General features: G+C 43.7%; 3 protein-coding genes across 4 annotated transcripts; 1 reads left to right on the top strand and 2 right to left on the bottom strand.

Annotated features, from left to right (window-relative positions):
* Positions 1–81: 81 nt before the first annotated feature.
* On the bottom strand, positions 82–7,891 carry kbtbd13a (kelch repeat and BTB domain containing 13a). Its single transcript, XM_085968594.1, has one exon. The coding sequence runs from the start codon at positions 7,528–7,530 to the stop codon at positions 6,166–6,168; it is 1,365 nt and encodes a 454-aa protein (XP_085824720.1). The 5' UTR covers positions 7,531–7,891; the 3' UTR covers positions 82–6,165.
* Positions 7,892–15,980: 8,089 nt separating this feature from the next.
* Positions 15,981–24,789, top strand: rasl12 (RAS-like, family 12). The gene is made up of 5 exons (XM_085968591.1): positions 15,981–16,459; positions 16,840–16,896; positions 18,267–18,340; positions 20,597–20,787; positions 22,981–24,789. Exons 1-5 carry the CDS (start codon positions 16,336–16,338, stop codon positions 23,369–23,371), a joined length of 837 nt encoding a protein of 278 aa, XP_085824717.1. The 5' UTR covers positions 15,981–16,335; the 3' UTR covers positions 23,372–24,789.
* Positions 24,790–33,558: 8,769 nt separating this feature from the next.
* Positions 33,559–60,811, bottom strand: LOC147100020 (organic solute transporter subunit beta). Of its 2 annotated transcripts, XM_085968593.1 has the most exons (6): positions 60,319–60,811; positions 54,682–54,784; positions 51,021–51,392; positions 49,092–49,232; positions 40,082–40,172; positions 33,559–36,787 (listed from the first exon to the last, which is right to left on the bottom strand). In XM_085968593.1, exons 2-6 carry the CDS (start codon positions 54,737–54,739, stop codon positions 36,517–36,519), a joined length of 933 nt encoding a protein of 310 aa, XP_085824719.1. In that variant the 5' UTR covers positions 54,740–54,784; positions 60,319–60,811; the 3' UTR covers positions 33,559–36,516. The 2 variants fall into 2 exon arrangements, with proteins under 2 accessions (XP_085824719.1, XP_085824718.1); XM_085968592.1 differs by lacking the exon at positions 51,021–51,392 and having other exon boundaries at positions 60,319–60,706.
* Between the last annotated feature and the right edge of the window lie 10,971 nt (positions 60,812–71,782).

Below are 71,782 nucleotides of genomic sequence, written 5' to 3'. Positions count from 1 at the left end.
TTCGGGTTTCAAGAGTTGATCCATTGCGTTGAAAATTTAGTTAATAAAATTGATGTGCCTCAATGAATCCGAGACTCGACGTTAACGGAGCAAAGCAAGGCTTTTATTAACTAAGAAAGTAATACACAGTGGAGAAGTGTCTCCCATCCAAAGATCTGCTGCACTGCCTGTGAGACAGTGCAGCCTGCTTAAGTAGTGGCCAGGTATGGGCGGAGCCCTACACACAATACAGTACAGGTGGGGAAATGAAACTGAAACTAAACTAAATACAGAGAATACAGTGCCTGAGAACACAGAGAATACAGTGCCTGATGAACGGCATATTTCATCACAGAGCTCTCTTCCTTCAGTTAATTCTTGCACTAGTTTTCCTTTGCTCCCTCAGTTAATTCTGGCACTCTCCCTTTCATTCCCCCTCAGTTAATGCTGCCATTCTCCATCCTCTGCTGCCACAAAGGACTGCACCCAGTTTCCCCCCATTCCTCCCAAAGAACTGCTTCCAGTGTCTGTCCCTTCCCTCTTGCTTTCCTTTGTCTTATTGTCGTTTATGTCCCACTTCCCTCTCCTATTCACTGCCATTGATTTTCGTGTGCAAACTCCAGCCTACTCTACGTATCAGCCAGACGGGGATAGGAGCAGTACTGAGGGGAGCGGGGCCCAGTCAGTTACCGATTTTTAACAATTAAACACTGTCGGTTAGCATGTATGGTGATTATGTATTCTCAGCATTGCCTTTACAGGAGAGCACATTGATGGCATAGTTGTGCATGGGTCTATGGTAGTTTACCTCACTTCAGAATCAAGGCTGGCATGGGGTAGGCAGGCACCACATTTGGATGTGGGGGTACAGGGACTATCCTACTATTTCAGGAGGCGTTCTTGGGGGGCTGCGTCTCTTTTCTGGACAGCTAGGGATCAAAAGTGATGCACTGTCAATGTCTGTCTGGCATCAACCTACCATTCTTCCACAGGAGTATGTGGTAGTGTTTGTAAAAGGGGACTTGTTGTATGGGTGTCTAGGATAGGAGGTCCAGGCTGCTTGGACTTTCCCAGTTCTAGGCAGATGTGCTCTGACTGGTGTATGTCCCATGACTGCTTAATCCACATATATATAATGGGAGAGGTAGGATTTTGCCATAGCAGGGGTGAGATGCATCAACACCAGCAGTGAGAGTTGTGGGAGTCTTTGCATCTAAGATAGACTTTGCAGTTCTGGGAACAGGCTTACAGACAAGCTTACAGACTTGGAAATGTGGGCTAGTGAGTGCAGATGCAGAAAATTCTGGCCAAGGGTCTAATCGAAGTTTCCCAATATTGCCAAACTTAATGGGCCCTTCTGATCAACTTCAAAATGAGAGCCATGTCCTATAGAACAATAGACCATGTTATGAAATATATTAGCAATTCTTGCTGAATTCAGAGGATATAAATTCCCTAACAAGGGAAACATTTTAAGCCACGCAAACCTTTCGGCAAACAAATACCAACTAAAATCAGGAGAGGCATGAAGCTGTGAGGAGTACAGACATTTCATTCTCCAGGAGTTCGAAACTTACTGCCCACTCAACAAAGACTGAATCATCATGGAAAAACTCAATGGTCTCATCACACAAAAAGTTAACAGGTTTTACAACTGGAACAGATTGTCTTATAATTGGAGTTTTAAAATTGGAGAGATGTCAGGGGGAGAGATATCATCACCAGCACCTTCACCCTGAATCTCCTTAGCACTGGTGCTCAGATTCTTAAATTATCACAGCAAACAGTCATACAAACAATCCAGGGCTTAGATCCAGCTCATTTGGCAAGGCTGACACAGATCTATATATGGAGATATTTCCCCAGAGCTACTGGACAAGTGGAAGGATTTCAACAGGATCAAATAAGAGCTATAATAAAACCAACTGCAGCAGCCTCCACCCAGTTTAACTCTGTGTCCAAATGGATGCCACAACGTTTAACACAATTCAGGAAACTGTGTATTTTCTTTCTGTCTTATTTTCTTCATTCAAAGGGAGTGTTGCTCCCAGTCTTTCCTATTCTGACCACAACAGTAACAACAAAACAATTTGTATTTATATAGTGCCTTTAACATAGTAAAACATCCCAAGGCGCTTCACAGGAGTATTATAAGACAAAAATTTGACACCGAGCCACATAATGAGATATTGGGGCAGATGACCAAAAGCTTGGTCAAAGAGGTAGGTTTTAAGGAGTGTCTTAAAGGAGGAACAAGAGGTAGTGAGGCAGAGAGGTTTATGGGGGGAATTCCAGAGCTTAGGGCCAAGACAGCTGAAGGCACGGCCACCAATGGTTGAGCGATTATAATCAGGGATGCTCAAGAGGGCAGAATTAGAGGAGCGCAGATATCTCGGGGGGGGGGTGTTGTGGGGCTGGAGGAGATTACAGAGATAGGAAGGGGCGAGGCCATGGAGGGATTTGAAAACAAGGATGAGAATTTTGAAATCGAGGTATTGCTTAACCGGGAGCCAATGTAGGTCAGCGAGCACAGGGGGGATGGGCGAACGGGACTTGGTGCGAGTTAGGACACGGGCAGCCGAGTTTTGGATCACCTCAAGTTTACGTAGGGTGGAATGTGGGAGGCCAGCCAGGAGTGCGTTGGAATAGTCAAGTCTAGAGGTAACAAAGGCATGGATGAGGGTTTCAGCAGCGGATCTCACTGTTAATATGGGAAACAAAACACATAGTGCTACATACTGCAGCTTTAAATCAGCAATACACATTTACTTTTAGGATGGGGAGGGAAGGGAAACACAAGAAATCTACAAGGTTTTTGTGTGATGGGGATTGGAACTAATTTGACTTTTCCCATTTCAAATATAGAATATATTACAGAATATGCTCACAAAAGTCTCAATGTAAATGGTAAAATGCATTACAATGCTTGCTGCTGTACAATAAGTTGTACAATAAGTATTTTTTCTTACAGGCATGGGTAATCTGGTAAATTCCAAGCTGAGAGAGTATCGAACACTCTGACAAATTTGCTTCATGGAGGGAAGAGTCCTCAGCAGAACTTGACTACTGGTCAATACCAGGCTCTACTTTTACCTTAAACAAATAGACAGGGTTGGTGGAATAAACATTGGTGGAAGAGTCGAGGACCAGAGGACACAGATTTAAGGCGATTGACAAAAGAACTAAAGGCGACACAAGGAAAAACTTTTTTTAGCAGTGAGGGGTTAGGATCTTGAATGCACTGCCTGAAAGGGCGGTGGAGGCAGACTCAATCGTGGCTTTCAAAAGGGAGTTGGATAAGTACCTGAAGGAAAACATTTGCAGGGCTATGGGGAATGGGCAGGGGAGTGGGACTAGCTGAAGTGCTCTTGCAGAGAGCCGGCACAGGCTTGATGGGCCGAAAGGCCTCCTTCTGTGCTGTAACCATTCTATGATTCTAGGATTCTAGGATCATACCAGTACAGGTATACATATCTATGTGTGTGTATTTTTTTATGTATTGAAATTTCTTCCTTAACGTTTCTTAAGTCATTATTTTATTGCTGTTTAAAGGTGCTTTAGATATATTCCTTTGGCCATTTGACTTGCAGCCAACTACCAATTAGAGCACTAGTATCAACTTAATATCACTTGAAGAGAATTCTCAGAAATGCATTTGAAGCAAACTGTGGTGCTACCAAAATAAACCAGCTGTAATGTTTCAAGTGGAAAATGTGAGACTCCTTACGGATACTAGATCCTGGAAAACTGCCAACACGCAATAAGATTCTTCTTTAGAAAAACGGTAGGATTAGTATTCTGGAAAGATGAGATGAAATAGGCTTACGGTAGAAACAAATCTTCATCCAAAACTATCTTGTGAGCGCCCCAGCGTGAGCAATAAGAAAGTTGCATCCTCCTATCCACACAGTTCATGTTTGTGTTAGGAAAAAAACTGAGCACTTCTTCTAGGGATAGTTCACATTCTTTATCTGGATAATGGGGGAATTTGTCGAGATGGGGAAACCATTTATAGGGTATGGATTGTATTTAACTAAGTTGGGTCTAACACCCAGGGAGCTGAAATTGTGATTGGCAAGTATTTAAACTAGTTGGGACAGGTGACCAGGCAGTTCACCAAGAGTTATTGGTATGGAAAGTTTTTTTTTAATTCATTCATGGGATGTGGGTGTCGCTGGCAAGCCCAGCATTTATTGCCCATCCCAGTACAACTAAGTGGCTCGCTCGGCCATTTCAGAGGACAGTTAAGAGTCAACCACATTGCTGTGGGTCTGGAGTCACATATAGGTCAGACCGGGTAAGGACGGCAGATTTCCTTCCCTAAAGGACATTAGGGAACCAGATGGGTTTTATACAACAATTCAATAGTTTCATGGTCACCATTACTGATACTAGCTTTTTATTCCAGATTTATTTAATTAACTGAATTTAAATTCCCCAGCTGCTGTGGTGGGATTTGAACACATGTCTCTGTGATCATTAGGTCTAGGTCTCTGGATTAACTGGTCCAGTAACATAACCACGATGCTATCGCTCCCTTATCATCATAAGTGGGACAGCTTATGATGGTAAAAACTCAACTGGTTTAAAAATGTTAAGAGAAAATAGTTTAAGGAATAGGGTGAGTAAAAAAAAGTGTTAATGAATCATTAAGGTCTTTTAACATAAATGGCAAAAATATTACTTCTTTCTATAGGCGTGTACTGGGAGTGGGACCTTAGATCTCATTGATATCACTGAAACATTGTTTAATGTGAACTATGGACCAAAACAGAGGGACTGAAAATGACAGTCATTCTTATATGGGCTAGAAGGATCAGCAGCCACATCTGTGATGTTTCGAAGGCTCAGTAGACCATGTGGGCTGATGCTTAAACATCATGGAACAGGTAACGGTTAAAATCAGTGTGAAAATAAGTAAGCAGAACAGACTACAAGCAGTTGTATTTTTCTAGTTCTGATGCCTAATTTGCTGAAGAACATCCATTTAAGAGAATTGTTATTACATTTATTGTTGGAGACTAGTTTTATAATGATGGATGGATGTAAACAATGGATATATGCAGACACGCCAATTATTGTTTTGTGAGCAACTAGCAGATCTCACGTGGCATTGCTCACAGCAAGTCAGATGATAGGTTGAGTTATAGCAACAGGAGCATTCGACCATGTCAGTGTGCTATTCTGCTGCTGAGCTGCAATCGTATTTAATTGGCCTGTCTCTTTAAGGGCACAAAGTCTAATTGCTTTAAATCCTGAGGTTAATTGTTATTGGTGAAGGAATTTAATAGAATTGGCAAATGACTCTAAATTTCCTGCACCAAGTCAGAAGAAAGTATCATGAAAATGACTTATTTTCTTTCTTTTAATACTTTGGTGTAGCATTTGAAGTATTGTGGACAGATGCTGGAAGCAAGACATACATATAACACTATTTTTCTGATCATCTTTTGTTCAGTTTAGCATCAATATGCATTATCTTAGCTTTCTCAATAATCATCCAGCTTTCACATTCCCAAGGAGAAGAAAACCAGGGGGACATAGTGGTTAGCACGGTGGCATAGTGGTTAGCACTGTTGCCTCACAGCGCCAGGGACCCGGGTTCGAATCCAGCCTCGGGTGATTGTCTGTGTGGAGTTTGCACATTCTCCCCGTGTTTGCGTGGGTTTCCTCCGGGTGCTCCGGTTTCCTCCCACAGTCCAAAGATGTGCGGGTTAGGTTGATTGGCTATGATAAAATTGACCCTTAGTGCTAGGGGGATTAAATACGTGGGGTTACGGGGATCGGGTGGGATATGTGTCGGTGCAGGCTCGATGGGCCGAAATGGCCTCTATCTGCACTGTGGGGTTTCTGTGGGGGAAAAAACATGATTGTAAACTAAGGAGACAGTGAACTTGGCATTTAGAAGACTTATGGAATGAATTAGCTTCTGACCCCGTGAATGATGATTTAATTGAAGCATTCAGAAAAGGAAATGGACAGATTCCTCATTGAGATAATTGTGCCACCACTTTAATGCCTGGGCAAGTGAAAGATGAATATAATTTGAACAGGTCCTACAGATGAATCAAAACAATTGATTGAGTTAGATTTGCAGAATGCCCTTTCCCCATGCCTACCTCGTCCGTGTATCAGTTACTAGAATTGAAAAGGCACATGAGGAACATTACAAATCCCTTCCCAAAATTAGTTCTGGTGCAGAGCAGCCAGTCGCTTCTTTGGCAGCCTAAGTAAGAAGGTATGCATAGAACCACTTAGAGGAAATCCAGCCCCTTCCTTTGTTGGCTTCCATTTATCTTCCTGTATATTATAAATCAGGGTTAACATTCTGTTTACTGTAAAAACTGTATCCCCTCTGATGGCCGCTGTGAAAAGTGCACCTTTGCTGTTTACATACTGACCAGGCAAAGCAGTCCATTGTTGCCTAGTGAGGTTGAAGCAGTCGATCAAGCACCTCAAAAAATCATCTGCTGGTCCGTTTCGCATAACATACAGGTTGTCCATATGTGCGACCATGCAATGGCCATAGCTTTGTTGGCGTTTTAGCGTGGTTACGAGCAGCCATTCATCTTGACGGGTCCTGTACTCATAGATGTCCGTGGTGTCCATTGGTAACCAAAGGCATACGAAGATCCTGCCCATTGTGCGTGCACACGCTATGCCCTCCCCAGGTCTCGGCAGATGTGCAGCGAAGGACCATGTGTTGGATGCCACATGGTACTTCTCCACAGTTGCAAGCACGATATTCTTGTACATTCCTCCCATGGCAAAGAGGTAGCCATCTTGTCCAGTCAGTGTTAGGTTGTAACGAAGGTGCTGAAGACTTGAAAATTCACTCCAGCTATTTCTTTCAGTATCGTAGCAAAAACTAGGCTCTACTGCCTGCTTGCTCAATCCATCAACCCCTCCGACTATATAGACATTGTTGTCCAGCACAGCAATACCTGCGAGAGAAGTGCTGGCTTTGTCTGGTAATGAGGTCAAGGTTCTCCAATTGTTCTCTGCTTCATCGAGATAGCAGACGGTTCTAGAAGTGTCATCCAAATATTGAAGTGAGGGTGAGTGCGTGGCCACGGCCACAAATGTACTGGGAGACAGGGATTCGATATAATCCAACTGATCTTCAGGCAAGAAGCTCAAATCTTCCCTTACATTGGCATAAACATCCCTAATAAACAGAGCTGAGGCATGAATCAAGTCAAACACCCCATACGTAGCGGCAGCCTGGAGCATGAGAGTGCAGTTATTTGAACTGATGAGATGAATAAGGTGCTTTGTCAGAGGCTTCACCAGCAGAAAGGCTGCACATTCAATGGCATCGAGGATTTCCTCGCTGTTCAGAATAGGTTGGTCGTCTTTTAGAACTTTCAGCATTACATCAAAGCCACGGGCCGGTAACTCTTGCAGTTGGATCTCCTGCTGAGCGCACTCCCGCATGCCCGACTCGAAGAGAGCCCTGAAGTAGTCGCTGGCCTCAATCAGCAGGCGCTTCTCGACAGTGAAGGACTCACCCTCCACTTTCACACGCACGTAACCTGCTGGTGGCTGCATCGGTCAATCGGTGCAGCCTTGTTCAGATCCTGCGATTATCGACCACTGGCTTCAAATTCTTGGAATTGTGGTTTGAAGGGCCAGTGTAACACTGAGCTATTTCAGCTGCTAAACAATTAAACTAAACCCAAGTCTTCGTACCTTTCAGTTTTAAGTTGCTTGTTTACCAACTTTAACTGTGTCCACAGCCTCTGCCATTAAGTTATTAATATCTCGGGCTATAGATAGCTGACCTTCCCTGCCATGTGTCTAATGCAGCAGGTATTTTTAGGAGAACCCAGCTTATCGTGGACCCACACTTCTACCAGCCTGTGTTAGTGGAGTTGAATTGCTTTAGCTCTGTATTGCGTCCACACTTCAATGTTATCGCTGATACCGCCCTTAACGTCGGCAAAAAACAGTCAACAGCTGAACGTTGTGTCCAAAAAGGCCATTATATGGAGATATTCGTATCAGTAGGGCGTGTCAGGCTTGTTTCAACGATCCTGTGGAACCTCTTTATGAAAGTGTCTGAAATTCAGCCAAAGAAGACTATTTTAGACGGAACATTTGACAAGGGCTAGAAATTGGTTTAGGTTTAATTTTTGGGCTCCTCATAGTTGGGACATAGCCCCGCAAAATTGGACCTTTTTACCCCTGTTTTGCGCCTGGAAAAACAAGTGCAACAAGACCTAATTTCTCCCCCCTCAGTCTCTCTATTACAGGGGGAGCCATTAATAAAGTTAAGTTACTTGCTGCAGGCGAAGACCTGCCAGTGGGGTGGAGCCTCAGAAAGTTCCAACCTAAGTCTCCAGCAGTCATGATAAAGCTTCATAATGCAGTGGTCAAACCTCGCTTAGAATGTTGTGTTCAGATTTAGTCACCAAGGCACGGGAAAGTTATTGGCCTGCCAACACGAATTGAGTGCAGGTAACGATCGCTGCGCCTGAATGTGTAGGCCCAAAGTACACCTGATATTGGGCCTCGGGCCTCACTTAAATAAGACTGGCAAGCTGCAGACACCTGTTGGGCATTCCCAGGCAGCTCGCTTGGAATTGCAGTAAGTGCTTAAAGGCGAAAGGAAGGCGATCGGGAGGGGGGCGATCGGGAGGGGGGCGATCAGGGTGGAAGGCGATCGGGAGGAGGTGGCCATCAGGAAAGAAGGCGATCGGGAGGAGGGACAATTGGGGTCAGCAACAGTCTGTTGGGACTGTTGTAGAACTGTGAGAAGCACTCGTCCACCTCCCGGCTCGACATTTTTAAAAATGTTACCTTTTTGGTGGCAGTCTGCAGCGGTGCCTTTACGAACCACCAGTTAGGCCACATATAGACCTGATTTTCCTGACCGCAGCCCAACTGGTGCTGGCTGCGTTCAGGGCAACCCAATTTGGCACAGGGGGCCTCAACAGGTGTTAGTCCCCTTATTTGCATTTACAAAAAGCCTATTGCTTGTTTCAGGTGCGGTCCCTAGATGCCTACTTTTTTGCCTGTACCAATATGGTGGGTGGCGCTCGTAATAAGTGCGTGTTTCCTGCCCGCCATATTGGTATAGGCAAAAGATACTGTCCGGTTTAGCGCCCGAAAAATGGGTATGGCACCATCGAATTTCTAGGCCATTGTGGCAAAAGCAAGGGTGCAGAAAAAGGGCAACAAAATTGATTCCAAATGTAAGGAGGATGGGCTATGAGGAGAGAAGCTTAAAATGTACCCTCTAGGAAGAAGATAGTTAAGAAGGAACCTCATCAAAATGTGCAAAACGTTAAATAGCATATCTCACTCAAAATATTACTTCAAGGCATGACAGGAAATTAGGACCAAAATGGAAGCTAGTGAAGAATAAATTGAGAAGAAATATTCGGAAAAAAACTCTTTACCCAAGAAGTGTTCAATGTTTGGAATAATCCACCAAGCAGAACAAGAGGCAAAAACATTTGGAGGTATTTAGATGCCATAGGAAGAGAGCTAGTGTACTAAACGGGCTTTTTCTCATCCCTGCCTAAGTTCTTCATGCAAAACAATCTTGTGCAGCAAACTTTGACTGAGTTGAAGCATTCTAAAAGGGATTGGATCAAGTTTTGGTTCAAAAGGAATGAAAGGATATGGGGGTCATAGAATCATACAGCGCAGAAGTAGGCCAATTCGGCCCATCGCACCTGTGACAGCTCTCTGAAAGAGATTAGTCCCGCACCCCTGCTCATTCCTCTGTAACCCTGCAAATTTTTTCCTTTTTAAGTAGAGATCCAATTCTCTTTTGAAAGTTACTATTGATTCTGCTTCTGCCGCCCTTTCAGTTTAGGAAAAAAAGTAAATGGTCAACTTGTGTCCTAAAACTGGGCCTGAATGACAGGGTGGACTATATGAACTGGATGGCCTTCTTCCTTCCTAAATGTTTATGTTCTGAAAACAGTTTTGTAACATTGCAGCCGAATTCACAACTGCAGCTGCAAAAGCTAAGACTTCAAACATATTTGTGCCTGGAGGCACTAAGCCCAACCACCCCCCTCCCCCGCAATTGTGCTTGGTTTACTGAAACAACCTGGGTCACCGTTCAAAATACTGCTTGTAACAAATAGAACTTTCCATACCACATGGAGGCAGAGTGGCTCTAAGGGCAGAATAAACAAAACAAACCAGACCACAAACATCTCATAGTTTGTCATTGTGTATGTAATACTGGCAATGTGGAATTAGTGTGGGATTAAGCTCAGAGGAAAAGAAAGACTTGCATTTATATAGTGCCTTTCACGACCACCAGATGTCTCAAAGCACTTTACATCCAGTGAAGTACTTCTGAAGTGGAGTCACTGTTGTAATGTGGGAATCGCGGCAGCCAATTTGCGCACAGCAAGCTCCCACAAACAGCAATGTGAAAATGGCCAGATAATCTGTCTTTGTTATGGTGGTTGAGGGAGAAATATTGACCAGGACACCGGGGATAACTCCCCTGCTCTTCTTCGAAATAGTGCCATGGGATCTTTTACGTCCACCTTAGAGAGCAGACAGGGCCTTTGTTTAACGTCTCATCCAAAAGACCGCACCTCCGACAGCGCAACACTCCCTCAGCACTGCACTGGAATAGCAGCCTAGATTTATGTGCGCAAGTCCCTGGAGTGGGACTTGAACCCACAACCTTCTGACTCACAGCTGACACTATATGAGGAGGAATAAAGGGTTTCAAATCACTTTAATTTGAGCAATGGTGCCAAGTTGGTTATTTTTGATATGAATTCAGAGTTTTAGGCCGATTAAATGAGGTCTCAGAATAGCAAATATTCCGAAAGAAGATATTATGAGGCTCAATATTTCAGGAACTGAAAGCTGTATTGAGCATGTTTCCTGGGTGCACAGGGTCATTGCATTATAACACAAAGTTTCACTTCACAAATTCAGGTGGGCTGAACAGCTAGTTCTGAGCTGGAAAACTATAAGTAATTTGATTTAGTGATTCGGTGACATCATGAATTAGATGCCCCAGCAGCAATCTAAAGACAAGCTTGATAAGCATTAGTTGTAGGCAATGCATTACAGTAAACTCACTGAAATTAGAAAAAAGTTAGGAAAGACTGGTAAGATCGGGGCTCCTGCTCAACAGTGATTAAACCCAGAACAGACTGTGAGTTAGATGTTGTGGAACCTATATTTTGACTACAAAACTCAAAACAGGCTGTAGGCTAACTTCTACATCTTAATATTTGTTTCTAGGTACACTGAGCCTAGAAGAGGTTGTAAATAGGCTGCTGAATACCACTGATAAAGTAAAGGCTCCTCTGATCATACTCCATGATGTAAGAAAACGACTAGGCACTTGGTCTGAGTATTAAACAAGGCTTTAATCAACTGTTTTTCAACATGGAGATCTAGTTGTGTCCTTCACTAGTTCCTGTTAAAGAATGTCCTGAGCAAGCTGGGCCCATGCCCGAGTATTTATACTCTCCCTGGACAGCACCACCAGCAGGCCGCCCAGTATTACTTCATAAGTCATTTCCACATGAATGACAAGATTCATGTCACTCCATAAACAGAATTTAAGAATAACATACTTACAATCGTATAAAGAAAAGGACTTATATTTATATAGCTCCTTTCGCGACCTCAGGATATCCCAAAGCACTTTACAGGCAATTAAGCACTTCTGAAGGGCAGTCACTGTTGTAATGTAGGAAACACGGCTGCCAGTTTTCACACAGCAAGGTTCCACAAACAGCAGTGAGATACAGGAGCAGAATTTACTGTAACCGGCGAATGACGGCGCCGTTCCTAGACTTGCCCTCGCCCATATACTTTCCATGAGTTTTTGCACTGAAAGTTGCTGTAAGCTAGCGATCCAAATAGCGCGGCACCTTCTACAGGGCATCAGGGAGGTTTGCGAACAGGGAAAGCAACTGTGTGTCTCCTTAACCAATTCGGTTGAAGAATCGTTAATGAGCAGCACAGAGTCTGAACCAGGAAGTTTCAGCTAGAATATGAATTCAATGTCAAATCAGGTACAGAAAGTGCAAGTAAAGAGTGGGAAAGAAAGATTGGATTAAAAGAGAGAGAGAAAAGAGACAGAAAGAAACAGTTTAAAAAAAGTTATTTAATTCTTTTTAAAATCTTCAACAACAATTAAAAGCTGAAGGAATAAAACTCCGCACTTCCCTGCTCTTCTTTGAAATAGTGCCATGGGATCTTTTACATTCATCTGAGAGAGCAGACGGGGCCTCGGTTTAACAACTCATACTGAAATACAGCACTTCTGACACCAGCACTGAAGTGCCCGCCTCAGTTTTATGCTCAAGCGCAGGACTTGAGCCCACAACCTTATGAATCAGAGGCAAGAGTGCTGCCACTGGGCTGCAGCTGATACCTAGCATTGTTGGCAGTTTTCTGTGGTTTCTCTGACTATACCGGAGCCATATATAACCCAGCAATAAACAGTTTGATCAATGGCAGACATGTGGCTGAGACTAGGTTATAACATGGAATTTATAAGGGTGATGGCATGTACAACCATTAGCTCTTACAACCATCAGTTCTTAGCATGTAGTTGCTATTGTAATAAGACTGGATTTGTTTTGTGAGAAGTTAATTGTTATTTGGTAAGAAAAAAATGTCAATTTGAGACCAAGGATCCACGTGTCTCTAAAGGTGTATCTCAGACTAGTATCTGCAGCTCAGGTTCCAACTAGGCAGAATGCTGTTCACATTGCTTGGCGCATGCTTGACTAGAATTTTTTAGGAGGGAGCTCTGCCAGTGACTGGATACTTAAATGAGGAGAACTCAATCACAAAAGTTAGAAATGTAAATATTTAGAGAGCAGGGAGCGGCGAATTTCTGCTCTATAAATTAACATTAGGTAGATTTACAGAGTCCAAGCAATCCAAAGGACATCACCTCCTCTCCCGAGCACTTTGCAGGTTTGACATCGGATTTACACCCCAGGTGATGTCAAATCAAAGCTTGCAAGACTATCTCAGGAAGTTTCACTCTGCTTCACGCCAGCATCAGGTTGGAGCCCAGCCCCAGACTTACACTGTCAGTTTAGCATTGTGTGAAGCTCGAATCATTTTGCAACAAAGGTTAAACTTACAATGTAAATGCACCCTCGGACTCTCCCAGCTTTCCTGAAATAAACAGCGATAAGCTTGGAGAACTAGGTGAGCTGCTTGTTGTGTTTACTTTGTTACTTTAATGAATTTAATAAAACATTTGATTCCTGTAAGGTTCAACTTTTTAATTTAATTGATGCACAGAGAAATTACCAAGCCAGCTAACCATCAATTTAAAAGAGCCATAGCAAGCAATGAGTAGCTGATAAGTTGGTGCTTGAAAATACGATGTTTAATCAACTTTACTAAGCCGATCAAAAATGTGGTTGTTGTGCTAGCACTGTCCCCATCTAAGGCAGGAATTCAACAATAGAAACATTACAGGACATGCAGTGACACTTTCCAGTCTGAGTCACAAGTGCACAACGGAAGAGACATTACCTGACATGAATCGAAACTGAACAAGCAACACTTGATGGTTGATGGACTCTGTAAGTGAATACTCAGTACAACATTGCAACTAAGGACATGTGGAAATGCAGATCATGAATTCCTGTACATCTCCCTGTTTAGAAAAATACTTTGCATTTTTTCAAGTATTTTTACCAACTGATAATTGCTGAGCCGGGATTCAAGAATGCCATATACATGACTGCATTTGCTTTTTTGTCTGTATGTGGAATGTTACTGACCAAATACCATGAAGTAATGTGAGAGCCTGAGCAAAGTGCTCAAAAAAGCATTCTGTGTTAAAATGTATAACAAAACAATTTTCTATACCTTTCAATGAATGGCATTTACAAATCCCACAGGGAGAAAGGGAAAGGAATCACTGGGATCAATGTAGGAGGGCCATCGACCTGAACCGTTAACTCTGTTTCTCTCTCCACAGATGCTGCCTGACCTGCTGAGTGTTTCCAGCATTTTCTGTTTTTATTTCAGATTTCCAGCATCCGCAGTATTTTGCTTTTGTCAAAGATACTCCAGCCTGTTATTGAATAGATCAACTTTGATTTTGTCATCCTCAGTACCACTTGTTAAAGCCATGGTGTCTCAATCCCCAATCCTTGCAACACATGGACATTTCTTTCAACAGCCATCTTTGTGGCCGATTGGATTGAAAATACTAGTTTAGTGCCAATTTATGTGCTCTCGGCTTAATTCATATGAAATGAACTCAGTTGAGAAACTCACTCGATGTAGAAGCCTGACAACAGGAGCCAGAGATTTTAAATAACTGAGTGCTTTTCAACTAGGGTCTGAGAAGTGAAAGGGTGGGTTCTAAACCCCGCATCACCCACAACTCCAAAAAAATGAAAGTGGTCCCTTTTTAAACAGGTAGATTGCAACAGTTCATTCAAAGGCTCATTGATTTACTTACAAACATAAACTTGGGTCATGTGTTCAGAATCAGGCTCTTCTATGTGAATAACTCCACCCAGTAAAATTACATTCTGCACCTTGGAGAGAACAATGCAGCAATATAAACGAGGAACTGTTTCCACTGGCAGGAGGGTCGGTAACCAGAGGACACAGATTTAAGGCTATTGGCAACAGAACCAGAGAGGAGATGAGGAGAATTTTTTTTAAGGAGCGAGTTGTTGTGATCTGGAACGCGCTGCTTGAAAGGGCGGTGGAAGCAGATTCAATAGTAACTTCAAAAGGGAATTGGATAAATACTTGAAAAGTAAACAATTTTCAGGGCTGTGGGGAAAGAGCGGGGGAGTGGGACTAATTGGATAGCTCTACCAAAGAGCACGATGGGCCGAATGGCCTCCTTCTGTGCTGTATGATTCTAATTTCTACGCAACACAGCAGCAGGTAGCTTACAATAGTTAATAGAAGTTATTGAGAAAATACTGAGTAAGATAATAGTCCTTCCTGTGAAGGGATTTAATTTAGATAGTATTACCCCTCAGGGTATTTAAAGAGACTTCCCCTCCACTTTAAGGATATTTAAATGGTGATCTCTCTTTAGCACAGACTTCTGAATTTTACCAAGAAAATCTCAATCTTCAGTGATTCCTGGGCTCCTGAATAAAGAGACAGAATAAGAAGGAAATAGAACTGCTTGGCATTAGCGCGAGTGCATTTAATCTCATTGAAAGGTCCTGCATCATTTCCATTTAGGAATGGCTAAAATCATTCATAGCCCCCCCCCCCCCCCCCAAAAACTAGAAGCAGCTTAGTGTCAGCTGTGGCTCAGTGGGTAGCACTCTCGCATCTGAGTCAGAAGGTTGTGGGTTCAAGTCCCACTCCAGAGACTTGAACACAAAACTCTAGGCTGACACTCCAGTGCAGTGCTGAGGGAGTGCTGCACTGTTGGAGGTGCTGTCTTTCGGATGAGATGTTAAATTGAGGCCACATCTGCTCTCTCAGGTGGATGTAAAAGATCCCACAGCACTATTCTGAAGGAAAAACTAGGGGAGGTGTCCTGGCCGATATTTATCCCTCAATCAACATCCACAAAACATATTATCTGGTCATTATCACATTGCCAATTGTGGGAGCTTGCTGTGTGCAACTTGGCTGCTGCCTTTCCTACATTACAACAGTGACTCCACTTTGAAAAGGTACTTCATTGGCTGTCAAAGTGCTTTGGGACAACTGGTGTTCGTGAAAGGCGCTATAGAAATGTAAAAGTCTTGCGTTCTTTTCGGAAAGGAATGAGCCTTCTTGGTACAAATGGCATCAAGATGTTTCTGTTCCACAGTAAAGGAGGGGGTCATTTCTGCAGGAGAATTTCTCATGAAAAAATATTACTGCAAATTTGTTTAGCGGTCTTGAGTCTTGAGAGAGTGAGGCAGTGGCCACACCTCCCTGGTTGAATGTGTTATCAGTGGTAGATCTTGCCCTTGCATGCATGTTCAAGGCAGGGCGGCTCGCTTTGATGTTCCAAGCCCCAATTTATAGCGCAGCTGCTAACCCCACAGTTATTCGGTGATCAGATTCTCTTTCTGTTTGTTCTGCAGATGTTCCTGTCAAGGAGAAAGCGGCGACCTCCTTACAAGGAATGTGGCTGCGATCCAAAGCGCCGGCATCCTCAGGAATCCTTTCAAAACTTGAACACACCCCCCTCCTCCTCCTCCTCCTCCTCCTCGGCCCGGGATTGTGACCCCCCGCACATCGACCGAGGGGGGCGTCGCTCCGCCAGACCAGCTCTGCCTTTCCTGCAGCCTCTCGGAGTTTGGGGACCTGTTTTAGTGAGAAGCTCTTGTTTTTTGAAACTCCGGGGATACGGTCTCCTCTCTCCCGATCGGCAGGTGGAATTTGCAATGTTTTAGGCACAAGCGGAGAATGTCCTCGATGTTTGGGAAAGTCCGGGCCAGCGGGGCCGCCTCGGATCGGGATCGGGCTCAGCAAGCCCCGAGCCCGGAATGTAACGTCGGAATCCTGGGCTGCGCTGGGTCGGGCAAATCGGGTAAGGAAGAGCCTGGAGATTATTGCATTCTGCCCAGGCATTGGGGCTGCCTGGAGGCGAAACATTTCCAAACAGGGCAGAGGGTGGATGGACAGATCGCGTGTGCTCGCTATTTCTAGCCAAAGTGAGAATGTCGTTCGAAATTAGTGCACAGGAACAGGAGAATGTCGTTCGTTAGTTAAGGAGCACATTTTCTCAAATTAGCGACCAGAGCAATCCCCGTCGTAACTGCCCGAAATGACCATCCTTTGAATCGCAGGGAGTCAGTGCTGATACCAAGAGCTGTTCTTTGCCATCCAATAGTTGGCCTTAACTCTATAGTTAAATCTTTACAAAGGTTAAAAGTGAGATTAAACACTCATTTTTTTTTGATTCTTTAGCTCTGACTGTGAAGTTTCTCACCAAAAGATTCATAAGCGAGTATGATCCTTACCTGGGTAAGTGCCACAGATTTGTCTTGTACATTAATCAGTTTGCTTTTCAATCTGTTCATATGAAAATCTTAATCTAAGGAAATCTTTAGCAATTTACAACTGTTGCAGTCTGTCTCGGGGCGTTTACTTCCATGACATTGAGTTCATTCTGTAATTTGCTCTTGTTGTCTGTCCAACACTTCTTGACTGGTGGGCCTCTGATGGGTTGAGTGCCGCCACAGACATTCCCGTTGGATGCCGACAGTCTGGGATCAAGTCAGTCCATCCGACCAGTGAGGGACGAGCACCAACTGTTGAAAGTACCTCGGGAATCTGAGCAAGTTTTCTACCCGTACAGACTTACTGCAATGACAGTGTGATTCCAAGCATTTTCTGTTTGTCTTGTGTTCGTTCCTCACCCAGTCTGGAGCGTTGTGTTTTGGCGACAATTTATTTATTTAAAAAGTCACCAGTAAACTTATTTAAAACAAAGTTAACTTCACCTGATTCACAGCTGGCGAGAATGTGGGAACTCTGCCACATGGAGTGGTTAAAGCAAACAGCATTGATGCATTTAAGATGAGGCTTGATGTACACATGAGGGAGAGGGGTTAGGGTGGGAAGAGTTCATTATATTGGGGAGTGTAAGCACCAGCCTAGACCAGTTGGGCAGAATGGTCTGTAACTGTGCTGTAGATTCTATGTAAGTGAGTCTGACTAATTTCAAGTGGCAATTCTCAGGGGCACTATCAGTACGAAGGGTTCTGTAACACAAACACTTCAGTACAGAATCTTTAATGGACAAAAATGCCACAGTTAATCCATTTGTTTACCGCTGATAATCTCTCCGTAGTTTTATTAGTTTTGTGGAAGGAAAATGTTTACATATTCTGCAAGAGTTTAAAGTCCGATATATCTCTGCCAGTAACTTACTCAAACATCCACTCGTATCTTTGTTCTACACCAGGAGCAGTTAATGATATCCACATACAGTACTTTTTGAGGCTTTTATTAATATGTTATTAGTCTATCTAATTTTACCACTCTTATTCTTTAAGAGTAAAATGATAGAAATAATTCACATCTAGAGCATCAATTTGGAACTCTATCCTATGCAGTTCTGTATTACACATTTTCTTTTAAAGCAAGTGAAAAGTGGAAATGATTTCTGTGTTTATCAGAAACCCTATACCGCACACTTATCACCGAGATAAATTGTTACTGTGTCAACATTTCTCAACAAAGGCTTTTGCAATCTAAATTAAAATGAAGATCAAATGGATATAATGTGCTATTCACATATTTGCTCTTCTGTTTTCAAAGTTCTCAATGTGTTTCAGTTGATGTTGGTGATCTAAGGACTGTTCATTGCTGACAATATTATTCTGTTCCAGAGGATACCTACACTACTGAAGAAATTGTGGATCACCAGTCAGTCCTCTTAAAAATAATGGATACAGCTGATCAGGTAATAAAGGCTTTTGCAGTGAAAGAAGGGAATATGCAGGATATTGTAGCTGCAATTCTAAAACACCCAGACATTTACATAAGTACATAAGAAATAGGAGCAGGAGTAGACCGTATGGCCCCTCGAGCCTGCTCCACCATTCAATAAGATCATGGCTGATCTTCAACCTCAACTCCACTTTCCTGCACTGTCCCCATATCCCTTAGAGCACAAAACTCTATTAATCTCAGCCTTGAATATACTCATTGACCGAGCATCCACAGCCCTCTGGGGTAGAGAATTCCAAAGATTCACCACCCTCCGAGTGAAGAACAACGCACTGAATGATTTAGTCCTTGTTTTATGCAGATTCGAATAACCAAAACCTTCCATTTCTTGGCACCCACAGAGCTGAAGAAAAAATGCTTAAGTAAACAGTTAACGGGATGAATTGTTGAACATTTCAAATACCTACTTTTTGCTGGGCTATTTCATTTAAAGCTAGTTAACTTGGCTACAAGGCTACACTTGTGCCCTTTCAATTGAAGACCAAATAAATTACATAAGGCATGTTTAAGACCAATGTTTAATAGTGTTTTAAAGTGGTAAGATAATATAGTGACAATTCTCTAAGAACATTCTGTATTTTCAGTGCTGGAAGTACGTTAAGGTGTTTTTTTCCCCTCTGCTTTATATGACAGATCAAACATTGCATTTTGTATACATTCTTCATCCGCCATTATAAGTTAGAGAAACGACATCCCTTCCAGTTAGCCTGTTCTTTTTAAAAACAATTAACCAATAAGCTCTGTCAATTAGGGTGCCATTTAACAAAGATTCTAATAGGTACATATGACGTGGACATTTGTCCAGTAAAATTAGAGGGCTTTGTTATAATCTGGAGTCATTGATAATCTTATGGATATTACACTAGTGCCCAATACACGGTACATTTCTTATAAACTGATAAATGACTGTGGTAATGTAAATGTCCCTGGTGAGACTCAAGGATGAACATTAATTTTAAACTTCCCACAGGATGCTCTAGGTGTTTACCGAATCTGCATTATCTTGCATGTTTTAAGTTTTCCTGCCTTGTTTGCTGACTGTTTTTTGCCATCAAATTTTTACCCCTCTGACAAAAGTCTGTGTTAATTTTAGAACTAAATTCACGCGCGCTGTGATGGGGAGAAAGACATCTTTAAAGTTTCTCACTTTCAGTTTATTCTCAGCGGAATAGTTTTGAATCCCCGTATAATAAAATATATGTAATTAACACTGGGCACTGATGTTTTCTTTTTGAAAAAATCAAAGGACATTGTGAGTGCCTTGGTGAAGATTTTCAGTAAAATGGTATTCCTTTAGAACATGGTTTTGTCAAAAATAACAGAGGACATCTCCACAAAAAAGTTACACATAGCAATTGCAGGACTTCTTACTAACATTTCTTTAAGTTTTCCTGCCTTGTTTGCGGACTGTTTTTTGCCATCAAATTGGTGTTAATTGCTGAGCAGTAGAATGATTGTATCTTTAAACACAGTGCAATTGTGCATAAACAATACAAGTTGTAGTTTTCACGAGCAGTAGAACGCTCAAATGAACTCAATAGAAAAAAGGAAGAATCGAAAATGTGTGGTATAAGCAGGATGAGACCGCGAAGAGAGAGATAAGAAACTAAACAAGGACTTTTAATGAGCAAGTGCGTGTAGTCTAATCCACCAATCTGCCATCAAATGCCCTGGAGGGGAGACTTTATGGTCTTATCAACTTATGTAGATACTTTTAGTGATTTATGTAGCAGTATTCCTGGATTTCATTGCTCCTCTACCCAATTTAATCCCATTGTACACGAGATATGTATCAACAGCTGCATAATTGCAGCTTCAGAGCAGATTCCCAGCAAAATCTATGAGTTGCAATTACATAAAAATTGTTTCTTTTTTTTAAACCTTGAACTAACTCAAGTGACTAGCCGAAAGCTTTGTAGTCCACGGAACACCATCTCGATTTATTTTAGAAACAAATGATTATATAGCAAGTATACTTTCTTCAAATAAAGCTACAGTATTTAATTTGTATTTGATAATTGTTAATTGCTATATTATATTGTGCTGGATGTATGAATATGTCTGATGATGAGTTTTAGTGTATCCGTGCTTATGTTTATGGTTTGCTAAGTTGTGTGTGTGTGTGTTTGCAAGTATTTTCACATCTTGCAAGTAATGCACCTGCTGTGACTGCATAACACTGATCAATAACTTATATTTTGAAAACTAGGATAAACCAATGAATTCTGAACGTTACCTGAACTGGGCAAATGCATTCATTGTCGTCTACAGCATTGATAATAGGAAGAGCTTTGAAGGGTGCCTGCATTATCTAAATGTAATTTCTAGTCATGCCAAAGGATTACCACATGACTATCCAATTATTTTGCTGGGGAATAAACTGGACATGGAGAGATACAGGTAAGAAATATTCCAAATAAAAGTGAGTGACCGAGGAGTGCAAGTATTTAAAGGGCTTGTTTGTTCCATTGTCACTCAGTCTATAAATAAGGTTCGACACTTTTAGATTTTCACTCATAAATCTCCTGATATTAAAAGGAACATAGGAACAGGAGGAGGCCATTCAGCTGCTTAAGTCTGTTCTGCCATTCAATTAGATCATGGCTGATCTGTATATTAACTCAATTTACCTGCATTGCTTTCATATACCTTAATATCCTTGCCAAACAAAAATCTATCAATCTCAGCTTGGAAATTTCAATTGACTTCGCCTCAACAGGTTTTTGGGGAGACAGTTCCAGATTTCCATTACCCTTTATGTGAAGAAGTGCCACCTGACTTAATCTCTGAACAGCCTGGCTCTAATTTTAAAGTTATGACCCTTATTATGGACTCTCCCCCCACACCTGAGGCAGGTATGGAGACGGATGATATTACGGAGGTGGAAGTAGGCAGTCTTGGGGATGGAGACGATATGGGGTCAGAAGCTCAGCTCAGGGTCAAATAGGACGTCGAGTTTGCAAACAGTGTGGTTCAGCCTCAGACAGTGGCCAGGGAGGAGGATGGAATTACTGGCTAGGGAACGGAGTTTCTGTCGAGGACTGAAGACAATGGCTTCGGTCTTTCCAACATTTAATTGGAGGAAATTTCTGCTTATCCAATACTGGATGTCGGACAAGCAGCGTGACAAATCAGATGCAGTGGAGAGCTCGTGAGAGGTGATGGTGAGGTAGAGCTGGGTGTCGTCAGCATACATGTGGAATCTGACGTTGAGTATGTGTGGAAAATTATATGTTCACAATAACAATGTCATCAGCTACATTTTCCACCCATTTACCTTTTTGGAAATCTAGGTGAATTCAGGCCTTTAAAATACTTGCATTGCTGATATCTCAAGTGACGTCAATACGTGGAACAGACCACTGAATGGAGCGTTCCACCTCCGCAAAAAAAAACTGTCAGATCTGACCCACCAGATGAATATGCAACATTTTTGAAAATGATTTGCTCCTTTGGAGTCTGGTGGGATAGCAGAATCACTGGCTTTTGGTCCTACATATGAGGTAAAAGCTTGTGAAGGATGAGCTAGATGGGCCAAATGGACTCCCTCATCCTTACTTATCTTTGTGATCTGTCTCTGCCACTTTAACCTGCTTTTTATGCGCTATCAGTAAGATCTGTCACGAGGAACAGATTGGTCACCACCAGGCCTCTGCCATTCCTCAGAGCTGGGACAATGTTGCAAAGGAAAAGGTGAAAGATGAATTGTGATCTCGCCCTGTGGAACAGTCAGTTCGTCCCTTGTTTGACATTGTCAACCTTATTCTACCATCATTAGACGTCACCAATGCTCATAAACTAAACAAAATATTCAGAAGGTCAATAAATATAGACAACGAGATAGCAAAACGATGTTGAGACTCCCACCCTGATGTATTTGTAGTTCATCCCCCTTCTTTCTGTTGGTCTTCCTGGCACCACACACCATCTCTTGCCAAACAAGATGGTAGGTGACCAGTTCCCCAGCCTTTGGTGCCACTTTAACCAGCTACCTACCTCACAGACGCCTCAACCCCGCCCCGACAGGGAAGTGCGTAGCCTACTTCTCCACAGTGGCACAGTTATGAAGAGAAATTGATGCTCTGGAATACTGCAGGTACACCACTATATTCCCCCCCCCCCAATTTTATAGAGCAGTGCATTGGACCACTGCACAACCCTAATCATGATTCTTTTTAATTTTGCTTTTTGAAACAGCTCCGATAGGAGATTCACTATTTAAAAGGGATTTGAATTGGGGTCTTAAGGATATTCTTTGTTTATGTAACAAGCATGGGTAGAGCTGCTGTTCCCCTTCAGCAGAAAATATATATTTGAATTCAAAATACTCACTGTTTTTCTGTTATGAGGCAAGCCTTTGGTTATGTTATTTTTTGCATACCACAAAAAAAATGTTGGTCTGTGTTTTGACCTCAAACATGTATTATTGGAAATTACCAAAGCACAGTAGAGTTCTTGAAAGTAATACACAATATAAATTTATTTAAAATAATCTACATTCTAAAATCTATAATTCAGACACTTTAACGTCTCAAGGAGTTTATTAACTATTAATATTAACGTGTTTTGAAAAAAAATGATTTCTGTTTTCAGACAGGTTAGCAAGTCTGATGGACTGTCACTGGCATCCAAATATAACTGCTCATTTTATGAAGTGTCCTCCTGTTTGGACTTTGAGTCCGTGCAGCATGTGTTCCACGAATTGATTCGTGAGGTGAGGCGAGAGACTGAGCGTCACCTTCCTGTCAGACCTCTCTTTATTTCCGAGGAGAAGCCCGTGTTGAGTATTGCCCACCCGCCTGCCTTTGCCCACGCTGTGAAGCACCACCCACCTACATTTGGAACACAGCGACTGTCCACTGCCACCTACAAGGAAATCCCCACCATCACTTCAGCAAAACTCGTCACTGTCAAGACAGCAAGGGCTCAAAGCAAGCGGAGAACTCCCACACTAACCTTACTTAAAGGATTTAAAATATTCTAAAATATCAATCACCACTCTGAATAGCAAAGCTCAATGTAATCTTCTCTTAGCTAGGTAGGTCAAAAATTCTGTTCCATGGCTAGTGACTATGGAACTAAAACTGTCACAACATTTTATGATATCAACCAAACTAACTGAACACCAAGGACTTCATCTGGTATTGGTGTGATCTTTGGTAAGATTATGTGGATTTAGGAGTGACTAAATAGCACTGTAGATGGCCACCGGGGTCTACCTTTTGTCAGTTGCCAGCTGAAGTCTTCTTTTGGGGAATATTATTGGAAGGAAGAGCATTTGCCACAGTGTCTGCTGCAGGGATTCAGCCAAGGAAGGAAAAGATGATGTAACTGTCCAGTAACCTGAAGGATATCACCACATGAAAACATGTCCCTCAGTGCACTTAAGATGACAATGGGAAGTCAAACACACTTTTTCAGCTCGTTTCTGAGGTAAAGGTGGCACTCTGATAAAAAGGAATCCAGGACAAGCTTTTCAAGAACTAAGGAAGAACCAGCATTGAAAATGGTGTTTATGTGTCAATTATCCAATTATGAAGTGTTCACTAAAGTACTTTCGATTTTACTTCTTTGATAATGAAGAGGAATGCACAGAGATTCAATAAACTTGCACATGTAATGATATCTGTAATCTTTTATCTGTCTGGTTATGAGATGTACTTTTATGTTTGTTGCAGATGATAGAATGAAGTAATAGTCATTAACAATGGGAAGTGTGCAGTTAAGGATGCTGTCCTTCTCTAGATTCCAGGTTTGAACCTAGCTCAGGTTGGTAAGATGACCATCTCCCTTTCTTCTTTCCCTTGTTGCCAAAGCGGGCAACCACAGCCCGGTTTCCCATTGGGTATGAGTTTACAAAACAACACAGCCCATAACTTGACATGAATTATCACTAAATTAACAATTTCACTTCAAGGTCATGAGGATGGACAATGTGGAGAATAGAAATGTTCAGACTGGTGCATTGGGATGCACTGTACTATGTTTGGGGTTAGACTGCTTTACTCAGCATCTAATCATACTTTATCTGGCCTGCAAGTAATTGTTGCTGAGGACCTAAATAAGAAAAGTGTTCCTGATATTTATTACCAACCACAAAAATTAACCAATAAATATATTAAAATGCAATCACCATTGACCAGTTCCCAGTATTGTTACACTATTTTGTGCATAACACCAGATATCTGTTAGCCACGTCTCACCAGTGAAATGAAACATTGTAATTTCTTAAATCGTGTTTTTTATTTACAGTATATTTGAATATGTAGGCTACTTACTTTGCAAAAAAAGACAATTATCTCTAATCACTCAGTGGATCTTATAGGGGACAAAAACAGAAGCTAATTTGTGACTTAGTACTTGACGATAATGTTGGGTTAATAAACATCCAAAGCAATGTTACTATTTTGTTTGTTTTCTTTTCTCCCATATATATTTATCTTGTCCCTTGTAAGTAGCCCCTGAACTGCGCACCGCTCCTCAGTTAAGAGAGCGGGTAAGTGACTTACTGCCAGGTCTCTTCCAATATCATTAGGTCAGCAACAGGAACCTAGGATTACTTGCATTCTATGTGAGGTAATGCCCATAACCGGTGTATCCGAGATCCCAAATACACACCTGCATCCTTTCAGTCCAAGCCATGGTGTCTAGTCAAATACTGAAATGAAGTATTGCTGTGTGTCGCCACAGATTGTAGTTCAAATCCCAGAAGCAACGTGGAAGATATACCCTTAAAGTTCCGTGAGCTCAGTGAATCAGATCAAATAGTTATCCATTTATTTCTCTTTCTCAAAATTATTTTTCTTCTTAATGTGCCTACCTATGCAAACTTCTGTCTGAAGATCCCTGCTGTGTAACTGCACCAGGAACTGAGCTATTTGGATTAGGAAGGCCCTGAGTTCAATCACGGGTCGCGGGAGGTTTCAGCCAGGACAGTAATGGGGAAGCTAAAACTGGTTTCAGAGTGCCAGGCTTGAAAAAAGAAAGACTTGCATTTATATAGAGCCTTTCACGACATCCCAAAGCACTTTACAGCCAATGAAGTAATTTTGAAGTGGAGTCACTGTTGTAATGTGGGAAACGTGGCAGCCAATTTACGCACAGCAAGCTCCCACAAACAGCAACATGATAATGACCAGATAATCTGTTTAGTGATGTTGATTAAGGGATAAATATTGGCCAGGACACCGGGGATACCTCCCCTGCTCTTCATCAAAATAGTGCCATGGGATCTTTTACATCCACCTGAGAGAGCATCATTAATATTGTTAATTAATGGAATAGACTGCCACCTCAGTTTAACATCTCATCCGAACGACAGCACCTCCGACAGTGCAGCACTCCCCTAGAGTGTCAGCCTAGAATTTTGTGCTCAAGTCTTTGGAGTGGGACTTTGAACCCACAACCTTCTTGACTCAGAGACGAGAGTGTTACCCACTGAGCCACAGCTGAAAGAGGGGAAATCAGTTTGAGTTCCCACACCTGCTTGCTAGACAGTGACCTCTGCTGGAAAGGGCAAATATGTAGACATTGGGTGAAGACAAGATGAGGCTTCAAGGGAGAAAATGGGGTGCAGCAAAAACTAGCAGTATGATTAACGTAAGTGAAATTACTGAATTATGACAGTCTAGCAACATGACTTAGGTACAAGAGACTTTCCATCCCTCCCTTGCATCGTTAAATCCTTTTCCCAGAACCTGCACTGACCAGTTTTCAGTTCTCTCCCCCTTGTGCCATGCAAACACCCCTGTACAAATGCTTGGAGTCTGCTTTCACTGCACTAGGTGGCAGTCTATTCCATAAATTAACAATATTAATGCTGCACTCTCACTGCAATTACAGGTCTGTGGCCGCTACCTGCAATCCAGGCTCCAGCCAGGCAGTAGGCCATTTATACTGCACAGAAGTAAGCTCTGCTCATGTATATGGTTACACGCACACACAGCGCTCTCTCCCAGTGGTTAGGTTTTAAGGCCCCAAAATTCCTGGATTGGGGAAGGGTGGAGAAGGAGTTTACCACCTGGAAGGACCAGGAATTTGGGGTGGAACACAGTTCTGCTGGGCTTCGCCTTCAATTCCAGTGGGAGGGGGAAGAGGGCAAATTTTCTGCCCATCCCCTGCATCAAGGGGGTGCGTTCCAGGCTACCCCAGGAATTCCACCTTTACCCCTTATAAGATTTCAACAAACTACCACCTGCTGACAACTAACCTGAGGTTCTATTGAGGCCCTTGGAAAGGCCCCAGCAGGCCCCCTGAGAAAATTAGTTGATCCCAGGGAGGATCGATTACTTTAAAATGTCAGGAAATTGCTTCATTTGGAGTCAACTACAAAACTACTGGCATCTTACCCTCAGCCTGGGCCGGGGCTCAGAGACCCGTGAGCCAGCGGATTGGTGAGGGACCCTCTGAAGCGCCCTCACAGGAACGGGGTGGTCCGCTATAATTACCTAAATGACCCCAACCCTGGGATCTGGGATAGTGTTTGAGGCCCACCTCATGAGCGGGTGGGAGCTCTGCTCTGCCACGGTTCTGCTAGTGGAGAGGGACTCCCAGAATATTGGCCTTGAAATCTTTAGAAAGTGTGGGTGGACGTGTCAGCAGTGTCTAATCATAACTCCAGATAGATTTTAAAAGCTCTTAGGCTGTCTAAAGGACACATTTTAAACCTGGGTTTGACACCACACTGGAGCAATGTTGCATGCAGCGTCAAACCCAAACGTTGCCCTCTGACGGGGATCTCAAACCCTTTCTTTTTGGAGTGGAATTGGGCCCCGACTCCGACTCTGGATCAACTCTGCAATTTAGGTGTTGGTACAAAGCAGCCACTGCTTCGCAGTAATGCTAAACCTGCGGATAAGAGCACCTCTTAGTGTTGAAGAATTGAGCAACAATTGGCCTTGTGACTGCTTCAGTTTTTAAAATTATGTCCACTGCTTCTGCACAAAATACCTCATCACATCCATTTAGTCAACGGGGCCAGTTGTTTAGGACAAATGTTAACATAGTTCTCTCAATAAGCGAAGGCACCTGTCCATCAAACTAAACGGGAAATCCCACAATTGACTGGCCCATTTCAAAGCAGGACCAATCCACTGTGTGCATGTTTCATATCCTTGCACCAATGTAAACCGTACATTTTTCCACATTAAGTTACAATGGCCACTCCTTGGTCCATCTACTTGCAGATGGTTTTGAAAGGAGTCACTCTCCTTAACTTTGGTCACATTTTTAAAATGACTTGAAATTACAACAAATTAACTGGTTTAAACAAAAATTTAAATTTTTGAAAAAGATAATTAAAGTTTTTTACGGGGCTAAAAATAAGCATACCTTTTTTTAAAGTATTTTAAAATGATAAATCAGTTTCAACTCTTATCTTGGTAAAAGCAGACCTTACGCCTGCTTTACCAGGCGCAAGAATTGTAAGGGTTTTCTGCGGGCGGAGGGTCTCCAAAAAGCGTAACTCTCTGCCCGCAGAGGCCCTTCTCCCGGGCAGGCGGAGGATCTGTCAAGAGCATTCTTGATAGATCGGAAATGCCGGTTTCCAGCGCATGCGCAGTGCATGCCTAAAACCGGCATTTCCGATGTCCCTACGGGTGAGTACACAGCGCGTACCCACCCATAGGGATCGGAATATCCAGCCCATTAAGATTTTCTAAGTGCCCTGTTACCAAGTCCCTAATAATATATTCTAGCATTTTGCCTACTAGTGATGTCAGGCTAACTGGCCTATAGTTCCCCATTTTTTCTCTTCCTCCTTTCTTAAATAGCGGGGTTATGTTTGCTACCTTCCAATCCTTGGGGCCTGTTCTAGAATCTAGGGAATTCTGGAAGATTAATACCAGTGCATCCACTATCTCTGCAGCTACCTCTTTTAAAACCCTAGGATACAGGTCGTCAGGTCCAGGGGATTTGTCGCCACTTAGGCCCATTAATTTCTCCAGTCCTATGTCTTTACTTAAACTGATTTCTTTAAGCCCCTCATTCTCTCTAGACCCTTGGTTCCCCTTTATTTCCGGAATGTTTTTTGTCTCTTCTACCGTGAAGACAGATACGAAGGCCGCGATTTCCCCTACCTGGGCAGGCCCGTGGCGGGCGAGGTTGGTGCTGGGCTGCGAGCCCGTTGCTGCCTTCATCCCGTTGTAAGAAAAGATTTTTCCGTAGTGGGGCTTTTAAACCCACCCTGCGCGTTACCCGGCCCAATTAAGAGGTGTGGGTCTGGTGGCGTCAACACTGACACATTTGGTGCCGCTATATTTAAAGGGACCATGGCTCCATTTGATTTCACTTCTCATTTGGACAGTTTAGACTACTGACAGTGCTTCTTTGGCTGCAAGATGACTTCACAGAGGCAGAGGGCTGCTCCTCGCTTCTGCGATGAGACCCTCCATAGAAACATAGAAGATAGGAGCAGGAGTAGGCCATTCGGCCCCTCAAGCCTGCTCCGCCATTTAATGAGATCATGGCTGATCATCCAAATTCAGTACCCTGTCCCTGCCTTCTCCCCATATCCCTTGATCCCTTTAGCCTTAAGAAATATATCTAACTCCTTCTTGAATATATTTAATGAATTGGCCTCAACTGCCTTCTGTGGTAGAGAATTCCACAGGTTCACCACTCTCTGGGTGAAGAAATTCCTCCTCATCTCTGTCCTAAATGGCTTACCCCTTATCCTTAGACTGTGACCCCTGGTTCTGGACTCCCCGGCCATCGGGAACATCCTTCCTACATCTAGTCTGTGCTTGTGGAGGGAGTCAGAGCACGCAGGGAGGTTCTCTTCCCTGTCAGTGGGCGGAAGAGACTGCCCCAGGAGACCAAGGCAGCCTGGCTACAGATAGCGGAGGAGGTGACGAGCAGGTCTGTGGTGATGCAGATCTGGGTGCAGTACCGCAAGCACTTCAATGATCATTCTAAGATCAGGAAAAGTGAGTATAAAGTCACACTTATCTTCATGCTGCTGTGCCTCTCATCACACCCCATCACTCCGCCTTCCCAACCCTACCCCTGCACATCCTTACTCACCCCAACATCCCTTGCACCTTCACCCATCCCTCTCTCTCTATGTACATTATCACATCCCCATCTTACTAGCCACCCCTCACACTGACACTCATCCTAATGCAATCATACCAACTAACAATACACAAGGAGGACACTTGGTATTGCCACCCCACTCCATCATAGTCTCCCTCTAAAGATCTAACCTATCCATTCCTTACACTCATTCCATCACTCGCACTCAGCCTCTTTTCCTCCTTATAGGAAAAGAGAGCCCACAATAAGGGGGAGAGGGAGAGAATGGGAGGAGGCTGTCAATCGTTGGCAATACTCACCAGTGCACAGGAGGCTGCCCTGGAGGTTAGTGGAGTGGTGGACCAGCCCGAAGTGGGGGTTGGAGAGAGGGGCTCATCAGATCAACCTGGTGACAGAATCAGTTTCAATACAGCTACATGGCATTCATCAGTCACTCATATGAGGACTGATGTCAAGAGAGATTGAATGCTCATCATGTGCATAATGGTATCTGTACGCAATCTACATATATCTAGCTGACCTCTTTACTCTCCCACAGGTCCATCAAGAGCACCCCCCCGCCCCCACCGACCAGGAAGAACAGTGAGAGGACTCCTCAGAGGAGGCTCCAGCCTCTGAGGGCGCAGCATCACCTCAGACAAGGCAAGCCAGCACCAGTGCAGAAACACACACCTCGGTGGGACTGTCACGAGATAGAGTAGTGTTGTCACCTGGTGTCTCACATAGCACACGTGAGCAAGAGCAGATGGTGGAGACAGGGTCAACAGTGGAGACTCCTCGTCGGAGGGCACAGGAGCCTCCTAGCTCTGCTCAACTGCATGCAGACGCTGAGCCTCGGGGGCCATCCAGGAAGAGGGCATTCCTGGAGATGCAGGAACAAGTGCAGGAGGCTCTGACAGGTTTTGCGAGCACGGTGAGTGTGAGTGTTCAGAGAATCAAGGAGTCCTTCTCCAACATGAGCACCACCATGGCGCAGGCAATGGTTCCTCTATGGATAGGATGGCCACCGGCATGGAGGACCTAATGCACCAGTCGCACGAGAACATGGTCTCTATTCAAAATAGATGGGCATCTATGGAGGATCAAAACCAGAGGCTCATAGACAACCTTTCTAGGAGGGGTGTCCATACAGACGTGGGTCCTCATGGCCCCACTGCTGTGCAGCAAGGTGCTCTCCAGCTACTTGCTAGCAAAGATGTGCGGGTGGCCCATGAGAGGGATGATGGTGGGAGGGGACATGGAAGTGGGAGCTCCTCTCCAAGCGCTCACACTTCTCCCTTGCCAACCCCTCGGTCAGAGCCCCAGATGCCCCCCCGGACAGCGATGGCCGAGTCTGCCCTTACACAGTCGCGGGAGGAGCAGACTTTGGCGGGGTCCTCACAGGCTCCAAGACCCAGAGGACGACCGCCAGAGGCGTCTAAGCAGGGAAGTGAGGAGGCTGCCTCTACTTCTGCTGAGGCCAAACACATGGAAAAGATGCCACACAAGTAGAGTCACAAGGGGTAGTCACTTGGGTGTTTTCTTAAATGTTATTGTCAAGTATACGTTCAATTCACTTATTGTATTAAATCATTTATTTGGAAAACTTTGCGGTCCTTGTCAAATGTGTGTGCACAATTGGAATTGGCAGAGTGAACGGTCAGGGCTACCTTGAGCTCCAGCAATGGTGGTGAGAGTGAAAAGAATGGACTGGTCATTGTAGGGATGCTTTATGGTGTTGCTGTGGGGTGATGCCAACCTGACTATGCATGTGTCAGCCACATGGCTGTGCTGCATAAAGTTAAGTAATTCTTGCCATGATGAGGCCATCTCTGGCCTCACGGGCAGCAATGTGGTCGCGTACTGATGGAATTTCAACTGCCGGCTCCTCTAGTTCTTCCTCATCCTCGTCTTCCATCTCATGCTGCTCCTCCTCCTCCTCCTCCTCCTCCAAAGAGGCTGTGCGCTCTGCACCTTCTTCCTCATGAAGCGCTAATCCTCACTGGTGCGCTATGTTGTGCAGGGCGCAGCAGACCACGATGATTCTGGAGACCCTGGCTGTTGTGTACAGAAGGGCTCCTCCAGATCTGTCCAGGCATCTGAAGCGCATTTTGAGCAACCCTATTGTCTGCTCTGTGACACTTCTGGTGGAAATGTAGCTTTGATTATAATGTTCCTCAGCCTCATTTCTTGGCCTCCTCAAATGTGTCATGAGCCACGCCTTCCGTGGATAGCCTTTGTCTCCAAGCAGCCAGCCAGTAAGTCTGTTTGGAGGTGCGAAGAGCTGAGGGACGGTGAACTGGCGCAGGACAAAAGAGCCATGGCAGCTGCCAGGGTACTTGGCGCACACATGCATGATGATCTTCCTATGGTTGCAGATGAGCTGCACATTGAGGGAGTGGAAGCCTTTGCAGTTGACAAAGACTGCTGGGTTCTGATGGGGTGCCCTGATGGCCACATGTGTGCAGTCGATGACACCCTGCACCCGTGGGAAGCCAGACAGAGCCACAATGCCAAACGCACTCTCAGTAACACTGGCTTCATCAGTGGAAAAGTTGATATAATTGGCGGACTTGTCAAAGAGGGCATCGGTGACCTGTGTGCTGCATCAATGGCCGGCTGACTGCGAGATGCTGCAAATGTCTGCAGCAGATGCCTGAAAGGAGCCCGAGGCGAAAAAGTTGAGGGCGAGGGCGAGGGTGACTTTGACAGCTACTGGTAAGGGATGTCCACCCGTTCCTCTGGGCTGCAGGTTTTGCTCCAGCAATCTGCAAATGTCGGCGACAACCTGGCGCGATAGCCTGAGCCTCCTTTAGCATTGTTTCTCCGTCATGTTGAGGAAGCTCATCCTCTGCCTGTAGACCTTGTGTTGGGGGTATCGTCTCTGGCGCGGTCCAGCCCTGCACTGATGCCCTCTCCCCTGTGCAACATCAGGTGGTTGAGAAGGTTGGTGGTCTTGCTGTTGGTGATGCTGGTGTGCCTGGTTCTGCTGGTGTTGTGGCTGATCATGGTCAGATGCTGAGGACTAAGGCGAGACAGTATAAATCGTATCCATTCTGATGTAATAGATGGCAGGTGAACTTGAGATGACAGAAGCAATCTGTCAGTGGTGAGAGAGGTTGTTCCAATGAGGTGACACTGGATAGAGAGTTGGCTCCAAACACTTGCAACCTGCATAAAGCTCAATCTGTTTTCCAAATGCAGTAAGCAACAGTTTCTGAGCTTGGAAAGTGAACAGCTGTGAGATGGGAGCTTTTATAGCACATTTGCAGCTGTCAAGTAATGAGATGATTCCATGGCCATTCAACTCCCGCCTTGCTTACCTGACATGATCCCCAAGCAGCAGGGACCTCATGGGCGACCTGGTAAACTTTGAACGTAAGCTGAAAATAGTTCTTAATGGGCTGTTAACAAGGTCATAATGACCTTAATTGTCTCACCCGCCGCTGCGTGTCAGGTCTGCTCAGTGCTGACAGACCCAACATTTGGGAAAGGCGCGTGGCGGCGGGTTGACAGCGGGGTCCCGACTCGCAGTCAAAACTTTTTTCCCCACCTGATCCACCATCGATTGCACTTGCTGACCCCCCAAAACATTCCCCCCAAAGTATTTGTTAATTGTCTCTGCCATTTCCTTATTGCCCATTATAATTTCTCCTGTTTCTGCCTCTAATGGGCCCACATTTACTTTCATTAATCTCTTCCTATTTACATACCTATGGAAACGTTTACAATCTGTTTTTATGTCTCTTGCTAATTTACCCTCATTCTATTTTCTCGTTCCATATCAATTTCTTGGTCCTCCTTTGCTGAATTCTAAAATCCTCCCAATCCTCAGGCTTACTACACTTGTTGGCAACACTATAAGCCTCTTCCTTTGATCTAATACTATCTTTAACTTCTGTTGTAAGCCACGGTTGGACCACTTTTCCTGTGGGGTTTTTGTGCCTTAAATGTATATTTGTTGTAAATTATGTATTAAGTCTTTAAATGCTAGCCATTGCTTGTCTACCATCATAGCTTTTAATGTAGCCTGCAACTTCCACATACCATGGCTCCAGTAAATTCCAGTATGTTTTTTTGTGTGATGTATCTAATTGGAGCTCGATAGAAACCAAAGATTCTCTTCCTGGTCCTATATAGTTCAAACAAAAGCACATCTAGCTCCATGTTGTTTTATTCAACCAAATTTGTTGGCAAAAGTTTATTTAAATTAAAAATGGTACTTTTTTTATATTGCAAACAGCAAATTCAAAGAAGAAAAAGTTGGGGGAGTATATAAAGTATCCCCTCTTTGTTAAAGTTGCTTTAAGATGGTATTGTTATGATATTGTTAATTCAGTCCGTCATTTCCCCTCATACGATGGGCCTGCCATCTTAGGTGCATCCCAGAGTGAGACCCCTGATTTCTGTGACAAGGTCGGCCTGGAGGCTGAGCTCGAAACTATTAATAAAAGCGGAGTACATGGTGTTACCTATCCAATACCAAAACATTCTGGCGTAAGTACTTCTCGGTTGGCCGGCAGGCTGGTCTGAAGGGTCAGTTGCCACAGACTGGAATGGAGCTTCTGCGGGATATTCAGAGGCTGCCCCATAAAGCACATCACTGGAGTGACGCAGGATGCAGGCAAAGACTGAAAATAGCAGGTTTCCATGGCGGGAGATATACGTGACTAAATTGACATAATTTCCAAACATAGCAAAATAACAGAAAATATTTTCCTCTACACGTAAAGTTATAGAAACACTTTTTTCCCCACTAATCTGACACAAGCTTACTAAAAAAAATTCTTTAACTTTATGCACAGAGCAAAATATACCGCCCACCTTTGATATTTTTGAATCTGGGGAGACGAGGAGTACTTTGTGCTAAAACTTCTCCTTCAGACTTTCCTTTTCCATTAACTAAAGTTATTTATATTGTTGGATAATGTTCTAATATTAAGTCTGTATGCATCGTTACACCATCCGCCAATCATGTACCAGTGAGAAGATATAATGGGCTGGACCTTGCTGGAACCTTGTGGTACAGGGCATTGGGTAGACTTTTTTCTGCACCCTTCAGTTCAAAGATTTTTTGCACCATAACTTGCTGGAAGTGCGAGCTGATAACAGCTCAGCGAGGGCAACCGGGCACCTGGGACCTTAGTAAGCATGGGACCAACAGCATATCTCCTTCACCAATGACTGAGAATCCTTCATGAAGGATTGAGAATTAAACAGAGGAACAACTGAGAAGGAGGGTGAATTTGAATCAAATCAGGTATAGAAAGAGAAATAATGAGAGGAAAATAAAGATTGGTTTAAGAGAGAAGAGAGCCAGAAAGGAAAAGAAAGAAAAAAATTAATTTAAAGGTTGACATTTTTAAAATCTCTGAACAATAACATGCAGGAATGAGATTGAACAATTTAAATTGTTCCCATTCTGGGCTGGAGAGGTTGATTGGCATTGTATTAACAAGTAACACATCGTTAAAAGGTACTTAAATTCTTAATTACCAGATTTAACTTTCTGTGGCGAGTTCAAAGGGCAATTAATGTGCAAATCCAGCAAGTTCTTTAAAATAACAGGGAGGCCAAGGGCGAGATGCCGCTTGTGCAAAGCCAACAGTGGAGCGGCGTAATTCAACCAACAAATTCTGGAGATTCTCAACTCACAGCATATCTCTTAACCCCTTGAATTTGCTAGACGATTTGCACATTAATAACATTGTGCGTCATTGACATGCCATTATTTTTCCAACAAGATCCGGCCCAGTATCAGTATTGGCCACCCAGAGATAGACAGGCCATGCAGTGACAGGCAGGCTGGAGCAGGCATGCTCGTTAATACAGCCCAGACACAGATAATCTGGGAACAACCTGTTAATGGAGCCAGGTACAAGGAAGCCACAGCCCCAGGCCTGATGGAGCAGCACAGCCAGAATGGAAATATGTTGTTAATGCAGGCTGGTTACAAACCAGGAAACATCCTTGTAAATGCTGCAGACTGTTTAAACAGATGTCCTATTGGTGATGTTTTTTACACTGTAAAAATAAACCACTTAGGGCAAAAAGGATAATCTCCCTTCTCTATGTGCGACAAGTCGGCGCAAATGGGTTAATGGTCTCCATATGAAACATGTCTAGATTTATTACATAGTATTTACAGCACAGAAACAGGCTATTCGGCCAAACTGATCTATATTAGCATTTAAGCGCCACACGCGCCTCCTCCCACTGCTCTTCATCTAACCCCATCAGCATATCCATCGAGTCCCTTCTCCCTCATGTGCTTAGCTAGCTTCCCTTTAAATGCACCTATACTATTCACCTCAACCACTCCCTGTGGTAGCGAGTTCCACATTCTCACCACTCTCTGGGTAAAGACGTTTCTCCTGAATTCACTATTGGATTTATTAGTGACTATCTTATACTTATGGCCTCTAGTTCTGGTCTCCTCAACAAGTGGAAACATCTTCTCTACGTCTACCTTATCAAACCCCCTCAGGATTTTAATGTGTGGTCTAACCAAGGTTCGATACAAGTTTAACATCACTTTTCAGCTTTTCAATCTTATCCCTCTAGAATTAAACCCCAGTGTTTTCGTTATGGCCTTATTAACCTGCATCACTACTTTTAGTGGTTTGTGTATCTGTACTCCTAGATCCCATTTAGATACTTATTTTCCAAGCAGTACATGGCCTCCTTATTCTTCCTACCAAAATGTAACACCTCACACATATCTACTGTACATTGAAATTCATTTGTCAATGACATGCCCATTCTGCCAGTTTATTAGTGTCCTCTTGTACTTGGTTGCAGTCTCCCTCGGTATTAACTACACCCTCCAATTTGGTGTCGTCCGCAAATTTTGAAAATGTGTATCCGATTCTCAAGTTCAAACCGTTTATGTAAGTTGTGAACAACAGTGGTCCCAGCTTTGATCCATGTGGAACACCACTTCCCACTTTTTGCCAGTCTGAGTAGCTACCCTAACCCCAACTCTCTGTTTTCTATTCTGTAGCCAGTTTGCTATCCATTTGTCCTTTTATCTACTAAAACTATTTTACAAAAATCATTTTTTTTAAGCTTAAAGAGTAATTCTCTAAGTCGACAACAGTCCTGTAACTTGGGGTTCTACACATCATCTTCATTTGCGTCCATGAAAAGGGAGCTTATATTTCCATCCTTCCATTCGATCACGATCTCTCCAGGTTTGGGTGAGGCTTTTGGAGATGAACTCGGCGGCACCTGTTTCATGGAAATGTAGGCCGGTTTGGTCTGTAACATCTGGTCTGTCTCTGCAGAGTTGTCTTCAGCTGCATACTGTATCATTGTCTTCTGCATGGACTCTTTCTCTGTTGCATTCTTGTCATTTGCTTCATTCAGTGCCTTAATCTTTTGCTTCCTATAATAGCAAAAGGATAAGAGAGACCAGTGAGTATTGGCCAAGTACATAAAACAAGAATGAGAAAAGCCCTTCAAGCTTATTCTCTTCAGGTCCAATGTAAACAGTTTTCATCTCTCTCTGTATTGCCAACTGAATCAGATATCTCTCCAGTTTCCGTTTACACAACGCTTATCCCTAGCATCAAACGATTGAGTTACAAGAAATGTCAGATGAAGCTGGGGCTCTTTAGCCTTGACAGGAGGCGACCGAGAAGGCAGCTTATAGAGGTATACAACATGGTAAATGACATAGAGGTTAATCTGGGGCACCACTTCAGGTTATGCCAGTATACTCGGTCAAGGAGGCATAGGTTAAACTGGTGAAAGGAAAGTTTAGGACAAGTGTCTGGAAGAACTTCTTCACACAAAGGAGTGATTGACACTTGGACTGCTCTTTCAGGGAGGGCAGTGAAAGTAAAAAACTTAGACTCATTCAAGAGTCCGTTAAAGGACATGATGGGAAGGAGCAAGGTTTTTTATATTCTGACTGGACGAGCCAAGATGGTCCAAATGCCCTCCCTCATCCATACCCATCTGCCTCAACTGAGTCAGCATCCACTTTACTGGATGACAATTTATTTAGTCCTCAAGTCATGCTAGGCTTTTAATTGTCATTGCCTGGTTTTCCTTTCCCTTTTCCACACAAAATACTTAAATCCACCTTATTGAGTCCCTTCATTATTTTGCAAACTGAGATATTGTTCATACCATCCTTTTTTCCAATAAAAATCAATTTAACGTCTTTAGCTTATCACTCACACTTAGAACCTATAGCCACTTCCATGAATTCTTTTTAATACTTTGAGGTCACATTGCCTGCTCCGTATAACTGCCAGCCTTTCCCTCATTTTTCCACCAATGACGACTTGCATTTGTAGAACACTTTAAATGTAGAAAAACATCCCAAGGCGCTTCACAGAGGCGCACTTTTAAAAAAAGGACTCCGAGACAAAGGAGGTATTAGGAGAGGTGACCAAAGATTTGGTCAAAGAGATAGGTTTTAAGGAGGGTCTTAGAGGAGGAGGTGGAAGTAGAGAGGCAGAGGGGTTTAGGGAAGGAATTCCAGAGCGTGGGGCCTAGATGACTGAAGGCACTGCTGCGAATAGTGAGGCGAGCAAAGGGAAAGATGCCCAAGAGGCCAGAGTTAGAGGAACAGAGAGTTTGTAGGGGGTTTAGGGCTGGAGAAGGTTACAGAGATAGGGAGGGCCAAAGCCACGAAAGAATTTAAACACAAGGATGAGAATTTTAAATTGGAGGCTTGGGAGACAAGGAGCCAATGTAGGTGAACAAGGACAGGGGTGATGGGTGAGTGGGACTTGGTGTGGAATAGGACACGGGGAGCAGAGTCTCGGGCGAGCTAAAGTTTGCAGAGGATAGGAAGCCATCCAGCAGAGCATTGGAATAGTCGGGTATGGCATAAATGAGAGTTTCAGTGGCAGATCTGCTGAGGCAGGGGTGAAAGCGGGCGATGTTATGGAGCTGGAAGTAGGCAGTCTTGGTGATGGGGAGTATATGGGGTTGGAAGCTCAGCTCCAGATTGAATAGAATGCTGGAATGACGAATCGTCTGGTTCAGCCTCAGTTAGTGGCTGGAGGAGGAGGTCTGACGCTTCCTTCAATTCTGTCTGCCATTGCTGGAGGAGGCCACAGCCTCACTCAATGCAATTCAGATCAGGAGCCGAGCAGAGCACAATTTTAAATGGTGTCAAACCCGACATGACCGTGCCACAGCATCACTTACTTATTAAAGAAATATTTTGCGTACTGTACTATGAACACGATAACTAATCTCTTTACTATAACAACCCACAATTACAAATTACTCTCAACAATTTTTTTTCTTTTCAACCCTGACAACCTTTGTAGCATCTATTGTTTTGGTTTGATGCATTTTCTAATCTTGCTCCTTCTCCATGTCCTTAAAAATTTATTAAAACAGGTGTATCTTTTGTTTATGCTTTTTAACTTTCCTTTAAAGATTTATGTCTAGATTTTGATAAACATTTTTATACAGATGGGGGGAAATCAATAAACAGGACAGTTTACTGGTCATCTTCTTTCGTATGGTCATAGCAAAGCAAATCAAATGTCACTATCTAAGTCAGATATCCAGGCCAAAGGTTCCGGTGTAACAGCGTGGGTATCTTGTAGGCTGCCTGCGAATTTCCTCTGAGGGCAGTGCTCAATGATGTGCTCCAGGGTCTGATTAGGAGCTCCACAGTCGCATGATGGGGATGCTTTAATCTTCCATCTATGGAGAAGGTGGCAGCATCGACCATGACCAGTTCTGAGGCGGTTGATGGTTGTCCACTGTTTGCGAGGAAGGTTTGATCCTTCAGGTTGTACTGTGGGGTCAACCATAAGGAATCCATTCCGTATGTCACAGTTCTTCCAAGCATTTCGCCATCGGTCATCAAGGCTGAGGGGAGAAATGGCCTTCTAGATTTGAGACGGGTTGGTGGTAGGTTGTTCAAGTCGGCCTGGATCGGCATGTCTTTGCTGGTGTAGCGATTGTATTCTCTGGAGACTGCATATTCGCGGTGTAGGTATGGTGGTGCGATGTTTGCAAGCATGGACAGCCAAGGTGTTGGTGTCGATAAAAGCGTACTGGTGATAATTCTCATAGTATCACTCAGCTGGACATCAATGGATTTGACATGCGGACTCAATAGCCATGCCGGAGAGCAGTACTCCGCTGTAGAGCACACCAGGGCGAGTGCTGCTGTACGGAGGGTTTGAGCGTCTGCTCCCCATGTGGATCCGGTGAGTTTCTGGATCAAGTTGACCCTACTCTTTAGTTTCTTCCCAAGGTTCTAGAGATGTGTCTATATGACAGGGAACGATCAAGCGGGACTCCTAAATAGGAGGGGATTTTGGCTTGGTTTATCTCTGTGCCGCAGAAGGAGACTTTCAAAGCTTGGTTTGCTTGATGGGTGTTGAGGTGGAATGTCGAGGCGACGGTCTTTTGCGGGTTTGGCCGAAGCCGCCATGGGCCTCTATCCTCTGTAAATCACTGGTTAGGGTCTCTTTGGCAATGGATAGATTCATGTTTTGGTGAACCTGCTTAATAGAACCTCATGACATTGAACCCGAGTGTTCCAGCGTAAAAGAAGATTATTCACAATGTACAACCTTCAGAATGAACATGACCTTTCAGCAATAAATGTATTTTACTGCAGAAAACAGAAATGTGTGGAAAGTTTTACAAAGTATCAATCAATACACTTGGGTGATAACAGCAAGATCTGACTTACTTGTTTGCCCTAGAGCTTAATGCCAGAATGAGGAATCCCAGGAACAGTGCCAGGAATGCAAGCACTAATATAGAATAGTTCCAGTTAGTGGCTGTAAGAGAAAGAGGAATTTCAATCAAATTATACAAGCATGGCTGGTAACCTGCTCAATGAAATCACCATTTGTTGCATGTGGTACCCGGAGACGAAGCAATCCCTAAAGCCTGACTAGCAGACATTTCTAGCCATAGGTCTTTAGTACAATGCCCTGGCTGGAGAGTCTAGAGCTAGGGGTCACAGTCTCAGGATAAGGGCGTCGGCCATTCAGGACTGAGATGAGGAGAAATTTCTTCACTCAGAGGGTGGTGAATCTTTGGAATTCTCTACCCCAGAGGGCTGTGGATGCTCAGTCGTTGAGTATATTCAAGACAGAGATCGATAGATTTTTGGACACTAAGGAAATCAAGGGATATGAGGATAGGGCAGGAAAGTGGAGTTGTGGTAGATCGGCCATAATCTTATTGAACGGTGGAACAGGCTCGAGGGGCCATATGGCCTACACCTGCTCCTATTTCTTATGTTCTTATGCCCACATGGCCAAGCACTGCCAATTCTGCTCAGTAAATGGTTACTGATATTCCTAAAGAACAGTCCAAGCTGGGTATCCCTCAAACATTCCTTTCCTGGTTTGTGAGAAAACATCTGGCCTGCATTTAACAGCTCTCCACAATGCACTGAGATCAGGATACAGGAGCAGGCGTAGGCCATATAGCCCCTCGAGCCTGTTCCACCATTCAATAAGATCATGGCCGATCTACCACAACTCCACTTTCCCGCCCTATCCCCATATCCCTCGATTCCCTTAGTGTCCAAAAATCTATCGATCTCGGGTGGAAATTGTGGGCACAAACTGGTGTCTCTAGACCCGAAGGCATTTTGTAGTGCATTTCCAAGATACTGCACGATCACACAATCCTTTAAAACACTGTTGATTAATACTGCACCATAAACCACATCAGGATCTTGACAGTACAAATAAAAGGAAAACTGCAAATGTTGGAAATATTTTGTAGGCCTGCCAGCATCTGAAGAGAGGAAAAATAAGTTAACATCTTGGGTGTGGACCGGTCATCAGAGCTTGAAGGTAAGAGAGATCCTTAGTAGGACTGAACTAAATGAAGAGGAGAGAACAGATGGAAGAGAAGGGTTAGGAATACTAACTCCAGCCTCAGAGAATCGATTGGAAAGGCTACAAACAGGTTTCTTTTTAAACTTGACGGAGGTGAAAACAGGATGATATACAGGCATTAAAGGAACAAAAGGGCATGAAAATAGCCAAGTAAAGTGGTTACAATGCATGGAAAGAAACAACAACAAAACCCTTTCTGTTCCCTTCCATCTCCCCAACCCTCCCCATCTTGTTCATCCCATTGAGAGACTCACTTACCTTCCAGGTTCTAGTTCTGATGAGGGTGCTACCCCCAAAAGATTAACCTGTCCCCTCTCTGTTAGGTGCGGAGGAACTTGCTGTGAATTTCCAACATTATCAGAACCCTGAAATCCTATAGATTTTGCAGAGACCCATGCACCATAGCCCCACATTCTCAGTAATAGTGACAACAGCCGGCAGTGGAAGTATTTGAAAGCTAGAAAATAAGCGGTTTGTGTCAGATGGTGGCTCAGTTGGTAGCATTCTTGTCTCGAGTCAGATGCTTGTGGGTTCAAGTCCCACTCCAGAGCCTGGAGCACAAGAATCTAAGCTGACACTCCAGTACGCTGAGGGAGTGTTGCACTGTTGGAGGTGCCGTCTTTCGGATGAGATGTTAAACTGAGGCCCCCTCTGCTCTCTCTCACATGGACATAAAAGATCCCGCGGCACTATTTTGAAGAAGAGCTGGGGAGTTATCCCCGGTGTCCTGGCCAATATTTATCCTTCAATCAACATAACAAAAACAGATTATCTGGTCATTATCACATTGCTGGTTGTGAGAGCTTGCTGTGTGCAAATTGGCTGCCGGGTTTCCTACATTACAACAGTGACTACACTTCCAAATTACTTCATTGGCTGTAAAGCGCTTTGGGACATCCAGTGGTTGTGAAAGGCGCTATAGAAATGCAAGTCTTTCTTTCTTTTCAGAAAAAGATTCATGGTCCAACAAACCTCTTATTTTGGTTGAGTTCCATAAGAACATAAGAAATAGGATCAGGAGTAGGCCATTCACCAGCCTTATCGCCATATCCCTTGATGCCCTTACTAGTCAGAAATCTATCGACTTCTGTTTTGAATATACCCAATGACCGAGCCTCCACAGCCCTCTGAGAGAATTCCAAAGATTCACCACCCTCTGTGTGAAGAAATTTCTTCTCATCTCAGTCCTGAATGGCCTACCCTTTATCCTGAGGCTGTGGCCCCTGGTTCTAGACTCCCCAGCCAAGGGAAACATTCTCCCTGCACCCACCCTATCAAGCCCTGTAATCATTTTGTATGCTTCAATTAGATCCCCTCTCATTCTTCTGATGGCTTGCTGCACCTGCACATTCACTTTCAGTGACTCATGTACAAGGACACCCAGGTTCCTTTGAGCATCTGCATTCCCCAATCTTTCACCATTTAGGAAATACTCTGCCTTTCTGTTTTTTCTACTAAAGTGGATAACTTCACATTTATCCACATTATATTTCATCTGCCATGTTCTCGCCCACTCACTGAGCCTGTCGAGATCCCCTTGAAGCCTCTTCACATCCTCTTCACAACTGACACTGCCACCTAGCTTTGTATCATCAGCAAATTTGGAAATGTTACATTTAGTCCCCTCATCCAAATCATTGATATAGATTGTGAATAGCTGGGGCCCAAGCACCGATCTTTGCGGTACCCCACTAGTCACAGCCTGCCATCCTGAAAAAGACCCATTTATCCCTACTCTTTGTTTTCTGTCTGTTAACTAATTCTCAATCCATGCTAGTATATTACCCCCAATTCCATGTGTCCTAATTTTGTTCACCAACCTCTTGTGTGGGACCTTATCTAAGGCCTTCTGAAAAATCGAGATACAGCACATCTACCGGTTCCCCTTTGTCTACTCCACCAGTTACATCCTCAAAGAACTCCAATTGGTTTGTCAAACAGGATTTCCCTTTCATAAATCCATGTTGACTCTGCCCAATCTTACTATTAGTTTCTAAGTGCCCAGTTATTGCATCCTTTATAATAGATTCCAGCATTTTCCCAACTACTGATGTGAGGCTAACAGGTCTGTAGTTCCCCGTTTTCTCTCTCCCTCCTTTCTTAAAATAACGGGGTTACATTTGCTATCCTCCAATCTGCAGGAACCATTCCAGAATCTATAGAATCCGTTCGAGAATCTATAGAATTTTGGAAGATGACAAACAATGCGTCCACTATCCCAATGGCCACCTCTTTCAAAATCCTAGGATGTAGGTCATCCAGTCCCTGGGTTTTATCGACTTTTAGTCCCATTAATTTTGCTAGTACTTTTTTTTTACTAATAATAATTTCTTTAAGTTCCTCATTCTCGCCACACCCTTGGTTTTCTCGTATTTCTGGGAGGTTTTTTGTGTCTTCCTCCGTAAAGATGGATAGATGGATAGGCAATGGCAAACATTCAAAGACCGAATGGATGAACTACAGAATTTGTTCATCCCAGTTTGGCATAAAAATAAAACAAATAAGGTGACTCAACCATGGCTAACAAGGGAAATTAGGGATAGCATAAGAACCAAGGAGAGGACCTATACATTGGCCAGAAAAAGCAATAATCCTGAGGATTGGGAGCAGTTTAGGATTCAACAAAGGAGGACAAAGGGATTAATTAAGAAGGGGAAAATAGAATATGAGAGTAAGCTTGCAGGGAACATAAAAACTGACTGTAAAAGCTTTTATAGATATGTGAAGAGAAAAAGATTGGTGAAGTCAAGCGTAGGTCCCTTGCAGTCAGAATCAGGGGAATTTATAAGGGGGAACAAAGAAATGGCAGACCAACTAAATACATATTTTGGTTCTGTCTTCACAAAGGAGGACACGAATAACCTCCCAGAGATGCCGGGGAACATAGGGTCTGATGAAAGGGTGGAACTGAAAGAAATCAGTATTTGTAGGGAAATGGTGTTAGGAAAATTGATGGGACTGAAGGCCGATAAATCCCCAGGGCCTGATAATCTACATCCCAGGGTACTTAAGGAAAGCCTGACATCAGTAGTGGGGAAAATGCTAGAGTCCATTATAAAAGATGTAATAGCAGAGCACTTGGGAAACAGTGACGGGATCGGACAAAGTCAACATGGATTTACAAAAGGTAAATCGTGCTTGACTAATCTACTGGAATTTTTTGAGAATGTAACTGGTAAAATAGATAAGGGAGAACCAGTGGATGTGGTGTATTTGGACTTTCAGAAGGCTTTCGATAAGGTCCCGCATAAGAGATTAGCATGCAAAATTAAGGCACATGGGATTGGGGGCAAGGTATTGACTTGGATAGAGAACTGGTTGGCGGATAGAAAGCAAAGAGTTGGAATAAACGGGTCATTTTCCGAGTGGCAGGCAGTGGCTAGTGGGGTACCGCAAGGATCGGTCCTAGGACCCCAGCTGTTCACAATATATATTAATGATCTGGACGAGGGAATTGGATGTAATATCTCCAAATTTGCAGACGACACAAACCTGGGTGGGAGGGTATGCTGTGAGGAGGATGTCGTGAAACTCCAGTACGATTTGGACAGGTTGGGTGATTGGGCAAAAACATGGCAAATGCACTATAATGTGGATAAATGTGAGGTTATCCACTTTGGTGGCAAAAACAGGAAGGCAGATTATTATTTGAATGGCAATAGATTGGGAGAAGGGGAAGTGCAAAGAGACCTGGGTGTTCTTGTGCACCAGTCGCTGAAGGTAAGCATGCAGGTGCAGCAGGCGGTCAAGAAGGCAAATGGTATGTTGGCCTTTGTAGCAAGAGGGTTCGAGTACAGGAACAAGGATGTCTTGCTGCAATTGTACAGGGCCTTGGTGAGACCGCACCTTGAGTATTGTGTGCAGTTTTGGTCGCCTTATCTGAGGAAGGATGTTCTTGCCATGGAAGGAGTGCAGCGAAGATTCACCAGGCTGATACCTGGGATGGCAGGAATGACGTACGAGGAGAGATTGTGTCGACTGGGCTTATACTCACTGGAGTTTAGAAGATTGAGAGGGGATCTCATCGAAACCTATAAAATTCTGTCAGGCCTGGACAGACTAGATGCAGGAAGGATGTTTCCAATGGCCAGGGAGTCCAGAACCAGGGGTCATAGTCTAAGGATAAGGGGTAAGCCATTTAGGACTGATATGAGGAGGAATTTCTTCACCCAGAGAGCGGTGAACCTGTGAAATTCTCTGCCACAGAGGGCGGTGGAGGCCAGTTCATTAAATATATTCAAGAAGGAGTTGGATATATTTCTTAAGGCTAAAGGGATCAAGGGATATGGGGAGAAGGCAGGGACAGGGTACTGAATTTGGATGATCAGCCATGATCCCATTGAATGGCGGAGCAGGCTCGAGGGGCCGAATGGCCTATTCCTGCTTCTATCTTCTATGTTTCTATGTTTCTATGTAAGACAGAAACAAAGTATTTATTTAGTTTCTCAGCCATTTCCTCATTCCCCATTATAAATTCTCCCGTCTCTGGCTGTAAAGGACCTACATTTACCTTCACTAGTCTTTTCCTTTTCACATACCTATAGAAGCTTTTACAATCCGTTTTTATATTTTTTGCCAGTTTGTGCTCTTATTCCATTTTCCCTTTCTATATTAATGTCTTGGTCCCCCTTTGCTGATTTCTAAAAAAAAATCCCAATCCTCAGGCTGACTGCTTTTTCTGGCAACCTTATAAGCTTCCTCCTTTGACTTAATACTAGCTTTAATTTCTTTTGTTAGCCATGGTTGGATCACTTATCTTTTGGGTTTTTATGCCCTAGAGGAATATATGTTTGTTGCAAATTATGCATTATTTCCTTGAATGTTAACCATTGTATGTCCACCTTCATACCTTTTAGTGTAGTCTCCCAATCTACCATGGCCAACTTGTCCCTCATAGCCTTGTAGTTTCCTCTGTTTAGATTGAAGACCTTAGTTTCAGATTGGACTACATCACTCTCAAACTTAATGTAAAATTCAATCAGATTGTGGTCACTTGTCCCTAAAGGCCCCTTTACCACAAGATTACTGATTAGCCCTTTCTCATTACACAGTACCAGATCCAGAATAGCTTGTTCCCTGGCTGGTTCCTCCACATACTGATTCAGGAAACCATCTCGCATGCATTCCAAGAATTCGTCCTCCACACCATTAGTGGTAATTTGATTTGCCCAGTCAATATGTAGATTAAAGTCCCCCATGATTACTGTATTGCCCTTGTTACATGCACTTCTAATTTCTTGATTGATACTGTGCGCTACATTACCATTACTGTTTGGTGGCCTATACACAACTCCCACTAATGTTTTCCACACTTTGCTGTTTCTTAGCTCCACCCAAACTGATTCCAGTTCTACATCACGATCTGCCGAGCCAAGATCTTTTATCTCTACCATACTGATCTCATCCCTTAGTAACAGCACAACGCCACCTCCTTTTCCTTTTTGTCTGTCCTTCCTAAATGTTGAGTACCCTGGAACATTCAGTTCCCAGCTTTGGTTACCCTGCAACCATGTCTCTGTAATGGCAATTACATCATACCCATTTATTTCTATTTATGCCATTAATTCATCCACCTTGTTGCGAATGCTACGTGCATTTAGATAAAGTGCCTTCAACTTTAACTTCAACTGAGTTCTGATGAAGGGTCCCAGACCTGAAACGTTAACTCTGTTTCTCTCTCCACGGATGCTGCCTGGCCTGCTGAGTTTTTCCTGCGTTTTCTGTTGCCTTCAACTTTGCCTGTTTAATATTTTTCTGCACTTTGACCCTCTTTACTGCTGGCCTTTGTTTCTGCTCCCTACTAGTTTTGCTGACTACTGTTCTAATTTTCAATTCCAGCTTTGTTTCTCTCCGTTCTGGGCCCACACTTAGGTTCCCAGCCCCCTGACAAACTAGCTACTACAGTAGTATAGTGATTATGTTACTGGACTAGTAATACAGAGGCCTGTATTAGTAATCCAGGGAAAATAAATTCAAATCCCAGCATAGCAGTTTGAGAACTTGAATTAGGTTTAAAAATAAAATCTGGAAATAAAAAACTGGTATCAGTAAAATTGATCTTGAAGCTGTCAGACGGTTGTAAAAACCCAACTGGTTCACTGATGTCCTTTAGGGAAGGAAACATGCCGTCCTTACCCAGTGCAGCCTATATGTGACGCCAGTCACACACCAATGTGATTGACTCTTAACTGCCCTCTGAAGTGACCTAGCCAGCAGAACCACCACCAACCGCCTTCTCAGGGCAGCTAGGGATGGGCAATAAATACTGCCCTTGCAAGCGACACCCTAATCCCCGGAATGAATAAAAGAAAATTTCCACAATCCCTTCTCTCCCGAGATGCCTCATTTACTATTTGCTTCAATGGCCTTCCTAGGTAACTTTAGTAACCTTAGTAAAGCCATCCTGATTGACTACTCTTATTCCTAACTTTTTAAATTATAACTTTTAACATACATACCCCCATTTCTCTCATCTTTCATAGCTTATAGCCTTTAACTAACACTTCCACACATAAAATAATTTCGTGTCAAACAGCTCATCTTCCAAAGAATTGACATTTCACTCACAAATGGATGTGTTTTGCTGATGCCAACTATGAATATGTCATCAGTAAGTAGCAGGCAGACTGAAGAATTCCGCAGTAAATATCCCCGGATGGTGCTCTGGAGCAACGCCCTCGCTAAGCTGCGGGGCCGCGCAGCGGTCTGGAGGTCCCGCGCAGGCCGCTCACCGGCTTTACAATGGGAATAGCTGCGCATGCGCGACAAACTGAATGGGCCGCGCAGCCGGTTAAAGGGCCGGCGCACCCAAAACACAGTTACAGGGAACATTGCTCTGGAGCCGAGATTCACTTTATAAAATAGCATTGATTATACATCAAGGAAACCTCATTAAGCCTACTTAAAGAACTGAACAACAACTTGCAATCAGCAGCCAGAGTACAGTCGACTTTTGGCCAGGGATAACAAGAAAAAAGTGGAATTTGAAAGTTAAAAAAGAACGGAAATGCTGGAAATATATGAAGAGAATAGACAGGTTAACGATTCTGATGAGGGGTCTCCACTTAAAAAGTTAACCCTGCTTTCCTCTTGCAGATGTTAACTTGTCGGCTGTGTATTTCCTGCCCATTGCGTTTTCATTTTTAGCAGTCTCCCATCAGCCTGACGGACATGCCCACGGAAGACCGGCCAATCACATCCACTCTCGTGAAAGGATGCTCTGTTGCGGCAGAGAACCTGTTCATTGCAAGAAGTGTTGGTTAAACGTTGATGGGGGGGGAGAGACATGATGATGGGCAGGGGGTTACTGTGCGTGGAACCATTCTCCATTATGGAGTTGACTCCTTCTGGAGAGGGAGAGAGAAGGGAGGAAATAGGTGAGAAAAGGAAGGGGGCAAATGAACCCTTCATTTTAAATAGCAGGGAAGGTTGGCTGGGTCCGCGGACACCAAAGCTTAACCAACATTCAGATACCCGAGTGGAGTTCTGTGCTCGTGTCTAAGCACTTGTGTACAGAGATCCATTTTCACTGGGCGGAGAAGTGACATGAAGCCAATGGTATTACTTAGATCTGCCGGCCCCGGGTCGCTCTCAGCTGCTGCCATTCTCAGACCAGTTACCTGCAGTATAATGACAGATCTGAATGGCTTAGTTTTAGAAACTGTAGATCTAATCAGGGTAATTTACTGGAAAAATAAAACTCCCCTCCAGGAACATTCCTCCTTTAAATTTTCAAGTGACCTTGAAAAGGTCTGAGCCACCAAACTTTGGCCAGTCGATACAATCCTACGCTTTTTATTCAAATGACACATTAAAAAGAGAAAAATCAAGTACAACACGTACGGTCCTCTATCGCATAAGAGATCTGTTTTGCTGTGGTAGTTTCTTCCTCTTGCGTCCTGTTCTGACTCCCATCGCTGATGGCCCTTTCTTCAAATTTCACTGATAACATTTGAGCATTTGCTAATGTTATCAGTGGGTTTTCTGTTCAGTGAAATGTGAAATTAGAAAATATTCATAAGGGTGTTATCTTTATACAGAATCTAAAATCCACAACCCCACCCATTGCAAATTAGTTTCAACTCTACATCATCTGTGGTTCAGTAAGTAGCATTCTTGCGTCTGAGTCAGAAGGTCGTGGGTTCAAGTCCCATCAAAATCTAGGCTGACACTCCAGTGCAGTACTGAGGGAGCGCTGCACTGCTGGAGGTGCCGTCTTTTGGATGAGATGTTAATCTGAGGCCTCCACTGCTCTCTCAGGTGGATATAAAAGATCCCACGGCATTATTTCAAAGAAGAGCGGGGGAATTATCCCCGGTGTCCTGGCCAATATTTATCCCTCAATCAACCGCACTAAAATAGATTACCTGGTCATTAAAATAGATTACCTGGTCATTATCACATGGCTGTTTGTGGGAGCTTGCTGTGCGCAATTGGCTGCTGTGTTTCCTACATTACAACAGTGACTACACTTTAAAAGTACTTCATTGGTTGTAAAGTGCTTTGGGATGTCCTGAAAGGGGCTATATAAATGCAAGTCTTTCTTTTTTTACAACTACCCAGACCTGAATGGTTCAGTTGATCAATATACCATCCAGAGTGGAACTCAGCTATACAGAGCAACCCCAGGTTCAATTCCCAGCCTGTGTTGAGTGGCGTTATTATTGGCCTCAGTAACTCTAGGCTAGCAATCGGAAGAGAGAAGAAGAATCATAATCCAGTGACTCTCCTAGTATGCGGGGTGGTGTGGGGGGGGAGCGGTCACAATTAGCATTGGCCTTCCCTGCTCAGGAACCTTGGATGAGAACACAATTGGATGCTCCCCATGGTAAATAACAGGCTGACATTCACTGTCCAAGCTCACACATTAAAAGTGGTCACTCGGGCGAGGTACCAGGGACTGTCTGCCTGTGGAGCCACACAGCAGCAGGAATCAACAACTTTAGAAGCAGAGGGGGGCGGTGGGTGTAGAAAAGGAGATGCAAATAGAAGGGAAAAATCAGCGTGGATCTGGCAGATGTCCTATCCTTTGCTCGCAAGTCACTTTATAACCACGGCAAGTGCTTTCAATGTTTAGAATCACAGCTAAGAAGCACCACATTTGCAACCTGTGCGTTATCGGCTTAGAATTCAGGCTTCAGTTTCACCTGTTGGAGCAACGGTCTTGCTGCAGGTTCTTGGTTCTTGCTGGATTCTTAAAACTGTTGAGATGAAAGAGCTCTGTGAGCATGTGACCAACTGCCTGAGGGGTAGAACTCAAGTCAATATTTTGTTACCAAGGATAACCAGACGATTCGCAAACACGCCCATTGTGCCGGACACTGTTTAAGCAGCTGAAGGAGCAGTAGGAAGAGCTCTAATGAATTGTCTATTATAACTCAAAGCAGCCTTCTACTCTAATATCAGTCGGTATGTTATAACTGGATTTTGTAAATATATTGGATTAGTGACTTTTAGCCTGTCAAATCTCTGCTTTTCAGATCATAAGGGATACAATCTGCTCAGAGAATCCATTGAATTAGAGATTGGTACCAAAGAACCTAAAGCTGTAACAAATATTACAATCTTATCATTTTCAGCACAGCACAAGGTCAAACAGTTAAATCACATTTTTCATCACCCACGATCATTTGATCCCAATTTTCACCTAATGCAACAAAAAGTTGATCAATCAGCTGTTATGCAGGTTGGGTCTGAAAGAACCGTAAAAAATGAAAGATTTGAATTCCCTTGCTGTGTAGCTCACGGTCCGTTCTGCTTTCTCCTTCTTACCCTGAAATGGCTTCTCGCAAATGTTTGTATCGTTTGTTGACCTCCACTTGGAATTTTTCTTTCTTTCTTTGGAAATGAACACCGTGCTCCCGCTACTGGTCAGATACCCAAACATCGCCACATGGACAAATCGGTGTTTGGTGCAGATCCACATTTGACTCGTCACATTTTCACAAGCTGCAGTCTGAACAATGAGAGTCTCATCCGCAGAAAGACATCCTTTGGTCCCTTGATTGAAAAGCCAGTTTTGTTTCCACACCCAGTCTTGAAGCTGCGAGTCAGGGTTGCATCTGTCTGTCAGCACCCGATTACTTTCCAAAGAGGCTTCCAAGCATTGGTTGCCAGAACTCTTTATTATAAAAACTTCCACCCCTGTAAATATTCAGTACAAGCATAAAAAAAATTATAATCTTTATGATGTAAACTCCCCTCCAAGTCACACACCATCCTGACTTGGAAGCATATCGCTGTTCCTTCATCGTCACTGGGTCAAAATCCTGGAAACCCCCTATGTAACAGCACTGTGCGAGTACCTTCACCACACGGACTGCAGCATTTCAAGAAGGCGGTTCACCACCATCTTCTCGAGGGCAACTAGAGATGGGCAATAAATGCTGGCCTTGCCAGCGAGGCATACATCACACAAATACAAAAAAACTGCACATCACTTGGGTTTGGAAAAGTAACTGCGCATGATTATTTCCTTCAACACAGTAGCATAAGTCTAAATGATTCCCTTCTCTCTTCAGAAACATTAGTGTTAATCCAGCCCATGACATCCTAGCCTAGAATTCCACTCCTTCTTGGGATAGAATTCTGGCATTGGAACAGTGGAGGAACCAGAAGATGGGGGAAGAACCCAGTTCCGAGGGTTTTTCACCCCCACTGCAAATTTTAAGGGAGGGATCTGGGTTCCCGTGAAGGTCATGTGGTTCTTTATTTACAATATCCATTACTGTAAAACACTTGCACACTAAAAGGAGGTGCTTGCCTCCATTTTGAGAGCATCTTCCACATGGTGGAATAATGAGGCAGTAGGTCATATGAGGGAATCAAGAGAAGATGGTATCAAAACAAAAATCCCACAAGTATTTCCTACTTGATTGCTCACCCTTTAAAAAATGATTATGAAATTATTACAAATAAATTGTAGACTTTTACAAATACATTTAAAATATACTTTGTGTCAAAATTGATCCTTCATAGCTGCTTAAACTATTCTTGTTTTGGGCCAATAGACTAAAAGGGGCTCAGTGTATTGGCGCTTCAACATACTATGCCATAGAGTGGTAGGAACAGAGGTTTACACCTGCCATCCTCATGCATTGAGTTACCTATCTAAGCAGCATCATTACCTCACATCACCAAGCACAAGCCAGGCATTGCCCCAGGAATATCAGAAGGGCATTTAACCCAACCTACTTCAGTACCTCTGAAGAGCCACTTGCAGAGCAGCACTGGTGAAGGCCTGGGACAAGGTTATCTGCTTATTTATCGGCCGGGATTGTGTGAGAGACATGGGGCATCAATAGAAAGAGAAGGTTTGGTGGCAACACCCATTGGAGCGCCAACACACAATGCCAGCAGTGGTGGATTGTGGGTTTGGTTGCCTGTCCTGCGGAGTTCCCAATCTTACTGCACGCAGTGGAGGCAAGCACTTCCCAATAGAGAGGATGAACAGTTATCATCGGGACGGCTCTATACACCTCTTGGATGACAGCAGAGCAGCAATGGCAAAGACCTGAAAGCAGATTGGGGGGAGAGATTGGGGATGGGCGGGGTGGGGAAATCATTTAGAAGGCAATTTTTTTTCCCCCAGGATTAAAATGAAAAGGAGGAATATGATAAAATAGGAGGAGGGGAAACATTTTAAATACGGAGGTTCACTTTCCAAAAAAAAAAAACATTTTTTCAAAGACTAACCAACATCAGAGGCTGAGCCCACAGGTCAGTAAAAGCTCCTCGTTAGAGAGGCTGCTGAACGCTTTATCTGTTATCTTAGGGTGTGGTTATACTATCATTTTGCCTTGACGCAAAGCAGTTTCCAGTGCGAACTGGTGTGAAAAGTAACAGTTGAATTCATGACTGAGGTCCTGCTCTGACATCCCAGTATACTAAATTCAAGCAGCGCATGGCTTCCCCTCCCCCTCAAGGAGCCTATCTCACACTCCGAGCTTACACCGGCTGATGTAAAAATTCCAACCCGCTGCAACATCTGGCAGGCCGGCTCGATCACCTGGGCAGTTTTAAAATTTTGTGTGGATTCTCTTCAATGGCGGGATAAAGCGGGCACTCCCGCCCATGTTTTGCTAGCATTAAAAATGAGCCACTGAGCAATGGAGCTCTGTGCATGTGTTAGAGACAGAGGTCAATTTGCAGTATAACAAAGGTTCGCTTATTGTGCAATGGAGCCAGCAGATTTCAGTCTCAGAACAGTAACTGAAGTACAACTGCAGCATGGATTTCTAAGGCATTTATGAACATAAGTAGTTAGATACTGGATTACTAACCCGACTTTGATTGGACAAATGTTAATGATTTGTCACAGTATGAAGTGGGTGGTTACATTGGGCTCTCGTTCCTCTTTTGTGACAACAATAAAACAAAGTCAAATATGTTTACAACTGTACAGGATATTGGTGAGACCACACCTCAAGTACTGCGTACAGTTTCGGTCTCCTTATTTAAGGAAGGATATACTCGCATTGGAGGCAGTTCAGAGACGATTCACTAGGTTAATTCTAGAGATGAGGGGCTTGACTTATGAGGAAAGGTTGAGCAGGCTGGGCCTATACTCATTGGAATTTAGAAGAACGGGAGGTGACCTTATTGAAACATATAAGATACTGAGGGGGCTCGACAAGGTAGACGCAGAGAGGATGTTTCCCCTCATGGGGAAATCTAGAACGCGGGGACACAGTTTTAGAATAAAGGGTCGCCCTTTTAGAACTGAGATGAGGAGGAATTTCTTCTCTCAGAGGATCATAAATCTGTGGAATTCTCTGCCCCAGAGAGCCGTGGAGGCTGGGTCATTAAATACATTTAAGGTGGAGATAGACAGCTTTTTGCAAGATAAGGGAGTGAAGGGTTATGGGGAGCGGGCAGGGAAGTGGCTTTGAGCCCAAGATCAGCCATGATCTTAGTGAATGGTGGAGCAGGCTCGAGGGGCCAAGTGGTCTATTCCTGCTCCTATTTCTTATGTTATTATGTTTAAAGGTGGATTGGCATAACTCCTTTGTGGCAAATAGCCACCACATCCCTGCCTCTCTGGAATTCTCTCCCCAAATCACTTTGTCTTGCTACCTCTCTCACTGTCCTCAAAAGCTTTCTAAAAAGGGAATTGAATACATACTTGAAAAGAAAAAAATTGCAGGGCTATGGGGAAAGAGTGGTGGGTGTGGGATTAATTGGATAGCTCTTTCAAAGAGCTGGCACAGGTGCAATGGGCCAAATGGCTTCCTTCTGTGCTGTAAGATTCTATGGAAAAACTCATTCATCTGTCCAAGCCTTCACTCTCCCCCCCTCCAAATCCCTCCGGTTTCCACTTGTTGTCCACAAGCTTCTCCAAGATGTCATTTCCACATGAGGTAGACAATCTAGATGCAAATTGCTGTTGAATGTTTCAGAACGCTCTCCCTCTCAAGTACTCTGCAGTCTTTACCTTGCAGCAGCACACATAGAACGAGCCACCCAAAAGGGTCTCTCTTCAACCCATACATTTTTCTTCAATTGCACAGAACGTGCAAACTCCAATATATCGAGACCTACAGGAAAAAATATAAAAATGGATCTCGGTCACAGAACTCATACATATATCTCACAATCCTCCTTCTCACAACAAAGAAAGTGATTTGTTCAATCAAAGTAAGAGATGGGAATAAACCAAAGTCATAGCCTGCTGATAAACTTATTAGCCAAAGCTGTAACTTATTAAACTAATGAACCATTCCCATAATCTGTTGGTAAACTTGGTAAAACTATAATTTCTTGGTAAATAAAGTGCTAATAAAATAATTTGTTGTTAAACTAATTTACATACCAGCATCCTATACGCAGCAATGAGATGAATGACCAGTTCATCTTTTTTTTTGTGATGTAAGTTGAGGGAGAAGCGTTGGCCAAGGCACACGGACAACTCCCTCCTCTTCAAACAGTGCTATGGGTTAATGTCTGTCCAGCTTGGTTCAAAAACTTGTTCCAAGGGCAGCACCTCTGACAAGACACTACTCCTTCAGGACCGCACTGGATTGCCAGTCTAGATTATGCACTCAAGTCCTGTTATGGGACATGAAGCCACAAGTCTTTGACCCAGAGGCGAGAGTGCTACCAACTGAGCTAAATTGAATAAAATAGTACATCAGTTCTTAAGTACAATTGAATTGAGAGTCCCCATTTGGTATTAAAAATTCCCTTTCAATGATATCTATCAACCTGGCAGCTCTGAAAGCTACCCATTTATTCTATGGCACTTTTTAAATACAGGCCGGTAGGGAGAAATGCAACCATTGCTTCTACTGCCTGTTCCCTCTGCTTCTTGGCCAGCTTGCACCCTCATGGATGTGAGGAGAAACAAGGAGCGAGGGTACGAGTTCACCTTGCTTGTGGAATGTCCTTCAGATGATTCTGAGGAGCTGTGAATAGCTATTTTTGTAGCTCTACTGAAGAAAAGACTGTTTGCATCAGTCTCGTAAAGAGATTGATCAGGGAATCAACCAAACTGGTATTCCCAGGTGCAGAGTGCATGCACACTTTGCATCACCTCAAGTAGAAGTTTATTGACCTCAAGTATACTTTTTCTATAACATGGGGGTGTGAAAGGTTCAGCAACTGATTGGTTTTAACCATCAGGAAAGACTGAACATGCTGGGGCTCTTTTCTCTAGAAATGACAAGGTTGAGGGGGTGATATGATAGAGATCTTTAAAATTATGAAGGCGTTTGATAGGGTAGACATAGAGAAGATGTTTCCACTTGTGGCGATGTGGGTGGGGTGGGGGAGTCCAAAACTAGGGGTCATAAATATAAGATTGTCACTAATAAATCCAATAAGGAATTCACAAGAAACTTTTTTTTTTAACCCAGAGAGCGGTTAGAATGTCGAATTTGCTACCACTTTAGTGGTTGAGGCGACTAGCATAAATGCATTTAAGGGGAAGCTAGATAGGTACATGAGGGAGAAAGGAATAGAACGGTTCGATGAAGTAGGGCGGGAGGAGGCTCATGTGGAGCATAAACAGCAGCACAGACCAGTTGGGCCGAATGGCCTGTTTCTGTGCTGTAAATTCTATGTAACAATCTGAATTCCACAAAACTTTTGCATACATTTTGAGATAGTGAATATAATCAGTTAAGCAGGTTCTTTTTGATTTAAAACGTAGCTCATAATGGGAGGAAACTCATTATGCACGGTGGCATAGTGGTTAGCACTGTTGCCTCCCAGCGCCAGAGACCCGGGTTCGAATCCAGCCTCGGGTGACTGTCTGTGTGGAGTTTGCACATTCTCCCCGTGTTTGCATGGGTTTCCTCCGGGTGCTCCGGTTTCCTCCCACAGTCCAAAGATGTGCGGGTTAGGTTGATTGGCTATGATAAATTGACCCTTAGTGTTAGGGGGATTAAATACCTGGGGTTACGGGGATCGGGTGGGATATGTGTTGGTGTAGGGGTTACGGGGATCGGGTGGGATATGTGTCGGTGCAGGCTCGATGGGCCGAAATGGCCTCTATCTGTACTGTGGGGTTTCTGTGAAACTGGGAATTTAGACTTTTGTACAGCTAAGTATTTTACACAGTTAAGTAGTTAGTTTTAATATTTTAGTATTTAAAGATTAGTTAAGTACTGAAATATGTGCCAGTGTCACAAAACCTGCCAGTTATAACCTGTGCATTTTATATAATTAGCTAATATAATTCAATACTGGGTACAAGATTTTACAATGTTACTCATAAATCTGGTTGCAGTAAACATTTGTATTGATAATGGTTCTGAGGGACAATCTGTCCTTTGTACTCAATGGCTTGTACTAAACACTGTTACAACAAGATACTACTGTATTGTGTTTAATTATCCAGCTTCTGTGTCCATAGGAAGTAATAGGAGAAAAATCCAGATTTTAGGTTTAATGCACTAATTAACTTTTATATAACATGTGAAACACAACATAGGTTTCCTTTCAGATGCAAGAGATATACAGGGTATTGCTACAGCTCAAAGTACATCCGGATGTATTTAAAATTCACCCTTTCTGAATTGGCATCTTTTCTCCTCTTTACATGGGTTGTGTCCTTTGCAAATACTGTAACAGAGACATTTACACAAGTAGCAAGCAAAATAAATAAACGTTTTGAATCACACCCATCACGCTATAGGTGCCGCATACGCAAATTTCTATTTCACTTTAAAAACAATTAAAAGGAAAGAGAGCCAGTCATTTACTGCTGGTTTCTGCTGAACTCTAATTGACCTCGGGCTCTGCCTAAGAGCAATTAGTTTCGAACTGACTCGAGGAAAGCACAGTAATTATATCTCGTGGGCAGAGTAATTATATCTCGTGGCCTTAAAAGACGACACCAGTTAGTTACACATAGTTGCACATTAGCAGTGGGATAGTTAAATAATAAAACACCGTGCATTACTTCTCAATACTTCTGTGCTAAGAAAATAGTGTCTTCCTCAACTTATCATAAACAATACCAAGGGAGATTCACTACTTTAAAAAAAACTTCAATGTGGTGCGGCCAAAGTATGTGAAAGAATTCATATCTCATTAATATCTTTCGGACGAGACGTTAAGCCGAGGCCCCGGCTGCTCTCTCAGGTGGACGTAAAAGATCCCGCGGCCACTATTTCTAAAAAGAGCAAGGGCGTTATCCCCGGAGTCCTGGGCCAATATTAACCCCTCAATCAACATCACTAAAACAGATTATCTGCTCATTATCACATTGCTGTTTGTGGGAGCTTGCTGTGCGCAAACTGGCTGCCGCGTTTCCTACATTACAACAGTCACTACACTTCAAAAGTACTTAATTGGCTGTAAAGCGCTTTGAGACATCCGGTGCTCGTGAAAGGCGCTATATAAATGCAAGTCTTTCTTTTTTCTTTTTAAACTAGTGTCTTCTTTAAAAGCATCGACATAAGTGCAAATTGAATTATTGTGTTGTTCTCATGACACAGATCAAAGTAATAGTGGAGTGTGTTCTTATATTAGCACATTATCCATACCTCCCCATTGCATCGTTCGCTGACATACCTTTCTAATGCTATGATGTATATTCCAACAGGCAGGAAAAGGAATATGTATCAAATTCATAAAGGGCAAAGGCACTGACTCATCTATGCAAAACTAACAGGAGCAAAGTCAAAAATGTGGCCTCCAACTCCGTTGTAGCCATGAGGTTAATGACACTTGCAAAACCATCAATCCCACTGTCATGTATCCTTCAACCTGGTTCGAAAAAATTCCACTGAATCAAAGATCAGTTTTTATGACCACAGTTTTTATGGCCACATAATTATACCATTAGTCACTTTCCCTCTGATGGCAGCTTCTGCTCCCAGAGAATGTACATGAACGGAACTACAGCAAGCACGATTTTCCTGTTTTGTGATGTGGGTGTGGAGAGGTCATTACCATGGCCTGGAGGTTCCCGAGGTCCCGCTCCACTGGTGTGAGTGTGGTGGAGTGGGACTTATGCCCAGCGAAACTGGGAGAAGCTGCCCCCTGTCAGAAATTCAAGGCTCAGCTAATTTAAACAATGCTGGTGGGACAAGGAAAGGTGTCCCACCAGCAGGGATGGCAGATATTCCGGGGAGCCCAGACAATTCGGGAAGGGGACAGAGCAAGGATGCAACTTTCCTCTTTAAGTAGCGCCATGCAGTTAAAAAGCTGACCAGGCTCTTGATAAACTTAAAATGGCTGGAGTTAAAAAAGGATTTTTGGTGGCTTAGACTTCTGAATACAGTACTATCTCTCAACCAGCTAGTAGCTGTTACAGAGAACCTGCTTCCTCATATAATCATACAGCACAGGGGCACGGTGGCATAGTGGTTAGCACTGTTGCCTCACAGTGCTAGGGACCCGGGTTCAAATCTGGCCTCGGGCGACTGTCTGTATGGACTTTGCATATTCTTCCTGTGTCTGCGTGGGTGTGCTCCGGTTTCCTCCCACAGTCCAAAGATGTGTGGGTTAGGTTGATTTGGCTATGATAAATTGACCCTTAGTGTTAGGGGATTAAATACATGGGGTTACGGGGATAGGGTGGGATATGTGTAGGCTCGATGGGCCGAAATGGCCTCTATCTGCACTGTGGTGATTCTGTGCACAGAAGGAGGCCCATTGTGCCTGTGCCAGCTCTTTGAAAGAGCTCTCCAATTAGGCTCACTCCCCTGCTCTTAGCCCTGCAATTTTTTTCCTTTTCAGGTATATACCCAATTCCCTTTTGAAAGTTACTATTGAATCTGCTTCCACTGCCCATTCAGGCAGCGCGTTCCAGATCACAACAACTCGCTGCGTGAAAAAAAAAATCTCTTCATCGCCCCTCTGATTCTTTTGCCAATTATCTTAAATCTGTGTCCTCTGGTTACCAACCCTCCTGCCAGTGGAAACACAGTTTCTCCTTATTTACTCTATCAAAACCCTTCATGATTTTTAACACCTCTATTAAATTTCCCCTTAACCTTCCCTGCTTTAAGTAGAACAATCCCAGCTTCTCTAGTCTTGTCACATCTCAGAAGTCCCTCATCCCTGGTATTCATCATTCTAGTAAATCTCCTCTGCACCCTCTCCAAGGCCTTGGCATCCTTTCTGAAGTGTGGTGCTGAGAATTGGACACAATACTCCAGCTGAGGCCTAACCAGTGATTTATAAAGGTTCCTATTCTTCATAGACAATCAAGCCATGTTCTTGTACTGTATACAGAAGATTGTGGTCAACAACATCCGCCCATGTTTTGTGACGAGCACTGGGAATTGAGAGAAATCCCTAATATGTCTGGTCCCCTGTTGAGCATATTGACTATTTCAACCTATTCTGTGAATCAAAGTTAATTATTTGCCCCCCACTGTGGTGTTTGTATTGCACCGTTGCAATTAAGAGGAGGCAAGTTTCTAGCTTGCTGTGCTAGTTTTTAAATAGTCACTGAACCCATTTTGTGACCTGACATCTGACTGTGCCTCGATGTATGGAACCATGATACTGTAAATACACTAAATTTGGTACTCCTCCTCCCAACCTCCCCAAAAAACAGGACCATTGCCCAACATTTTTGTTCTTTAGATTGTAAATACTGGAGTCAAAAACATACCTTTGTTTCCTGTCGGACGGACAGTAAGTGAATCTTCAGGCTGGCGTAAAATCCAAATCTCCGAGTGCTACAGATGCTGATTTCCCCTCCTTTGGACAATTGAGGGCTGCGGGAAACTTTCTTGCAGGTTTAACTCTTCGGTTCATTTAACAAAGGAACAGCGCGGCTCCTTCGCACGGAAACAGCAGCAGCACATGGAGAATGGGAGGAGACTGAAAGTCCAAGATTAGATTTCCCACGATTGAATGTGACCGAAGATTAAAAAGTAACATGCCCTTTCACCAAGTTTAAAATAAAATATATTTATAACGATCATAAACATTGCATTGGTTTGCCAATGGCATGACTTCCGTGTGACACAATCTTCTCATTCACTGCACTCCGCCCCGCACATGCTTAAATAAACCGGTATTTCCAAATTCGACCACGTCCCACTTTCTCTGCTGAGAAACCAGCATTTTTGGTAAAACCATTCACCTGAGCAGTTCAGTTAGCGCGTTGAATTTTTTTTTTGTGTTTGTTGGCAGAGTTCCAGCTTTAAGTCGTTCTAATCTTCTTGCCCCCCAGGATCAGTACAATGTCATCATTACTTTTATTTTTACCGTGTCAATGACCCCAGCAGCAGTTTACTGAATAACCTGAATTCCTCCAGCTGCTTATCTCGTTATTACTCAACAATCAGGACATTTTTTAAATTCGTTTATGGGATCTGGGCGTCATTGGCAAGGCCAGCATTTATTGCCCATCCCTAGTTGCCCTTGAGAAGGTGGTGGTGAGCTGCCCTCTTGAACCGCTGCAGTCCGTGTGGTGAAGGTGCTCCCACAGTGCTGTTAGGGAGGGAGTTCCAGGATTTTGACCCAGCGATGATGAAGGATCGGCGATATACTTCTAAGTCAGGATAGTGTGTGACTTGGAGGGTGATGGGCCTTCAATAACCACAAAACTAGAAGTTATAGACTTAAACAAGTTGACTTTTAATCACTAAGATCAGAGCTAACATCTCAACACGCCGACTGGTTCACAGGAATGAGTCATACAGATCCTGGGATCTTTATGTAAGAGAAGTCAGGGGCGGAGCCAAGAGCCAAGACCTGGAACCTCCCAGGTTAGTCGGGAAAGAGGAAGTGAAACTATACACAGTGGGGGAGGGTAATATACATGAGTGCAAAACGAATACCGGATCAAGACAAACAGATTTCATTACATTCACCCCTTCTATAGATTTAGTCCATCGGGGTGATGTTTCTTAAAAGTTGGTATAAGTGAGTCTGTCAGGAGGTTTTGCAGTTCTCAGTGATCGGCGCAAAGCCGGTTGGGGTGCCTCTAGGGGAATGGATTCTGGTTCCTCCGCTGTCCGGGCCTCCGCAGTGTCTTCCAGGTTATCTGCAGTGTCCTCCAGGTTAAAGTTGGGTATTGATACCTCTGGGCGTCCTGTCTCTTTGTAGTGTAGGTCTTCATCGGGTAGTCTCCCATCGTTCTCTCCGCTCCCCGAGGGAGCGAGGTCTTTTATGGAAACAGTGTCCTCTTGCCCGTCAGAGTATTCGATATAGGCATACTGAGGGTTTGCATGGAGGAGCTGTACCTTTTCCACAAGGGGGTCCATTTTATGGCCTCTCACGTGCTTCCGCAATAGTACTGTCCCTGGAGATGTCAGCCACGCGGGTAGAGATATGCCCGAGGTGGATTTCTGGGGGAAAACGAACATCTTTTCGTGAGGGGTAGCGTTAGTGGCAGTACATAACAGAGACCTTATGGAGTGGAGCACGTCTCGGAGGACTTCCTGCCAGCGGGAGGTCGGAAGGCCTTTTGACTTTAAGGCTAACGTGACAGCCTTCCAAACAGTAGCATTCTCCCTTTCCACTTGCCCATTACCCCGGGGGTTGTAGCTAATGGTTCTGCTAGTGGCTATCCCCTTCGAGAGCAAGAACTGGCGCAGCTCGTTACTCATGAATGATGTCCCCCTATCGCTGTGTATGTAGTTCGGCATGCCAAACATGCAGAATAGATTACAGAGACACTTGATGACCGTGGCACTGGTCATATCTGGGCAGGGAATGGCGAAGGGGAAGCGGGAATATTCATCAATGATATTGAGGAAGTATACGTTACGGTCGGCAGAGGGAAGGGGTCCCTTGAAGTCCAGACTTAGGCGCTCGAATGGCCGTGTGGCTTTGATAAGGTGTGCACGGTCAGGCCTGTAGAAACGAGGCTTGCATTCCGCACAGATGCGGCAGGCTCTGGTCATTGCCCTGACCTCCTCGATGGAGTGGGGCAGATTGCGGGACTTTATAAAATGGTATAGTCGGGTGACCCCTGGGTGACAGAGGTCGTTGTGGAGACCCTGTAATTTGTCCGTATGAATGCTGGCACACATTCCCCGCGATAGGGCGTCTGGGGGTTCATTAAGGGCTCCCGGCCTGTACATAATATCATAGTCGAATGTGGATAGTTCGATCCTCCACCTGAGTATTTTGTCATTCTTGACTTTCCCCCTTTGTTTGTTATTAAACATGAAAGCCACCGACCGCTGGTCGGTGAGCAGGGTGAAACGTTTGCTGGCTAGGTAGTGTCTCCAGTGCCGCACTGCCTCCACTATAGCCTGTGCCTCCTTCTCGACAGAAGAGTGCCTGATTTCAGGTCCCTGAAGGGTTCGGGAGAAGAAGGCCACAGGTCTCCCAGCCTGATTGAGGGTCGCAGCTAAGGCAAAGTCTGACGCATCGCTTTCGACTTGAAAGGGAATGCATTCGTCCACTGCACACACTGCAGCCCTTTCAATGTCCTGTTTAATACTGGTGAAAGCCTCCCGAGCTTCAGCTGATAGTGGGAAGGACGTCGATTTAATGAGGGGTTGGGCCTTATCAGAGTAATTGGGCACCCATTGGGCATAATACGAAAAAAATCCCAGGCACCTTTTTAAAGCTTTGGTATTGTGTGGCAGGGGCAGTTCCTTTAGGGGGCGTAATCGGTCAGGATCTGGTCCAATTACCCCATCTTCCACCACACAGCCGAGGATACAGAGACGGGTTGTGTTGAAGACACATTTGTCTTCGTTGTAGGTTAGATTCAGCTTTAGGGCAGTTTTTTAAAATCTCGCAAGATTTAGATCGTGGTCTTGCTGGTTGTGCCCGCAGATAGTGACATTGTCCAGATAGGGGTAGGTAGCTTGTAGTTTATTCTCGTCAACCATGCAGTCCATCTCACGTTGGAAGACCGAGACCCCATTTGTTACTCCGAAGGGCACTCTGAGAAAATGGTAGAGGCGCCCGTTCGTCTCGAAGGCGGTGTATGGGCGGTCCTCTGTTCTAATGGGGAGCTGGTGATACGCGGATTTGAGGTCGATAGTCGAGAAGACTCGGTATTGCGCAATCTGGTTGACCATTTCTGATATGCGGGGTAAAGGGTAGGCGTCCAGCTGGGTATAAATATTAATAGTCTGGCTGTAGTCAATTACCATCCGTTTCTTTTCGCTATTTTTAACTATGACTACTTGGGCACGCCACGGTCTGGTACTGCATTCAATAATGCCTTCCCGCAGGAGTCTGTCCACTTCCGCCTTGATAAAGTGTCTGTCTTCCAGACTGTACCGTCTACTTTTGGTTGCTATGGGCCTACAGTTCGGAGCGAAATTAGCGAATAAAGAGGGTGGGCTGATTTTTAAGGTTGATAGGCCACAGACTGTGAGTGGCGGCTGGGACCCGCCATATGCTAGCGTGACACTTTCGTGGTGGCACTGGAAGTCCAGGCCCAAGATTACATTAACACAGAGTTCTGGCATCACAAGGAGTTTAAAATCCTTGTAGTCCGTGCCTTTTACAGTCAGTGTTACCACACAGTAGCCCAAAGTGTCCGAAGTGTGGGGCTTAGCAGCCATAGCAATTCTGCTCCGTGTAGGGGTTACTGTTAATGAGTGCCGCCGTACCAGGCTAGGGTGGATAAAACTCTCGGTACTCCCACAGTCAATTAAACATTTCGTTAAATTCCCGTTTACCTGTATGTCCATCATGGATTTTGTCAACGGGTGTGGCCTGGATTGATCCACCGTGATCGAAGTCACTGTTGGGCCCTGGGCGGCCGTTGAGTCGGGAAAAGATGGCGGATCCCAAGATGGCGGCCCGCACGGCACGCACGAGGCGGTGACGGAGTTGGAAATCGGATTCCCCCTGCAGACTTTGCTAAAATGCCCCTTTTTCTTACATTTGAAGCATGTAGCGTCCTTCGCTGGGCATCGTTGTCTGGGGTGCTTGGCCTGGCCGCAGAAGTAGCATTTCGGGCCTCGAGACATTGCCGCTGTAGTAGGACTCCTGGGTGAACTTCTGTGTGGGGACTCCGGCGGCGTAGAGCTGGTCTGAGACCTGGATGGGAAAGATGGCTGATTCCAAGATGGCGGCCCCCTCGGCGCACACGAGGCGGTGAGGGCCGCATGGCCGGAAGAATAAGAGTCAGAGTTTTTCTGGGCCACGTCCAGCGATCGCGCAGTGGCCACTGCCTTTTTTAAGTCCAGGACCTCCTTCTCCAGCAGTCTCTGCCGGATATAATTTGATTTGAGGCCTGTGATGAAGAAATCGCGGACCAATTCATCAGAGTACGCGTTGGCCGTCACGGCCTTGCAGTTACAGTCCCGGACCAGGTCCTTTAGGCCCTGTAAGAAATCGTCCATTGATTCCTCTGGTCGCTGCCTGCGTGTAGCCAGCAGATGTCTGGCGTACACATCGTTTACCGGCCTCTGGTATTGGGCCTTCAGGATAGTGATGGCCTCCGTGTAAGAGGTGGCGTCCCGGATGAACAAATAAATCCGATGACTTACGCGAGTAGTCAGTAGACTCAGTTTATCTACCTCGCTAGCGGATGAGGCCCCCGCGAAGAGTTCAAAGCATTTGAGCCAGTGTCCAAATTGATTTGATGCTTCAGCAGAATGTGGATCCAAGTCCAGACGCTCTGGTTTTAGGAGTCGATCCATCCTAGTATTCTTTAGTGATTAAAATTGATGGGCCTTCAATAACCACAAAACTAGAAGTTATAGACTTAAACAAGTTGGCTTTTAATCACTAAGATCAGAGCTAACATCTCAACACGCCGACTGGTTCACAGGAATGAGTCATACAGATCCTGGGATCTTTATGTAAGAGAAGTCAGGGGCGGAGCCAAGAGCCAAGACCTGGAACCTCCCAGGTTAGTCAGGAAAGAGGAAGTGAAACTATACACAATGGGGGAGGGTAATATACATGAGTGCAAAACGGATACCGGATTAAGACAAACAGATTTCATTACAGAGGGGAACTTGGAGGTGGTGGTGTTCCCATGCGCCTGCTGCCCTTGTCCTTCTGGGTGGTAGAGGTCGCCGGTTTGGGAGGTGTTGCCGAAGAAGCCTTGGCGAGTTGCTGCAGTGCATCTTGTAGATGGTACACACTGCAGCCATGGTACACCAGTGGTGGAGGGAGTGAATGTTTAAGGTGGTGGATGAGGTGCCAATCAAGTGGGCTGCTTTGTCCTGGATGGTGTCGAGCTTCTTGAGTGTTGTTGGAGCTGCACTCATCCAGGCAAGTGGAAAGTATTCCATCACACTCCTTACTTGTGCCTTGTAGATGGTGGAAAGGCTTTGGGGAGTCAGGAGATGAGACACTCGCCACAGAATACCTAGATGTAATTACAAATGTTTAACCAATCAACTTCATGGTTCAATACAAAACCCTGGAGGTACCAACTAACATTTTCAGTGGCTTGCTAAAATAAAGCCAGATTTCTGCCTTTCTCTGCATTGAGGGCCTTTAATCCTGACATTTCAGATTGTGAGTGAGATTATCTTTGGGTGAAAATCCCACATATACTCCAGTCCAATTTTATTTCATGGTATAAGGTGAATGCTGGATTCACGTCATCAGATTCAACACAATAATCATTAATATAAGCTCCCCAAAGCAAATAAGCACATACTCACACAACTGTTTTACAATTCTCTTCCTCATATTCAAATCCCTTTATGGCCTCGCCCCTCCCTATCTCTGTAACCTTAATCAGACGTGGCCTCTTGTCCATCCCCCACTTACATCACCCCACCATTGGCAGCCGTGCCTTCAGCCGTCTAGGCCCTAAGCTCTGAAATTCCACCCCTAAACCTCTGCGCCTCTCTCCACCCTTTAAGATGCTCCTTAAAACCAACCTCTTTGACCAAGCTTTTAGTCACCTGACCCCATGTCTCCTTCTTTGCCTCGGTATTAATTTTTGTTCCATTAAACTCCTGCGATACGCCTTGGGATGATTTACTACGTTAAAGGTGCTATATAATCAAAAGGCCTGGACACTAATGTATTTGGTGATGATATGAATTCAAATCCCACCACGGCAGCTGGGGTATTTAAATTCAGTTAATTAAATAAATCTGGAATAAAAAGCTAGTATACTTAACACAGAGTGGTGTAAAGCACTGCCGTCAATTTCATAAAAATGAAACAAAATTGTGTTGTAAATGTAAAGTGTCAACCCTAAAATACATTTCCAAGGAGGGGTGGGGGGAAACCAAACAGAAAGGAAAATGGAAAAGTTGGGCATTGTGAAGGCACTGTCAAGGCTTTAACCTTATGACAAAATCATATTTTATTTTTATGAAAGTGACTGTAAAGCAATACAAGACCTTGTTCCCAAGGCTGTTGTCAAAACCAAGAATTTCGAAGGGATTTTTTTTAGACGAGAGTAACACAGAAACAAAACCTTCTATTTCTGTGCACCCCATGTGAAAAAAAATACGTCTAAAAAGGCTTTGCACAGAGGAGTGCAGGGGCTGGTTAACATACTGGGGGACCGTGTAAATATGGCCCCTACCCCCCGGTAAAACTCACCATAACGTAGAATACCTACAGAATACAACCGCCGGATCAAAATATTCTAGCATTTAAAAATACAGTCAGAAGGGGGTGAGGCAGAATCGGCAGATTTCTTACAATATAAATACTGACACTTGTCATTGCGGGGCGCAGAGAGAACCAAATGTTTTTAGTGCCCAGTGCCTCAAGACTTCTTAACACATCAGTCAGGGTTAACGTTAGCACAAAACTACGCACCACCATTTTATGGTGCTGCTATCCTAACTTGTGAATCAAACACAGCATGATGTTCTTTTTCACACAAGCAAGTTCTGATTCAATCCTTCAATTTCCCCCCCACTCCTTCAAAGGGCCAGCAATTCCAACATCCTAATGCTAGACACAAACAAATGTTACGATACAATCACACACATACATGCACCTTACGATACAACTTAAAAATTCCCAATTGCAAATGATTGTTATTGCACTCATAACCTGCATTTAGATATTATATTCACCGCCCACATAACCCCCCTCCACACACACAGACACACGTTATCTGCCACATTTGTGAGTACGATAGCACAGTGGTTATGTTACCAGACTAGTAATCTCAGCCTATTACCATCTCGTCTAGCTTCTAATCTCTTTTACTTCTTTTGTTTCTTTTATTCTTTTGTCCGATCGCAGCCCTGCCTTCGATCTAGTTTCTTTTCTTTCCAGTTTTGAAGAAGGGTTCGACCCGAAACGTCAACTCAAATTTCTCTCCACGGATGTTGCCTGACCTGCTGAGTTTTTCCAGCATTTTCTGTTGTTATTTCGGATTTCCAACATCTGCAGTATTTTGCTATCGTACTAGTAATCAAAAGGCCTGGATACTAATGATTTGGTGATATGAGTTCAAATGGCAACTGGGGTATTTAAATTCAGTTAATTAAATAAATCTGGAATAAAAAGCTAGTAGTAATGGTGAACATGAAACTGCCGAATTGTTGTAAAAATCCATCTGGGTCACTAATGTCCTTCAGGGAAGGAAATCTGATGTCCATACCCGGTCTGGCCTATATGTGACTCCAGACCCACAGCAAAGTGATTGACTCTTAAATGGCCTAGTAAGCCACTCAGTTGTTAGGGATGGGCAATAAATCCTAGCCTTGTCAGTGACACCCATATCCTGTGACTGAATTTTTTAAAAATTGGATACCCTTAAGCATCATGTAATTTGCATTAAGGGTGACAAGGAATGTCTCCCAGTATTATGGCAGTGCTTTCCATAAGCAGCCACAAATAGCAATGCAAAAGTGGCCTGGGATGTTGTCTCTGATTTTTTTTCTCTCTCCTTTCCAATGGGAAAGCCTTTATTAACAGTTTTAACTTGATGGCAAAACTGAGTTTTGCATAATCTGTATTATTAATGAAAAGCTTCCATGAATATAAATGCAAGGGCAGTTTTTAAAAATCTCTACACACCAAATTGTTCAGATGGGAATCAAAGGCCCATTAGCTCAAAATGTAACGAGATGGGAGCACCTTAGGTTACAGGTAGCAGGGTCAGCTGTTCCGACACGTGCTGACTTCATGTTAACTATTCATTCCAATCCATTATAAACTTCAACTTAGGAGCAATCATTTTATAACTGACAAAATAAAGAGTTAAGTTATGTTGGTTTGGCTAATCATTGATAGAGATATTAACAGAACTTATTGCAATAGTTTTATTGTTGTCTCCTTGAAGCAAATCCCATCATCCACTCAAGAACAAAATAACACTGGTTAATCCGGCTGATTCTAAAACTTGATGGTTTACAAAGTCAAATAAAAATTTAACTTATGGTGACACATGTTTGGGGGTTTTGCAATCCCGTTCAAAATAATTACTTCACACAGGTGAATGTCCTCAAAGTTATGACATATCGTACAGTGCATTCCTCTACAGTTGAACTTGCACTTCACTTTAATCGTGACTGTGGTCTGTATAACAGTACTACAATTGTGGTAGGACATGGATACAGTGCAATGTAATTATATCTGTTCCTGACTGATAAAAGGAGTTTGGTTCACATGAAGAATTGGTGGAGGGGGGGGAGGAGGGAGAGATTTCTTCTGTGGGTTCATAGAATCATAGAATGATACAGCACAGAAGGAGGCCATTCGGCCCATTGTGCCTGTGCTGGCTCTTTGGTAGAGCTATCCAATGAATCCCACTCCCTGCTCTTTCCCCTTAGCCCTGTAATGTTTTTTCCCCTTCAAGTATTTATCCAATATTCTTTTGAAAGTTACTATTGAATCTGCTTCCACCACCCTTTCAGGCAGCGCATTCCAGATCTCAACAACTTGCTGCATAAAAAAAAAGTTTCCTCATGTCGCCTCTGGTTCTTTTGCCAATCACTTTAAACCTGTGTCCTCTGGTTAGATGTAGCAATATCTTAAACAAGTTATTTATAAATGGGTTTATGATTTGTTATATATATCGCACAGAAGAAACCGTCCTGCAGGATGAGCAAAAAGAAGGAAGCTGTGACCGAACCATTAATAAGGTGTAATAAAAACAGAAAATGCTGGAAATATTCAGCAGGTCAGGCAGCATCTGTGGAGAGAGAAATAGAGTTAACGTTTCAGGTCTCTGTTTCTCTCTCCACAGATGCTGCCTGACCTGCTGAGTATTTCCAGCATTTTCTGTTTTTATTTCAGATTTCCAGTATCCGCAGTATTTTGCTTTTGAGGTGTGATGACAAATGCCACCACGTCTCTTTGGATTCCTAGGGTCACATTGAGATACTTCTAGGAGTGTACTGTTGTACGATAATTAAATTCAGTTGCCTGCTTTGAAAACTCCCAGGTCAAAGGTTGCTTACCAATTTTAGATGTACCTGCAGTGATTTAACTGCATTTCAATTTAGGTTCTTATATTTATCTTTAAGCAAGAGTACAAGCAACCTGACTACTGAAACTGAACTATGCAAAGTGACTGCTATATATATTTAAAGGAATCGATTAAAAATGTCCTTAATTTTATAGAGAGAGTAAGGGTTCACCTTACTGGAGAGGAAAGTTCTGAATTACGATTACTTTACATCATTTCACATAATCCTGGGAAAGAAAGACTTCCTCTTATCCTTTCTCTATCGTGATGATGTCTTCCATGGAAAGGTTATGAAGTTGCCTTTCAAAATTTGGTCTACCAATTTATAATTGCAAAGCCGGTCTTGCAATCAAAGAAGGGAAAGAGAGATTAGGAGGGCTCACCAAAGGCTTGGTCACAGAGGTGGATTTTAAGTAGGGTCTTAATGGGCGAGAGGGAGATGGAGAGACAAAGGGATTCAAGGAGGGGATTCCAGTCAATGCAGCTGAAAACATGGCCGCCAATGGTGGAGCGAAGGGAGGAGGATTCACAAGAGGCCAGAGTCACATGAATGTAGATCTCGGTGGGGTGGGGGGTGGGGGCGAAGGGTCATTGTAGGGCTGGAGGAGGTTACAGAGATAGGGAGAGGCACGTCCATGAAGGGATTTAAAAATGATTATAAGAATTTAAAATTTGTTTAATTGAAAGCAAGGACTGGGGTGATGGGAGAGCAGGAGGTGGTGCAGCGGGACATGGGCAGCAGGGATTTGGGTAAACTATACGTCCTTTGTGTTGCCCTATTTAATATGTAATTCTCCCTAGGTCTCCCCAATAACGAATTCACTGCCAGAGCTGCAGCAGTGCCTTTGGAGCAGTGTAAAATATTGACTGACAGTTAAGGGCCAAACCTTCCGTAGAAGCATCAACAGATGGATGAGAGTGTTTATAAAACTACATAAAAGCTTCTGATGGATTCCAGCTCAGAGCACGTTGAAATATTCTGTATATTCTTGGCATAAGTGATTCATTTAAACTGTTAATTTAATGTTGCCAAAATGTAGTTTTAAGTGGATTCCTTGACATTATTTAGCCTTCTGGAGTTCCTTGTATTTATCTGTGTCACTTCCTTTCATATAAATCTGACTTTAGTACAGTGCAGCATTGAGGAGATAAACACCAGCATTGTTTAAAGAAAAACCCTCTTTTGGTAAAACTTTTTTTATCAGTCGTAAGGGGGAGCTAACCATTATAGAGTTGGTGCAGCAGATTTTAAACTGTTCTGCCACACTGGAGTAGGCCCTCCTTTCATTCAATGCCAATACAGGATGGAACGTTCATGCATTCTAAGTCTGCAATGTTCAGCATAGCACATAATGGGGGAGAAAATGGCCTGGATCAATGGAGAGTGTACTGGTCTCACTAGATGTAACGCCTATCCAGTTATCCAGTCAGCTAAACACTCATTCAAATAACTCCTCGAGAAGCAGGGTGCTGTTTTGAAGCTTTACTTGAATAAAAGTGTGAAACTGTAAACAAAGACAAAATATGTTTTGGACACAGAGGTAAGTACTATACATTAGATGTTACATAAGATGCAAAAATATGTTTATGAAAACAGAATAGACTGCTTAACACAGATAAGTAGGTAACTGCATAAGTAAATAGCACTAAAGCTAACCCTTAGTAGCTAGCAGCTAATAAACTTCTTATTGACAAAGTATTGTCAAAATACTATACCAACAAGGTTGTTATTATGTTACCAAACAAGGATACTCACAGACATTGCGTCTTGCCTAGCGTATAAGGAAGGATGGAGGAGGAT

This window comes from Somniosus microcephalus, chromosome 27 (assembly GCF_052327205.1).
Source record: "Somniosus microcephalus isolate GS21.2 chromosome 27, FLI_Smic_1.0, whole genome shotgun sequence".
NCBI classification, from domain to species: Eukaryota; Metazoa; Chordata; class Chondrichthyes; order Squaliformes; family Somniosidae; genus Somniosus; species Somniosus microcephalus.
This window is presented reverse-complemented; position numbering and strand designations above follow the sequence as displayed.

Coding starts and splice junctions, on each gene's coding strand:
- rasl12 (XM_085968591.1), top strand. CDS start 16,336: ATGTCCTCGATGTTTGGGAAAGTCCGGGCCAGCGGGGCCGCCTCGGAT. Junction 16,460..16,839: donor CGCTGGGTCGGGCAAATCGG/GTAAGGAAGAGC, acceptor TTGATTCTTTAG/CTCTGACTGTGAAGTTTCTC. Junction 16,897..18,266: donor CGAGTATGATCCTTACCTGG/GTAAGTGCCACA, acceptor ATTCTGTTCCAG/AGGATACCTACACTACTGAA.
- kbtbd13a (XM_085968594.1), bottom strand. CDS start 7,530: ATGCAGCCACCAGCAGGTTACGTGCGTGTGAAAGTGGAGGGTGAGTCC.
- LOC147100020 (XM_085968593.1), bottom strand. CDS start 54,739: ATGTATGGGTTGAAGAGAGACCCTTTTGGGTGGCTCGTTCTATGTGTG. Junction 49,233..51,020: donor TTGCGAGAAGCCATTTCAGG/GTAAGAAGGAGA, acceptor TTCACTGAACAG/AAAACCCACTGATAACATTA. Junction 40,173..49,091: donor CTCTTATGCGATAGAGGACC/GTACGTGTTGTA, acceptor TTTCTCTTACAG/CCACTAACTGGAACTATTCT.